Source organism: Cucurbita maxima, unplaced genomic scaffold (assembly GCF_002738345.1).
Source record: "Cucurbita maxima cultivar Rimu unplaced genomic scaffold, Cmax_1.0 Cma_Scf00028, whole genome shotgun sequence".
NCBI lineage: Eukaryota > Viridiplantae > Streptophyta > Magnoliopsida > Cucurbitales > Cucurbitaceae > Cucurbita > Cucurbita maxima.
The window spans coordinates 948,384-1,009,331 of record NW_019272044.1 but is presented as its reverse complement, the minus strand read 5'-3'; the positions used below and the strand labels follow the sequence as shown (position 1 = coordinate 1,009,331).

Sequence of the window (60,948 nt, the reverse complement as noted above, 5' to 3'; positions counted from 1 at the left end):
AAGGTATTTGCTAGAATTGCGAGAAGAAGGGTCACATGTCCAGGAATTGTTGGTCCAAGACAAAGTCTGCCGAAAACAATGTGGCAACCTCCAAAAAGAAGATGGAGAATGAATGGGATGCATAGACAATATGTGTCATAGAGAAGACTAGCTAGCGCTTATGGCTCTGATGAAAGAACATATTGATTACGATGATGACTGGATCATTGATTCAGGATGCTCAAACTGCATGACTGACGATCAAAGTGGTGTAATGGAAGCGAGTTGGCTCTCAAAGAAGGAAGTATTATTAGGCTTGGACAACATTGAAAAAACCCTTTCACATAAGATGAGGGAGCAACTTGTAAACATTTGCTTAAATGCTGATGTACTTGAAGATCCAAGTGACGCTGATGATGTTGGTGAGCAAGAAGTGTCTCAATGATACGAATCTAATCAAAAAATGAAATGACACCTCATCAACTCACACTATTTTTATCTTTGCTAAATTTATTGGTTTATAGGCCTTACAACTAATTAATTTAACAAGGATAAAAATAGCAAACTCCAAAAATAAAAATTAACAACCCACTCAATTATTTAGTGGTCTTAACATAGCAAAGAAATGGTCTAAGCTAACCATTTTAACACTACATAAATTGTCTAATATGACCATTTTTTAACACCTGTTCTACGACTTCTACCGAAAACAACTTGAAATTACAATTATATTGTGATTCGGACTAGGGTGGTAATCGGACTACCAGATAATCTATTTCTGGGTTTTGCATCTTCTTGAAAAATTAAGTGAGGTCTAAAAAGAAAACCAATTTATTTTTCACTCATATTTTAACTTTCACATTCATAAATAATGTTTTAAAGTAAGGAGATATGAAGTATACGACCTATTTATAACTTATTCAATTGTTATATATAATAAAACTATATATGTAAAATATATAATAAACGACTGCTTACAATAAAAAAGTTGGTAGAAAAATATATGGTAGATATTTATATATAGTAGGAGTTATATGTGGTAAAACTATATATAGTAAACTGAAACCATATATATACCCCTCGCTTTGAAGATGTACTTTTTATCTTCTATGTATTCTCTTTTGTTGTGCATACTGAAGTCATCAATATAAACATTTAGCCAATATTTCTCCTTGCATTTTCTCTCTTATTCTTTATGTTCATCAAGATCGAGTGTGTGCGGTGTTGTGCAATCCTAACAACTGGTATCAAAACTAGGAAAAATTCACCACGCCTAACAACTGGTATCAAAACTAGGCGAAATTCACCACGATCTGTGAAGATGGAAAGTTCAAAGATTGCAATTGAGAAGTTCAATGGATTCGATTTCGATTTCTGGAAGATGTAGATTGAAGATTATCTGTACCAGAAAGATTTTCACCAACCTTTGTTGGGGTGAAGCTGGATATCATGACCACGGAGCAGTGGAAGCTTAAGGATCGATAAGCCTTAGAGTTGATCCGGTTGACGCTATCTAGAAACGTGGTGTTCAAAATCATCAAGGAGAAGACAATGTCAAATCTATTGAAGGTGTAGTCAAATATTTACGAAATTTTTTTAACTATGAACAAGGTGTATTTGATGTGGAGATTGTTCAATCTACAAATGTCTGAAGGTGGATCTATTGCTGATCGTATAAATGAATTCAATAAGATTGTAAGTCAACTGAGTTCGCACAAATTAATTTCGAAGATGAAATTAAAGCATTGTTTTTTATGTCATCTTTACCCGAGTCGTGGGATACTATTGTTGCCGCGTTTAGCAGTTTCTAAGAATCTAAGAAACTAAAGTTCAATGAAATTCGGGATGTAGTTCTCAGCGAAAGTATTGCAAACGAGAAATTGGAGATTCATCTGGTGGTGTTCTCAGTGTTGCCCAAAGGGGAAGAAGTAAATCGAAGAGTCCAAACAAGGGTTGATCAAAATCAAAGAATAGTGAAAAATTTTCATACAGACCAAACGTAACGTGTTGGGGTTGGGGAGAAAATGGTCACTTTCAGGCAGATTGTATAAGACCAAAGAGGAATAAAATTCAAAAATTAGAGAATGACGATGATTTTATAAATTCAGCAAAATCCATTGGGATGCTCTAATCCTCACCATGGACAGTTTGATTGAATCCTAGATTTTGTATTTAGGTGCATCTATTCATTCGTCTCCAAATAAAGAGTTGTTTTAGAATCTCAAGTCTGGAAGGTGTATCTTGCTGACAAAGATTTGGAGATTGATGGAAAAGAGAGTGTCTGCATAAAAATTCGATAGGAAATCAGTGGGCATTAAAGTATGTCAGATATATTTCTGGTCTCAAGAACATGATCTTTATTGGTCAGTTGGACAGCACAGATTGTGCAACAGAGTTTGGAAAGAGTTTGTGGAAGGTTATAAAGGGTGATATGGTGGTAGCACATAGCACAAAATCTGGAACCTTATACACCATTGCAGGGTGTATGAACATGGTTATTGTTTCTGAGAGAGTTTCAAATTCAAGTCAATGACACAATAGACTTGAACATATGAGCACCAAAGGAATGAAGATGTTATCTGCGAAAGGAGTTTTGGAAAACCTGAATTCTGTTGATATAAGTCCTTGTGAGAGTTGCGTTATGAGTAAACATAAACAAGTCAGTTTCACAATGGCTACTGAAGAACTGAAGAAAATGCTTTGAAAATGGTCCATACAGACGTTTGAAGACCATCTTCAGTTCCATCACTTAGAGGATCAAAGTTCTACGTCACCTTAATCGATGATTTCAGTAGGAAGATAAGGATTTATTTCCTGAAACACAAGTTAAATGTGTTTGCCACCTTCAAGAAGTGGAAAGCTGAAGTTGAAAATTAGACCAGCTTAAAGATCAAATGCATTTGGTCTGACAATGGAGGACGGTACGAAAAATCAGAATTTAAAACATTTAGTGCAGACGAGGGAATTAGATTAATGAGGATAGTTTATAGTAAGGCAAGACAAAATGAAGTTAAAGAAAGGATAAACAGAACATTGAATGAGCGAGCAAGAAGCATGAGGATTTATTATGGACTACCAAAGACCTTTTAAGGTGATGCTGCGAACACAGTAGCCTATTTGATCAATAGAGGGTCATCAGTACCTTTGAAGTTCAAATTGCCGGAAGAAGTATGGATATGAAAAGAACTCAAGTACTCTCACTTGAGAACTTTTAGCTGTACTGAGTATGTTCGTGTTGATCTAGAGAAGAGTGACAAGCTTGATGTTAAGCTTGTGAAGTGCTACCTCATAGGCTATGGTTCTGATGTGTTCGAGGATAAGTGTTGGGATGACAAGAACCGAAAAGTTCTGGGACACTATAGCATGACTTTTGATGAAATGTCTTGTACAAGGACAAAGAGAAGAATGGTTTCGGGACAACGAAGCAGGTGGAAGTTGAGGTTGTTGCAGAACAATTCACTAAGTGATGTTGTAGCAGATACTCAAAAAACTTCTGAGACTGTTACTCATGAACCAGAGGTGGAGCAAGTGACACCTGAGCAGGTGTTGAAAAGATCATCCAGAGCTACCAGAGTACCAGATAGGTATGTACCTTCATTACAATATATGTTGTTGACTGATGAAGGGGAACCAAAGCCCTTTGATGATGCCCTACAGCTGGAGGATACAACCACAGGAAACAAGGCATGGATGATGAGATGAGTTGGATGTCTGGACTTCAGAATTGTATTTCTCCTTCAACTATTGAGGTTGAGTACATGGCAATAGCTAAAGCTGGAAAGGAGATGATATAGATGATAGACTATCAAGAAAAATTGGGCAAGAAGCAGCACGAGAAGATTCTTTATACAGATAACCAGAATGTCATATAATTGGTAAGGAACCTAGTCTATCATTCAAAGACAAAACACTAAAAGACGATACAATTTCACTTGCAAGTTAGTAGAAGATGGAGATGTGTTTAGAGAAAATAGAGGGCGCAAAGAATCCAACAAACATGTTACAAAATGTGTTGATGTTGGAATATTGGTATGGTGCAGTGAAGATTCTGATAATCGTTTGGGAAAGAAATTATCGGTTGACTAGATCTACCATATATATATATATATATATAATAGATAGTTATATTTGGTAAAACTATATATATAACCCACAGTGCTTCAGCTTTAGTTGGGTTGAATTTTTTGAAAATTTAAAATTTGGGATTCACTGGTTTACACTTTTTTTATTGGGTCAACCCAACCAACCTGGGGATATAACTTTATCAATATTTGATATTTGAGTTTTAGGAGGATTTAGTTATTAATGTAACTTTTGCCGGTAAGAATATGGTATCTCTCTATAAAATTGTATTGAGTATTACAAGAAAGATATTTGCATGACTCTTGGTTGATTGATTTGAGAACAAAGATGAATCTACCATCAAACTAACCCAAAAAAAACTTCAAAAACTTGTAGAACTCAAGCTAGCTCAAGTCATTCATTCAATCTCTACACAGCAACATCAGAACTTTGTACATCCAACTTTGCAGCATCTTCTACAACGCTGCTGTTTTCGGGCATCGGCATTGGCATCGGCAAGTTATGCTTCGGAAGTTGCTTGTTGTCGTGTTGTTGCTGCAGATTAAGGGATGTGTAAGCAGACATTCCACCGAGAGCTGTGATCGCCCCACAAATGCTCACGAACCCGGGATCCGACCTGAAAACAAAATAACTTCCCAGCAGAAGCACACAAGTCTTGAACTGTCCCAGAACAACATGAGATGTTGCAGAGGTTGCACTGCACAAATTTGAACAACACTGCTATTGAAGTAAGAAGAGGCGTATCGAAACTCAAAAGATTAACACAAACCCAATGTAACAGCTCAAGCTCACTGCTAGCATATATTGTCCTGACTTTCCCTTCCGGGCTTCCTCTCAAAGTTTTGTCTACTTTGAGTTTTCCCTTTTGAGCTTCCTCTCAAAATTTTAAAATACGTCTACTAGGGAGAGGTTTTCACACCCTTAAGGAATGTTTCGTTTCCCTCTCCAACCAATATAGGATCTCACACTCAACTACATTCCTTGTGATTAAAGACTGATCCATGCTCTTCTAGTTGATGTGACATCCCACCAGAATCAACATGTTTTTCAACTTTTACGAGTTTAAGAGCTAGACAGACATAACGATTTAGTTCAAGCACTCTAGGAAGAGGTTTCTACATCTTTATAAAGAATGCTTCGTTTCCCTTTCCAACTGATGTGAGATCTCACAGTCAACCACATTCCTTGTGATTAAAGACTAATCCATGCTCTTCTAGTTGATGTGACATCCCACCAAAATCAACATGTTTTTCAACTTTTACGAGTTTAAGAGCTAAACAGATGTAACGATCGAGTTCAAGTGCTCTACGGAGAAGTTTCCACACCCTTATAAGGAATGCTTCATTCTCCTCTCCAACTGATGTAGGATCTCACACTCAGACTGATATGATGCCCTTCTAGCTAGTTGATGTGACATCCCACCAAAATCACAGGTTTTTCAACTTTTACGAATTTAAGAGCTAAACAAACGTAACGATCGAGTTCAAGCACTCTAGAGAGAGGTTTCCACATCCTAATAAGTAATGTTTCGTTCCCCTATCCAACTGACGTGGGATCTCACACTCAGACTGATCTGATGCCCTTCTAGCTAGTTGATGTGACTTCCCACCATAATCAACAGGTTTTTCAACTTTTACGAGTTCAAGAGCTAAACAAACACAACGATCGAGTTCAAGCACTACGAAAAGAAGAACACGAAAAAAGACCAGGGAAAAAGTAATGTTATGAGGGGTTTAGTCTCACCCTAGTGCCAAAGCTCCAGACCATTGCAAGAGAAAACCAAGCAGAGCTGATATCAAAATAGCAGTTGAACTACTGAGATCCCATCTAAAAGACAGAACTCCTGGTGGATCCAGCCAAGGCATGAGAGCAAGTAAGAAAAATATTGTAATTGGAGTAGTTTTCCACATCAACCTAACACACCACAAGTTTACTGCATTGGTTCCTCAATGGTTGAATCAAATTCATTGCAAAGTAACAAGAGCTTACGCTAACGCCGTCCAACTCGCTTGCTGCTGCAGATTCGACCACAAAATCTTGTTTATAGCACTTGGGATTATCCAAGAAATCGCAACCAAAGCGCCGAACAGGTTGAACTCTAAATCCGTTACCGTCGCGATTGCCACGCCAACAGAGACAACAGACAAAGCCAAAACCTACACAAAACATGTCTGTGTCTGAAAACACATTATCATAACTAACAACAAAGGAAGTAGAAGTGTCATTGTTCTGGAACCTTTTTAAATGAAATGGTCTTCTTGAAAAGTATGAACTCTGAGAAAACAATGGTGGGAGTTACTGCAATCTTAGCCATCTGATAGAATCCAACACTGCACATAGAATTCAATGTAAGATATCAAGATAACACCCTCGTCCCCATCCCCGTCCCCTGCCTGACCGACGTGTCGTAAAGGAAAAGAAAAGGGAAACCGAGCGGGAAACCTGTTGTGCTTGAGACTAGTATTGGCAAGACCTGAAGCAAAAGCCATGACAACACCTAAGGAGAAAATGGAAGAGAAGGGAGTGGTTTTGCTAGGAGGAGAAACAGGAAGCAAAGAAAGTGCCTTGAAAATTGCTAGTAGAAACCAGGCAACGGTATAATGGATTAATGTAAGGAATATTGGGAAGTTAAATCCAACTCTTCCCATAACCTACAAAACAGCAAAACACAGCTGAAAATAATAAGCATAAAGAACATATGAACACTTTCAGCTCATCAAATGTAACATTTCTTACTAATTTGTTTGCCATAATGATTCCAACAGCAACCATGAAATTGAATGTCATCGCCACGACCGGACCGCAGTATCGTTGCTGTTGGCGTTTCGCTCCGTCTGAAGTTCGTAGTTCGTTATAGAGCGAACCTCTAATTTCTTCGAGCGCTCGGCCTGCGGATTTATAGAATATGAGAGGTTCTGTACATAAAACATGGATAACAAGACCAATGATCAATAGGAAACAGGCAACAATCTCATATTTTTACTACATTCAATATAAGAATCTGCAGACCTTAGAACAATTCAACAGATCAACAATAAGAAGCAAAACAAAATCAATAAGAATCATGAATTCCCCGTATCCAAACCGATGAATGTAAAAACTAGCGAATATTGTCTTCTTTGGACTTTCCTTTTCGGGTTTTCCCTCAGGGTTTTTAAAACGCGTCTGCTAGGGTGTGAAAAGAATGTTTCGTCCTCCCGAATCAATGTGGGATCTCACAATCCACTCCCCTTCAGCGCCTAGCATCCTAGCTGGCACTCGTTCCCTTCTCCCATCGACGTCGGACCCCCCAAATCCACCCCTTTGGGGCCAGTGTCCTTGCTGGCACACTGCCTCATGTTCACCCCCCTTCGGGGTTCAGCCTCCTTGCTAGCACATCGCTCGGTGTCTAGCTCTGATACCATTTGTAATAGCCAAAGCACAGCGCTAGAAGATATTGTCCTCTTTGGGCTTTCACTTTCGGGCTTCTCACGCTAGGGAGAGGTTTCCACACTCTATTAAAGAATGTTGCATCCTCTCCAACCGATGTGGGATCTCACAATCCACCCCCCTTAAGCACCCAGCGTCCTCGCTGGCACTCGTTCCCTTTTCTCATCGATGCGGGACCCCCATCCCCCCTTTGGGCCCAGCGTCTTTGTTGGCACACCGCCTCGTGTTCACCCCCCTTTGGGGCTCAGCCTCCTCGCTAGCACATCGCCCCGTGTGTGGCTCTAATACCATTTGTAACGGCTCAAGCCCACCACCAGCAAATATTGTTCTCTTTGGACTTTTTCTTTCCGGTTTTCCCTCAAAGTTTTTAAAATGCAGTCTACTGAAGAGAGGTTTCCACACCCTTATAAACAATGTTTCGTCCTCCCCCAACCAATGCAGGTTATCACACTCTACCTATCATTTGGGTTTATATACATCTTCAAATTGTATCTGGGATCCAAAATTTAACGATTGATCAAGAGCAGGAAAAAAAAACACAACCCCAGACGCCAGAAATCACAAAAATAAGCAGAGAATCAAACGAATCCTTTGAATGGAAAAGAAAATGAACCAAAAAGGATTGAAAAAATCTACCAGCTTCTCCTGCATCGCTGTCTTTTCGTTTGATAAACTTTCTTGAATCTCTATCCAACAAGGAATCAAGAAGCCCCATTTCTCTCCAAATAGAAATCTATATTGAAATCACAAAGGGAAGGAAGAAATGGAGCAGCAACAATGGCTATGATAATCTATGGAAATGGAAGATGGGGATAAATGTTGAGAGAAAATCATTGGGGAAGAAAGAGAGTCTGTTTAAAGATGATTGGGGAAATTTACCCAACAATCAAAACAAACAAGAAAGGAATGCATTGATTTGGTTGTGTGTTTTTAAAGATGATTTTGATTTATGTGGATTTATGGTGGTGGGGTCCTATGGTAGATGCCACTTGGCAGGTTTTGAGACGTACACGTGTGCGTATAAAATCTGAAACCGACACTGGCTGTTTACGGAGAAATTAAGGTTTCATGATTCTATGTAAGGTAGAAAAGGTCAATGTCCTAAACACACTAACCACTTGCTTCTCATTAATGTCTAAAACTATTGTTATTATGGCAACCCATTGCCTAATATCTGCATTTTTTTTATTACAAGAGATTTAAGATTTGAGAATCTATTCTTTAAAAAAAAAAAAAAAAAAATCTGGGAGATTGGGTAATACTTATTCTAAAACTATTTGTTTATACTGTAATAATATTCTTTGTTTTTCTTTTCATTTTCGGATTTCTATCTAAATGACCCGGGACGTAATCCAGGACGTGAAGAATAAAACAAATGATTTTTTTTTTCCTTGCTTGATTTTGGAATGTTCTAAAAATTTTATCTATTCCAGGTAAAAAATAACAAGTCATTGACAGAAACGGAAAGAGAGGGATTCAAACCCTCGATACAAAAAACTCGTACAACGGATTAGCAATCGGACACTTTAGTACACTTAGCCATTAATTACTATGATACATAGTATAAAAAATAGAAAATGAAGGCTTGAAAAGAGCCCTTCTATCTCTCTTTATTCTTTATCTCTTTTTATTATCTTTATCTACCCTTTAATTATATGAATATATAATTATATCGATATATATAATTGACCTAGTCAGTAACTAGTAGAGCTTTTTTTGTTACAATGAATCGTAGATAAAATTATTGATTTTATTCGAAAACATAAAATAAAATGAACGGTCAATGTTCAAATCTTCGTACTTCATATTTATTAGATTAAAATAATGATGATGCAATATATTTATTACATATATTAACAAATGCTTTCAAAATGAGTGCTAAGCTTTGAAAACTGTTTTTAAATTTTTTTTTTTTTTTTTTTTTTTGTAAAAGAGAACCAAGCCAAAAATCAAAATGAAATAGTTAGAACAAAATAGAAGGGGTAACCGTTCAAGCTCATTGTTAGTAGATATTGTTCACTGGGCGTTCCCTTTTGGGCTTCCTCTCATGCCTCTTATAAGGTTTCACATCTTTATAAAAAAATGTTTCATTCTCCTAATCGATGTGAGATCTCACAATCCTCCCTAACATCCTTGCTAACACTTGTTCCCTTTTCCAATTAATGTGAGAACCCCCAATCCACCCACTTTTGGGACCTAGCGTTCCTGAGAAGTCTGAAAAGAAAAACTTAAAAAGACACTTGAACTGTTACATATGTATGTTTGTTTTTTTTACTTTCTAATAACGGATTCCTTGATCATTATGGAAATTGAAGAATTCTTTCTGGTGGAAGAGATGTATGAAAATGTTAAGGGATGAGACATAGGACTGCTTAACCACCAATTGGGTAAGTAACTTGAAAAGCAACGAACACCAACCTCAAGAATGATGATGAATCTTCTATTTCAATACACAACTGAATCCTAGCCAGAAGCTTGTTGCATAAGGCAATCACAATCCAACTAATTAATGAAAAAAACCCATTTAAGTAAATAGCAGATGATGTCATTTGAACTGAATTGTTTCTCCTTTGCACTAGAATGTAATTGTTGCAATAAGCATGATTGATTTACAACTAAACAAAAGAAATCCAGAAAACATTCTACATTTGGTCAATGGGTTTTTTATGGCAGAGATTTTGCTCTAGGCAACTATTTTCCTTCCTGATAGCATCCAGATCAGCTTGTAGTTTGTTAAAATCTAAACTTCGGGATGCTGAGGCCGCTATCTTCTTCTCGTATTCTGCAGTTTCTCTTCTTAATCTATCCGTAGACAGGATTTTGTTCGAGATCTCTCCGAAATTCTCATGGATACTAGTCAGGAGTTTGTGTGCTTTCTTGCCTATGCCTTCTTTTTTTGCTTCCCTACACAGGATATGAATCTGTTCAGCTAGTTTTCTAAGCAAGATAAAAGGTCAATTTTTTTCGGTCGAGTATGAAACATAAATGAGGGGCAAGATATGGGACGCTATTACTACATCATTGTCAACCAACTGATTAATACCACTTAAAGCAATGATGTAATAGTTCTGTTTCAGTTCTCACTAGTTCTATGGTGCATACCTGAGAACTAGCTCATCCACAATTGCGTAGGTTCTATGGAGGCGTTCTTGAATATTGTTACTTTCTAGCTGAAGCTCTCTAGTTTCTTTAAGGATTCGGTCAATGTCAGCATCTTGTTTCCGACTATTTTTTGTGATCTCCTTCACCCTATCGATGTAGGATCGTCTCGATGCCTGTTTTGGCTGCTTCTTAAGCTCTGTTGAGAGATTATAATTTCCTTCCTCCCTGAAGGATGTGTGACAATATTTGAGGAAAAATCAATATCGTTAGACATAAGCAAGAGATAATAACAAGCCAACAGGACGCCCCACTGCTTATAAATTTTTGCGTTGCATATCATGTTTAGGAAGTTTTCTTCGAGTTGCCCCACCCACCCAAAAAGTAAAAATGATGAAAGGTGTCAAGATTACAAGAGAAACAGGGTAGTGACTTTTGAATATAAATGCTAACATAACACGCAATAGATCCCCATAAACTCTCCACAAAGGTACAGATTACTCTTTGATACAGTAACATCAAATTTAATATGACAAACCCACCCACCCCAAAAGGAAAAGACCTAATTATGATATCACTTTATATAAAGACAGGTTGATAATGATTTTCAAAACCTAGCTTTCTCAAGAAACCACAAATGATTAAGAAGTAATTAAGGTATTGATAATTGATAGTAAGTTCCGGATGATTTTTATTAAAAAAGTTTAATTGGAGAACTTCTTCCGTATGCAGTTTTGGAACAGAAACCAATTAAGTACTTCCTCTTGAGATACTAAGTGCTTTCAAGGACTATTACAATTTTTAAGAGCACTTATATTTGTGTAACAAAATAGTGGGCAACACTTGTTTACAAAAGGGCCGAATCCTGGCATATATGAGAGCTTTAGCTGTCAACTCAACATGGTGCAGCGAATGAGGACTAGTGCTACGGGGGAGTGTTAAAATATATCACTAGCCCAATAGGGTTAAGCCCAATAGTTGTATGAGCCCATTGTCTATGTATTTTAGAAAAATGGTTTAGGTATTTTAGGAATAAATTGTTAGATATTTTAGGAATAAATTGTCTACCCTCTGCTAAATACTCCTCCACCCTACCAACGTCTTCATCAAAAGAAATTCAAAGCACAGAGTGCAAGTAGTTTCTATAGAGTGTCATCTAATCTCTTCTCAATTGGTGTTAATAAAGAGTTCAAGTGAACTCGCCCAACTCTATTCAACAAAATTTTGGAAAGTGATTTTGATCAGCTGAAAGCACTTTTCACCCTACAAAAGTAATCCAAAATTCATTCTAAACCTAAGACTAAGGAGGGTATCTCCAAATTACTTCGCATCTAAAACATCAGTTTCCTGTGACAATAGTTTCATTTTGAAAAATATAACTAGATATACTGAGAATATTTCATAGATTTCAGTAAGGATTCATATTCACTTCCTATTTAATATTCAAAGAAGTAGCATACCGCCTCCTGATTTCCGACTCGATGAGCTGCTTTTCCAATTCAAACTCTCTCAATTTTTGCAGCTTTTCTGGAGCCTTCGGATTACTTGCACATAGTGATTCTTGAAGATTTCGCCTTTTATTTTCCAAAAGCTCCTTCTCTGCATCCCTGTAGAGTTCAATGATAAAGAAAAAGTAAATGAAATCTATATATTTGTATTAGGACTCAACTTCTCTTTGAAATTGGGTTTTTAAATTAAAAATGCAGAAGCAGTATAAAAATTAATCCAGATATCAAACTAAAACGATGACCCACCACCCCGACTTCGCTGCAAGAAGATTCAGCTTTCTAGAACTGATTTGCTCCTCCAGTTCCTGAAGATGGACTTCAATCGAGCGATTATCATCAAATACAATTCCAGTCGCTGCCTTCAACCTTTCTAACTCGACAAGAAGATGCTCTAATTCAGAAGCCTTTGTACTGACCTCTTCCAATGGTCTGATCTCTTGATCCTGAAATTTCTCAGCCTCAATTCTCATTTAAAACAAGAATAGAAGATATACAATATTCTTTATATCATCTGATCAAATAACCTTTTCCCAAGGGGCTGACCATTTCATTCTTTTCTCTTATACACAACAGATTTTAATAATTGTTTGAAGTTAGGAGCCATAAGAAGAACTTACTTCATCATTCTTTTGAATGTAAGAACTAACTTCATGTCTGGAAATTGATACTTGTCCATTATTCCCTTGCACTGCAACTGATTCATTTCCTGAAACCTCAGACTGATATTTGGGAGCATTAACAAGGTTATCAACCATAGCTGTTTCACCGGAATCAGATAATCGACCGACAATGGAATCTGAAGATTTTGTCTCTTCAGCAATAATATTAAGATCGGAAAGTTTGTTCTCAACCTTCTGATGGGTAAAAACGGAATCAGCAGTGTCGATAGCGTCTGATTGGCCCGACACATAGTGGCATTTGAGAGTGTCAGCTTTCGTTTCTTTTCTACCATCACCATCTTCCAAAACCTTGGATTTTCCATCAGAAACTTCAGGAAGTCTCTCCACCAAGAATCTTATCAACTTATACAAGTCCTCTTCAGATGGATACAAGAACTGTTGTAAGCAACACATGTAGTCTGTTTCTAAGTACAACAGCAAATGGATATCCGAAACAAATGCCTTAGCTTTTGCTAATGTCCAAAAAGTTATGTGGTCAAAAGAAATACAGACGTCAGCTATAAATTTGTGACTCTCCTTTTAAACACATCCTATTTAGTTCCTAGACACTGAAAAGTTTCCAGTACTCATAAACTTTAGGGTATACTTTGATCACCATTAATAGAAACAGAACGCTCACAATGCATGTCTACAAAAATCGAGTAAATTCATAAATGAACCAAATATAAACAACAACAGAATCAGTATGTTCGTACTTGCAAACAGATTTCTCGCAATCGCCCAAAATTTTCCGAAATTCAAGCAGACAGAAAAGGGGACATACCTTGTGGAAGCTCATATCTCCTATGTAACCCAGATCCTTAATAGCGGAAGCGATTTCAGTACATATCTTGAACTGATCAGCGACGGAGTCCGGCAGAGAAGTGGCGTAGGGGATTTGAGTTTGGCCATGTATTCGATTCAAGACTTGAGCACAGATCGAGAACAAAAGCGGAGGAGTTAATTTCCGAATCGAGGAAACATCTGGAGGGACTGAAACACCAGATTTTTGGAGGGAATTCAGTAGGATTTCCTGAGATTCCTCCATTGCCGCTGTTCGTATTTTTACAGTTTCCCTTGTCGCTTCAGACTTCTGACGGGGAAAATGGATTCGTTACACAAGAACGAAATAATTTTGGAGGCTAAATTAATAATAATAAAAAAAAAAATCTAAACAAATACCCAATAGGTTAAATTAATTAAAACAAACACTTAAAAACTTTTAAAAAATTTAAAAATATATCCGTTCTATTAATACCATCCAATTTTTTAAAAATGTTCATAAATACATTTATCATGAGTACGTAGAATAGATGATATTAGTAAGATACTTTAATGATTTACTTGTTCATTACCTTGAATCAGGTCGAATCTATGATATTTTGGTTTGTTATCAAATCTATGATTTCATGGTTTATTACAATGTAATCTTCATTATACACTTCTCATGTTGACCCATATATCAATTTTTTTAAAAATGGAGTAAAAAGAGTTGAATTCATAATATAGATTTTTTTTTCTCTGAATGAATATTGAGAATTAAGATTTAAAATAGAGAGTTTAGAGATTTTAATATATACAGTGTGATAAATAATTTGAAAAGAAATAAGAAATGGTTAGACCATTAATAAGTGAGCCTAACGAGTAATCAATCGATCCATGTATGTCATAAACCAAAACGAAGTTCATCAATTATATTCATCTAGATCGAACATTTTCGTATTTAAGGTGAAACACTCTTTTTTATGTCTCCCGTTGTCAACTTCATATATGAAATGTTCGCCTTAGTCGTTCTCTATAAACTATTTTCAGAATACTTTTTTTAATTTTCGTAACGAGGGTCGAAAGTTCATAGGGTTGGCATGGAGAGTTAGAAAAATCCGGAATATGATGGCACTTTATGTGTGTAAAATGGAAGCAAAACAGTAATAAAAATGAAGCATGGGAAGGCTGTGGGTCACCAAGCAGCATCCTGCCATTGATGTGTAGGCAAGTTTTGGGTCTGATACAGTTGAAAAACCTCTCCCATTAATTCCATACTTATTTCACATTCCAAAACACTTCTCTTCTTAATCTTCTCCCTCTCTTTCTCTCTCTAAACAACATGGAAATTAGGAGAGAGGATGAAATTCAAGACATTCCCTCACCCATGCAAATTACAACCAAAAACATCCCCTCTGAGGTTAACATTCAAATTGAGACTTGTGATGCCAATCGGACTTCCCCGCTTCCGATTTTTCTCAAGGTAAAGATTTCGTCTACACGGGTTTCTCATAAATAATGTCGTTCTTTGTTTTAGGATCTCGTGACGATAACCTTAAACTCTCGTACTACTTTTTTCAGTTTGAAGATGTGGAATACAAAGTGAAGAACAAGCAAGGCTCCACCAAGAATAATCCATTGAAGGCAGTGATATCAAGGGTTGGCTCACAAGGTAGGATGGAGCAAGACAGCTACAAGAAGATTCTAAAGGGAATAACAGGAAGGGTTGGGCCAGGGGAAATACTTGCTTTGATGGGCGCTTCAGGCAGTGGAAAAACAACGCTATTGAAAGTGATTGGAGGAAGATTACTTGAAAATGTCAAAGGAAATATTACATATAATGACATTTCATACACTACTGCCCTTAAAAGAAGGTCACTTTCTCTGTTTATAAAGCAAACAAGTGCCTAATGTTGTTCTAAGTCCTAACCTCTTAGCCACTCTTTGGTAACAGGATTGGCTTTGTGACTCAAGACGACGTGTTGTTCCCACAATTGACAGTCGAAGAAACCTTACTCGTCTCTGCGTTTCTTCGTCTACCAAACAGTATGAACCGACAGCAAAAGTACGAGAGAGTCAACATGATAGTGAAGGAGCTAGGACTTGAAAGGTGTGTGTGTGTGTGTGTGTTATGGTAGCTAGTGAGGTTCCATTCTTCAATTTTGACTCTTAAATGATGGTTTTCTTGTAGATGTCGCAACACAAAGATTGGTGGTAATTTTGGTAAAGGAATATCAGGAGGAGAAAGAAAGAGAACAAGCATAGGCTATGAAGTTCTTATCGATCCTTCACTTTTATTACTCGACGAACCGACTTCTGGCCTTGACTCGAACTCCGCAAATAAGCTTCTTCTTGTTCTCAAAGGACTTGCCAAGGTACCATTAGGAAATTTTGAAGTACAAATATGGTTATATCTTGAGATTAAACATGATACTCCACAGGCCGGACGGACAATAATCACTACCATACACCAGCCATCAAGCAGAATGTTTCACATGTTTGACAAACTCTTGCTGATATCAGAAGGATATCCTGTATACTATGGGAAAGCTAAAGAATCAATGGAATACTTCTCATCTTTGAGATTTACACCACAAATTTCCATGAACCCTGCAGAGTTCTTGCTTGATCTAGCAACGGGACAAGTCGGCGACATAAGTCTTCCCGACGATCTATCGGCATCTCGAGGCTCGCTCGACACAGGCAAATCAATTATCAAGGTGGGTATCTCTTTAGATATTGTCATATTACTTTCAGAGGATTTGTTTTTTCATCCATTTGTCTTTATATGTGTGAATAGTATCTGCAAGTCAAGTACAAAACTCAGTTGGAGGTTCAAGAAAGAACAAAGAATGAAGCTGCAACGGCACCAGAACATCTACAACAAGCTGTACAAGTTGGGAAGGATTGGACAATAAGCTGGTGGGAGCAATTTAGGATTGTTGCAAAAAGAACATTCAAAGAAAGGAGCAAGGATTACTTTGATAAGCTAAGGCTACTTCAAGCTGTTGGAGTTGCACTGTTGTTAGGACTTCTTTGGTGGAAATCCAAGATCGACACTGAACCTCAGTTGCGAGATCAGGTCGTTGTTTCGGTTTTTTACATCATTCAACACAATATCAGTAAACTACCACTAAATCCAAAAGCTTAATCGTGCAACTTTTAACTTGTTTTCAGATTGGCTTATTGTTCTACATTTGCATATTTTGGACATCTTCATCAATCTTTGGAGCAGTGTATGTGTTCCCATTTGAGAAGCTCTATCTAGTGAAAGAACAGAAAGCAGATATGTATCGACTAAGCGTGTACTACGTGAGCAGCACGCTCTGTGACATGATTGCACATGTGCTCTATCCAACACTGTTCATGCTCATTCTATACTTCATGGTTGATTTCAAGAGAACAGTTTCATGTTTCTTGCTAACATTGTTTGCAATACTATTGGTAGCTGTGACAAGCCAGGTGATTGAACTATTACAACATTGTCTTGTTTCATGAATGATTTGTGAACAGGGGAGATTAGATAGACTTAACATCTTCCTTCTATGTGATCAGGGGGCAGGAGAACTGTTTGGAGCTGCAGTTTTGAGTATCAGAAGGGCTGGGATGGTTGCCTCCTTGATACTCATGTTATTTCTTTTAACAGGAGGCTACTATGTACAGGTATCTAATCCCTTCTTTTCTATGTCAAGCATGAAAAATAATAAAACTTAACCAATCAATCTAGATTGTAAATGAACTTCTTAAACAAGTTGTTCCTCTAAACACAACTTTGTTCTCTCGAGAACGATAATATCGATGAAAATATCAGTAAAATGTTGATGTGGATTCATGCGAGAACGGAAGTTGAAAACCCTATTAAGAACCCAGAAAAAAGCTCACAGATTATGTAAACTTTTATACTTTATGGCTGGGTTTGTTGCAGCATATACCAAAGTTCATGCGGTGGATGAAATACCTATCATTCATGTATTATGGGTTCAGACTACTTCTAAAAGTGCAATACTCAGGGGACCAGTCATATGAGTGTCAAAGCACACAAGGCTGCAAGACTTTGCAGTCTTCTGCGTCCTTCGACACGGTCAGCCTCAACAGTGGCTTACAAGAAGTTTGGATTCTACTAGTAATGATCCTCGCCTACAGATTATGTGCCTACTTCTGCTTATATAAAAGAATCAGCCAATCTAATATTTGAACAAAAACATCATTTCCATGTAAAATACGAGGTAAGACGGGTTCTTATGAAACCATTTTAATACTCATTCGTCGTCCAATTGAGAACACAGACTAGAACATTCGAGGCATGTTTAAGTCGCTATGATACGCGGATAAAACAAATGTCCAGTATTTTCGACGTGTTATGATACATACACAGTTGTAGGGTTCACCTCACTCTAGATTTACCTGGTCTTAGATTTTGATAACCATGTTACTTCATGTACTTCTGCAAGAATTTTCGGTGGAAGTCATTCCTAATGGTGTCGTTTATAAAGCGCTTAGGAGTCTTTGTTTCACCACGGGCCTGATTCTTGAACACAACATCATCATCCCATCTGTCTCAAAAGTTACAAGGAAGTTCAATCATCAGAGTGGAATTTCACGTTAGAAGCACCAAATAAACTAGTAATGAAAAATGGCTCAATCAGGCCAACTAACCTTCTTTTGACACTAAAAGAGGCGGGCTGCTCATTAAGCAGAGGATTTCCTCGGAGTAACTCTGCTTCTTTGACTTTAAGCTCTTCCTCCCGCTCTTGTCTTTCCTATACATCATAATGCAGATTAAAGTCACTGAGGAAGCAAAATTCAAACTTGGTTCATTTACTTTTTTAAAGATTTGACCGACACCATTCGAATGATCCCAGTTAGTAATCACTCAACCCGTGGTGCATTCTTCTAAAATCTTAGAGAAAAATAAAGGTCCTGCAAAAGCAGAACTTCACATCATGAAGCTATATGGATGGACAAAAGGCTCACCTTTCGAAGCTTTTCCTCTGCTCTTTCCTTCTTTATTTGTTCCAGCTCAGCCAAAAGCGCTTCAGTATCATCCTCATCATCATCTTCGTCGTCATCATCACTACCATAAAAACAGATATTTCAATACTGAACCCCAAAACAAACTAGATTACCAGGTCTTGGACCAAGGTTCAATCATGAGTAATTGACAAGTGCGAAGAGAAAAGGCTAGGCAACTAATACGTTTAACGGAAAGCCAACTAACATACCTCTCACTGTCACTTTTGATATCCACATCAGAATCGTCAGCATCTAAACTTCGAGGAATAATCCGATCTTCAATATCTCTCTTTCCACCTAATAATCATAAATAAAAAGTGGTGAAGCAAACAATTACTGGATGTGTTATTAAATGAAAGCATACAGGAGCTGATGAATTCACCTTCTAACAGAAGTTGGCTTCCTTTTCTATGTTCTCTATCATCTGCAAATTAAATAAGGGAAACATGACAGACTCATTGCAAACCCATCAGACAACAAAACCGAGAAAAGGATGTTCGACTGATGAAAGGAAAAAACAAAACGAAAAAACTCATTAAACATTTTTCTAAAGAATGGATGTCTTTACCATATGACTTATTCTTTGATGAAAAATGCCTCCTTTCACGATCTTCCAACTCGTCCCTGAGATTCCTCCTTTGCAATTCATCATGGGTATCTTGACCTTCCTTTCTACAAGCATCATTAATGACAAGTAATTACAGACTTAAAAATCTTGGAAGAAAAGGAACAGTGATGTATCCGAGGAAACATAAAACAAAGCAAAATGGGTGCCAATAACAAATATATAATGGAAGCTCAGAAGAACAGGGCTGATATGGCTAATTTGTAATACTAGGTTAAAGCGCCGATTGGGAACTTGTTGATGGCACTCTCTTCTCCTATACGTAGACTTAAAACCCGTTCATAATGTTTGTGGAGGGTGGTTCATTGAATTTTTAAATAGGCCCCTCATGATAAATGTATATAGCAGAAAGAGAGTAAAACTCCCAAGCTGAAGAATATCAAGTAAATTGGGTTGTTGAATACTTCAGAGGAGAGTAAAACTCTCGCCTTATCAAAATTTGCCAATAGAAAGTCAGTAAAAACTAGCCTTCACGATCTGACTCTTCAAGAAGACATACTGTCGAATCAAAAAAAAAAACATATGGAAGAACTTGTGGCTTTTTTATGAGATAAAATATTCCTCGTACTTCCACATGGCCTGCTCTCATATAAGTTCAGAACTTACTAGATGAGATGGCAAGAATCTTATATTTAACTCGCTACTAGAAAAGGAAGGTCGGCTTTCCTTTCTCAATGTTTATCCAAAGGAAAAACTCCCAAATAGATTCTCCAGAACCTTAATTGCTTCATGCTCCTCAAGAACCATTGACGTGGAGAAAATCAGAGGCACGAAACTTTTTGTGCAACAATTAAAGCCTTAGGTAGGTGGTTTACAAAGGAATCCTTTTGAAAGAGTTGGAACATCTTCAAATCTGATTTCTTCTGTTTTTCAATGAACTCAGAAAGAGTGTGAATATCCTTAAACCTGATTTTTTTTATAGTTGCTCCTGAGACTTATATTCAAAATGGATTCATTACAGTTTTCAAAACTCTGAGACTTATCTTCCAAGTGAAAGCCTCAAGCAAGTGCTACCTAAAACCATATCCTCTAATCACTTTGTCTTTATAACAGGCATGCAAATCACAGGTTCTATCTTTATTGCCAATGCAATTGTAAAATATCTACTATCTTCAAAACTAAACTTTTTTTATAACAAGAAACAACTTCTTATTCATAAATGAAAAGAAACAAAAAGTTAAAGGAAACAGGGGAAGAAGGAAAAAAAACAACCAACCAACCAAAACAACCAACCAAGAAAAAAGGCCAAAACAGCAACCGCCAAGAAAGAATTACAAATTAGCTTCCACAAACAATAAGACTGACCAAAAATCACTTTGTACCAAAATCAAAACTATCCCATGATAAAGATCCCAAAAAACCAAAGAAGATGTTCAACTAGAGAAACCAGACAAAAATGACCACCCAGCTGCTCCTAATGCCTTCTGCAGACCAAACAAGAAGGAAGCTGCCACAAATTTAAAAACACTTTGTACCAAAAATCGCCAGGCAGGTATAAACAACCCAAAGAACTTCATCCAGTATACCGAAAATAAGATTTATATGGAAATAAACTCAATCCATCGAATCAAAAACTAAAGAAAAAAACCAACAAAAATTAATAAGGCACTAGAAAAACCACACAGCAGATTAGCCAAGTACTTCAAGAATACATAATCTAAAAAAAAAAAACAAACAAACAAGCTTCAGATAAGGATTCTAGGTTTTTTTCTTTTTCTTTTTCCCCTCCTTTTGAGTACCATGCGTGAGTTCATGGAGATTTGAACCTCCGACCATGAGGGAAGGAGTACATATCAATTACTATTAAGTTATGTCCATTTTGACATTGAGATCCAATGCTTCAATCTCATAAATCTCAAGGTCACAATCCTTTATGAAGGAAGAAAAATAACTTTTATCATTAAACGAACTCTTTGGAGGAGAGTTTGATTCTTTTTTGACATACTTTGGAACTTATCATCTTGACGGAGAAGAAAATAGACACTCACTAGAGAGAGAAAGATTCAACAAACAACAAAAGAATGAAAGAATGAGCTATAAGAGAAGCTCCCAAAGCGGTTGGAGTGCGGTTGGGACTCCAAACACAATTGTCCCTCCTCCCGAACCTAAACTCAACCCCCTCGATCAAAGACAAAAGGATCAGGACATCTTTCCTGTGAGCTATGATATATTTGCTTGGAACGCAAAAGAAAAACCTAACTTTGGAAAGATAACCATTATTCAAACCTATGATTCTATTGGCCTTTCAAACATCACTTGGTGTATCAAGTCAAATATTTTTTTTAACTCTTCTTTAACTTCCATATACACAAATGGAAGAGGTTCTTGTAACTCCTTTAGAACCCCTTCAGTAATTTCTTTCATATCAATAAAAATTTATCTAAAAGGTTAGAAGATAATTACCAGCATGAAGTCATTATCCCTAAAATCAGTTCAAACAATTCATAGGACAAGTGCCCATTGCCCACAATTGTTTGTGGCTAAGCATAAAATGGTCTATAAAAACTAAACCCCTACTTTGTTTCCTTTGGTTTCATTGTTTTTCCTTCTTTTTTTTCCCTTGCGCAGAAAAAGGTAGATAAAACTATTTGAAAATGACAAAACAATTGCTTATAGGTCTCAAAGTGGGTTGACATTTAACCCCTTGATTTTTTATATTTCCATTTTGGAATTATCCCTCCATTTTGTAACGAGTAGAAAAAGAGATTGCCAGTGTAAGGAATTGTTGTGAAGTCCATTGTAGGAACAGTTAGATTCTTTTAGGACAGGATCAATACAGAAAGAAAGCCCAGCCCATGAACTTTCATGACTTAAATTCGCCAGCCTCCACCTCAATGTGTGTGACTGGGAAAATTAATTAGGTATTAAATTGATCATTATCCTTGTGAATAAAAAATAAACGAGGATGAACTGCAGCAGAAGCCCAATTGATTAAAATCGTTCTACGTTTCACATTGGCTGAACACCCAGAGAGATCATAGACAAGGACTCTTTCCCAAAGTTTTGAGTTCAAGCATCAAGTGGAAAGTTTAATATACTAAAAAATTTGTTGTCTCCAGGAGTTCTTGGAATGGACAAAGTTTCTTGAGAATTAGTGGATATGGACTATTAACCAAGTCCACCTCGGCTAAGATCAAGGTAAACTGAATGAAAATTCTGTTCAACAGACCGCATCCACACTAAAACCAACTACAAAAAGATGTAATCATCACCTGAAAAGGTCTACCAGTAAACCAATTCAGTTCTTAGTAATCCAGCTAAAAACTCTACAATCACTAGAAAACTCAACGCATGTCGCAAACAAAACCCTAATGAATTCCTGTATGGATGTGCGAAAATTATCCCTCAGAAGTCACAAGGCACAGACGATTTTAATCAAGCAAGAAAGAGAGACTTGGTACAAAGAACTCCACCAAAGGAAAAGTAAAAGCGCTCTCTGCCCCATCTTCCCAGCACAAGAAACAGCTACATCTCTTAAATACACGCACCTGGGTTTCAAGGTCGTATGAGAAGCAATATCTCTGGATGAATATTTCTGGGATGGGCCGAAAATTCGAGTGCCACCTTGTTCATTTCCACCTTTAGCGGGTGCCCATGTTGGTCGAGCTGCAGTAGTCATCTCTAGATTTTTTCCTCGTCGCCTTGGGCCTTCAAATGCAAAGAAAATTGAAGAAGTTACACTTCAGATTCAGCATATAAAAACGAAACATTTCTATAACGTGAAAAGGGTACCCCACACAAACCAGAGAAAACCCTAGCTCTATAAACTTGATTGGAATCGAATTCAAAGAACAAAAAAGGAAACTTGATGCGCTTGAACACATAAATAAATGAAGGAACATTACAAGATATACCTCAGAAGTCCCCCTTCCAATTGATTGATGATCGGTCTGCGAATTTGTAAGTCAGAACGAAGAAAAATCGTCGTGGGTGAGGGTGAGGTTACGAATCGGGTCCAACGCTCCTAATCCAAATGCCCAATGTCGGTTCCACGGCCGGTAAACCAAATATGAATGCCAACATATATATTAAAAAAAAAAAATCACTAAAAAAGTATTTTATTTAATATTTAATATAAATATCTAAATGTTAAACACCATAATCCAATTATGTAATTAATATCTTTATCTAATTAACTAAGTAACAAGACGAAATAATAACATTTAAATAATTATAATTATATTTTAAGATCCTTTAATTTTTCGATAAATTTGTCTCTAAAATTCTATAACTTAATTTTAAATAGGATTAGTGTAAATAAATTGTATCTCTAATTATTTATTTAAGAAAATATTTTTATGGTTTATAGATTACAAAATATTTTTATGTTTACGAATATAGTCGAGTTACGAAATAGACTAAATTAATAAAAATATTAGTGAACTTTACCCTTTGTCTCAAAACTATCTCTAAAGTTTTAATAATACTTTTAAATTCAACGTTCTAATAGATTTTTACTTTTAGATTTACTTTTGAAACATTTATGAGGAGTCAAATGGTTGATAATTGTCCTAAATCTTTTGGATTCCTAAATACTTTTAAGTAAATTCTCTCAAATTTATTGGATTCATCTGATTTATCTCCTATATTGGTACATGAATCAGATTAGATAACCCCATATTAAATTAATGTTGTTAGGTCTATATAAAGATTTGTCTAATGTTCTCTTGTGTTTAGCCGAAGACAATTGGAGTAATTTTGTAAGTGCAACTTTATAGTGTGAGATACTTATAAACACTTTACTAAACTACGTAAATCCGTGCATCTGTCCACAAACATAATATTTGCAATTATATATATAATCTAGATGTATTATCATTTAAAATTCTATCAATTTTATGTTTTATAATTCAATAAACGTATCCAAACATCATTTTTTTTAATCAAAAGTTTATCAAATGCTAAACTCAAATTAAAAGGGCTCGTTTTCGCTAATCGCAAGCTTCATGAACCAAAAACTGAATTGAATCAAAAACCTCGAAGAAATGAACTTCATCGTACCAATAAATTAGTAAACGAAACATTTGGTAAATATTTTATAAAAAAAAATGCAATATATGAACAAAAATAGTCTGTCGGGAAGCTATAGAAAGAGCGCAACATTTGGAAGTCTGATGTTTGTAATAACATAAATTTGTGAAGAGTGATATGCAAAAAGGTGACAGACACCCAGGCCATCTATTAATTTACCATGCCATCCCCCACAAGCCTTTCTTTACTTGCACTCCCCCTTCTGCATACACTCAAATTGTCCCTTCCAAACCAAGGTGTCATCAAATCATCATCGTCATAATACATATAACCCTATTGTTTCACACCACACTAAATATACACTTAACAAATTACAACAAATTTACTACATCTTACTATGTTAATTAAACAATTTTCACTTTCACCCCACCCCTTCTTATTATTATTCCCCCGAGTTTCTTTCCTTTTCTTTTACTCTTTCAATCTCAGTACAACGAATCTAGGTAACTGTAATTTCTTCGTCTATGGTACTCGAGTAGGCTCCCGTATGTTCGATCCCATACTCCAATGAAAAGTGACTCTGTGTCTGGACTAAACGACACACCTGAGATCTCTCCAAAGAAGTCTATTTCTTGCTCTTTCTCGTACCCGCTTTTCACGTCGAACACGTGCACGAAGTCTGCTGGTTCTGCCATTGCCATGTACTGACCATCCAAGGAATAGCGGATGGATCGAATGGCTCCCAGGTTGCCTTTCAGAGCAGCTACTGACTTTGATAAGTTTCTTACATCCCAAATTCTGCAAGTTTTGTCCTGGTTTCCAGTGGCAAAGGTAACGCCATCTGAATGCCATGCCGATGCAAATGAAAAATCCAAGTGTCCACATAGAGGTGCAACGGTCTACAAAAATAATGTACTTTATTAAGTCAGCAGACGATTTACCAAAACGACGATCCTGCTGACGCTATTACGAGTACCTTTCCAGTTTGTGAGTCCACCAATAAACCTTCAGGATTGTCACCAACAATCACAAGAAGTTTACCATCTGGGTTCAAGGCAGCATGCTGAAATATTGATACAACACAATAATAAATGACCCATTAGATATGAATATAAGACACAAGTATAAGATTAAGTTACAAATATTTGGAAACCCATGTACTTAGCAGCAGGCACACGCCTTAACCACTCGGCCAAAGCGACACATTATGTTACAAATATTTGCACACATACAAACAAGTTAAAATGAACATTTCAACAACACCAAGGTCAACCATGTATCCTACGTATAATCTGAGTATGGGCGCACACTTGATGGTACCAAAAACGTAACTGGTGACCAAGACGGGCCATGCAGGCAACCAAAATTGCAACACATTATCTTTCTACTCACTAAACTTATCGTTACTTTCAGTACCACCGAAAAATGAACGTGATTCTACCGCATTGCCATTAGTTCTTTAAGTAATTGGGAACAAAATATCATATACACATGAGAAACTTAAGATAAGTATTACTCAACCGATTGAAAACGGGAAAACACGAGAAGTAGAATTCAGAGGACTTACATTAACTGGCCAAGGAAAACAGAAGTGCTTGGAAAGCTGAAATTTCTCCATATCAAAATCTCTGACTCCAGAATCATTATTAGACGCAGTGAAATGAACTGCACCACTGAAAATTTTGGAATACGTTCAAATAATGTTCATAGAAGGAAAGCTGTACAAATACCTGCTTAACCAAGGGAGCATGGATATATACCTAGCGCTGCTATATATCTCAACAGCATTAGTTATAGCATTATCATCGTAAGTTGTTCTGGAACAAAAACTAACACCTGGGCGGTCAAGATTCTGCAATAAAGCAAGGTAAAAACAAACATTAGCCATAATTATAATTATAATCACATAACTCGATGAAAAACCATCTTTATTTCTTTCTTTTTTGGATTAAAAGCCAACTTTTATTGGGAATATGAGTACAAGGACAACTAGAAAATTTACGCCTAAAAGGGAGCATCCGTATAGGGACTTGAATCAAGAAAAATAAGACCTAACAAACAATTACAAAAAGAATTTGTCACGGATGCCGAGAGAAAAACATAGAACCTAACGAGAGACCAAACAATATAGTATCATTTCCACTCCTCTGAATATCCTATTGTTCCTCTCCTCCAAGAGTCCCACAACAAAGCACAATCCCGGGTTTGCCATACATACCTCCTTTTCCTAAAGCAACAGATGGAGAATGAACTCATTCATTTCACTAAAGACATTGTGACGATCTAGTTGAAGACCAAAACCCTAAAGAAAAGTAACACCATACAATAGCACACAGTTGCAGTTCCAAAGTAAATGATTCAAGTCTTCCTCTGCCCACCAAAATAAAATGTAACAAAATAGGCCAACCAACGAAGGCATCTTTCTTAAAAGTCTATCAAGAGTATTAGCTCAATTTTTTGGTATATTACGTAATACGAAATACGTGTTATTCCCTTTATACATTCCATACATAACTCAATCATGCTACGTGTATGCTTAACAACGTTAAACACATTCATAGCATGTAATAATATCATAACATCCATAGCATTTCATAACAATGCCAGAAAAACACAATCAAGGCATAACTTGGTCATATCACATAAAATATGGTGCATGCAAAAGCCACAGGACACGCACCAACATACAACATAAAATAGGCTAACTCCAACAATAAAGTCACTTACCTCGATGGCCTTGGCCGAAGTTACTCACAGTAAACTAACTATTTCCTATAAGAACCACATAATATACTTAGAAACTTTTCATACCGTAACCAAACTAACCCTTATGTTAATTATCAAGGTAAACCCCTAACATAATCTGTTTTTGACTATTAAGAGTCATATTGACCTCAGAAGGCAGAAACAAGGGCAGAAACGGCTTTGTAAGGGCCAAAAACCTAAAAATCGATATATTATGAGTATACCGAGCCGCCACCAAGCCGAGGAATCCGATGAAATCGAGCCGACCATTTGTACACGTGCGAGTCGAGCCGCAACTGTGCACTCATGCGAAGCCGAATCCAGAGCCGCGATGTTGGGCCGAACGTGCATGCGGCCCGCGTTCTTGCCTGGGATGTGGCCTGGAGTGAGGATTAACAACAGGCTGTCGGGTCGCGAGTATACGAGGAGATTCGACCCGAATCCAACAACTTGTCTTCCTTACCCGAAAAACAACGAAACCCTAATGCCTTTCCGCCTAGCCAATTTTGACGATGCGCCATAGCCTTCTCCGCTTCCAATTATCACACAACGTCCTCGACGCCGATTTTCGACGAGCACACACTGATCCCAACATCGACAACCTTACTTCCACTCGGTTCTTCCTCTGGAAACTTGTGCGACGACTCCATCCAACTAACGATCCGAAACGCCGAATACCCAAGTTGGTCCACAGCTCTTCACTAAAACAACCATTTGACTTCCCTTCTCAAAAACTCTCAATTTTCTATTCTCTCAAACACACTCCGCAAGTTTGGGAGAAAATCGTTTCAAGGGATGCTGAGAGGTTGTGCATAGAGATATAAAAAGTTTAAGAGCGTTTCCCATTAAGGAAATAATTGTCTCGCCAGAAATCATGCATACTTTCCGGAAAAGATAAATGTTACAATATATTATCATGTCATATTTGGAAATAAAAATATGGATCATTACATCTAGCTTTCAAATCCAATGACCTTTGTTAAGTGTCAATTAATCAATATTTAAATGATGCATGAGTGGAATCCACCCTTCAATCTCATCATCAGTGAGGTTTCTTCTCAAGTTAAGATTTCAGCCACAACGATATTCATTCCATAAGCCCTGGATAGATTTGTCTTTGTTTAAGGACAGAGAGTATATGTGAGGGTAATGTTCAGCTAGCGTTTCCTCTCACAGATGATGGTCATGCCAAAATGATGTACTAGCCCCACTCCCCAATTTTTTTGTAATTCTTATGAACGAGGTTCAAATCCAACAAAATAAATCTCCAAGGCCCTTTAATATATAATCTGGAAAACGGTTATCAAGGAATATTTGGATACAGTTTTTACTTAACCCCATCACCAAGAGATCTTTAATTCTCCATGATCTGTAGAACAGGAAAAGCTTTTTCTCCAACAGTTCGGTCGGTTGATCAGTCAGGAGGGGAGAGGGGAGAGTTGGGGGGTGGGGGGCGGGGGGCGGGGGGGGATGTTGAGAGTCTGTATTGAGACCCTTTGGGCTAAATGGTTATGGCCTTTTCTTTAGTCAAGGGATGGATTGTTAGTCAAGGGAGTCCCTCCTCTATCTACTCTTCCTTCGCCTTTATTTCCAATCTTTATTGATACTTTCTCTACAATCTTTGTCCTCCGCCTTCCAAGGATTTTGTTTCTCACTATTTTGGTTTGGCCACTTCCTTTCAATAGGGAAGTCTCTGAGGTCTCTTCTTCAAACTCTTTATTATTGGCGCTTTTTTTTTCACCTTGGATCAAAGATAACCATCAGAAGAAGAAGAGGAGGACTAACTTACATAAAATCAAGACCAGTCAATCGGAGGCAAGTTTCTAATGTCTCAAGACTTCATCCTTTTCAGCAAGCAAGAAGGATAAAATGCAATTTTCTTTCAATTTCCTTTTTCTTTTGCGGTTCTCCCCCTCCAAACCCTTCTTTGCTCTCTTCATTGTGGAGAATTAGAGTTCCAAAGAACATTAGCATCCGTCTAACAAAATTCCAACAAACATGAGCTTCTCTCTAACAATTGGAGAACTAACACTATTGATTTCATCCAGAGGACTCCCATTTCCTCCTACATGCTAATAGGCCCGCAATAATGTGCTTTGTGTAAATGTGCTTTACAGAATTTGGACCACGTGCTCTAGAGGGGGGACACTTTTAGAGACTTCCAGTGTTCTCTTGGTACATAATAGTTCTGGTCGCACAGAAGTAGAGGAAGTACTGTTTCATCTCCAATTCAAAGACAAGGGCTGAACCTTGCAGAGGGCAACCTTTCTAGCTAATTAGTGGAACATCTGACTCGAGAAAGATGAGGATTGTAAGGTGATGTTTTGAGAGGAGATTCGGAATACAGTTAGGTTCAAGTTCTATGCCTCTCTCAATATGTCCGTGACCAAAGACTTAAATACTTCAACTTTTATTCATCATCCTTAACATCTAGAACCCCTTTACTCGAAGCTTCTTTTTTTTTTTTTTTTTTTTTTTTTTTTTTTTTTTTTTTTTTTTTTTTTTTTTTTTTTTAGCTTTAGCTTTTGCTTGTTTCAGCTCCCTGTTTCTTTGGTTGCTTGCTTTGATAAATGAAAATGTTGCCTCTCAGTAAGCGGAACAGAACATTCAATATAAAATCCGAAAAAGAAAATTAGATATCTATATCAAGCCCCAATCACTTGTCCAAAAACATTAAAAACATGAAAAGCTGTTCATGGAACCCCTTATTTTCAAATTCCTGTTTTCAAATCACTAGCCAATGCACTGTAAACCACCCCTTCATTCTTTTTAATACACGAGGTGCTAAAACTTCTTGTGTAAGCTTTGGGATGACTTAGCTACAATCCAATGGACATTTCTTCTAAAATCATTCTCTGGTTTATTTGGATATAGAGGAACAACAAGATTCTTCAGGATGGGCATCAAGTTTTTTGGCAACATTTTTTTAACAACGCTCATTAACAGCCTCGAGTTAAAATGCTTTACTTGGGCTTTGTATACCCAATTTTTCTCATCAACGTAGCTTGGGGATGTTACTCATCAACCCCCCTTCACGAGGCTAGGAAGATGCCTTACGTCCCGCCCCTTTTTTTGTATCTTCTGATATTGATAGCAATGAAATATGCTTTTCTTGTCAAGAATAAAAGAAGATGAATAACTTACCTTGCAAATAAGCTCTCCCTGAAATCCCCCAGCAACAAGTAGATTATCTTTCACTGCAAGTGTACTGACTTGTGTCTGTGTAAATCCCTCTAATAAGCTCCCAGGGTGCTTCTGTATTACATTAGACTCAAAAGGTTTAAACTTTAAAGCAACACAAGTGAGTATTAATAATATGGAAAGCTAATCATGCAGTCAATACACTAACCTCCGTAGGTGCCACATGGCCCGAAACATTGAGTACTTCAGACTTGGTGCACGATAATGATGACCAATGAATTACAGAAAAATGTGATAGAAGGTATGCATCATGCTTTGATGTTGCCCATACTAAGTTCCTCAACTATTATCCAACAACAAAAAGTTTGATTCAGCCACATGCATCAAATTCAAATAAACATTACAACATATGGCATACAACTGAAGGATATTAAGCCATGGCATGCACCAAGAATTATTCCATTTAAAATGATTTATGCAATTGTGATCAATTCTCCTTTTCGGGACAAAGGGAGAGTTTGTGGCATGCTTGTTTTGTTATAATGTGGGAGTGTGATTCAGAGAGAAATAGTAGAACTTTTAGAGGGGTGGCGCGATCACAGGAGAGGTGTGGGAGGTAGTGAGATTTAACACATTTTTATGGTCCGTTAATCGGATTTTTTTAATTATTAACTTGGTTGTATTCTTTTGAATTGGAGTCATTTCCTCTAGTTCAGGATTCCTTTTGTATGCTTTTTTTTTCGGATATATATATATATATATCATGCTATGACATCCAAGTAAACACTGCAATCATAAATGTCATACATAAATCTTGGTGACAATGGATACTATACAAACAAAAGGGAAGTGAAAACCACTTCTACAGGAGGCTATAAATTAGTCACAATAAGAACACTAAAGAATAATAATAAAAAAAACATATATGTTCCCAAGCAAAACAGAAGAAAACTCCCAACCTAAACAAGTTATGAAAAGGTCTTCCAATTGGCACAAAGAAAGGATAAGTTTAAAATATTGAAAGGTGCACAAAATTTACACCAACAGAGACTAATAAGAATAAAGTAGATTTCAAAGAAAACTCGATTAAGTATACCTGAAAATGAAGAATGGTCGATTTCACAGATCTTGAATTTCGATAAAAGTCATAGTATGAATGTGCTTTCCCCGTAACCTTGCAATCCTATTCACATCATATCGTAGAAGTCACAAATAAGATATTGGAATTACAAGTGTAAAATATAGCTCACAACTTGGGGGGAGGAGGGCATAGATTGCAGAGATCGTTTACCTTCTCTGACCCTTCTCCTGAATTTGGGATATTTTCATAGTTCTTGTACTGTTCAAGCCTAGTTTTCCTGTACTTCTCTCTAGTAATGCTAAGCCTCTCCCAAGGAATCCCTTGAATGTCTATTCCTCTTCTCGCTTGAGCTGCAGTGGTATCAACTATTCTACTACTCTGTATATAATGTCATTCAGAATTCAAATATTCAATAAGGCCAACATTAAGAATTGGTACAGACTAGACAACCAGAGTAACTTTGACATTTAATGGATGAATGCAAAAATTTGAAGATCACTTAGAGATCACGATGAGTAAATCTAAATCCAATAATTTATCAATGTATCACAAACCGAGTGGAATTCATCAGCATCAGAATCTGAGCCTTCCACTTCTCTATCATGATACTCATCATCCATATCATCATCAATGTCTTCCATTTCGTACTCATCGGCCATGTAATCAGTATCATCCCCATGATAACTGGACATATTGGGTACAAAAGTTTACACCCGCACCTACAAAAGTTCAAGTAATTACTTCAATATCAACTAAAAAGGAGAAGGGTGGGGGTCTTCTGAACTCCACATACAACACAAAGCATCCAGAACATTAAGTTCAATCATCTTCACTTATAACAATCAAAGATCTCTAAAACTGTCCCTAAAAAGAAAAGGCAATCACTATGCATAAAGGTGTCATTCAATTTGGCCCCTCCAAATGTAAGTTTACATTAAATGTACAATGAGATCATCCAACATGTAACTGCCTCCAAGTTCCATTATAGAAATTACTCAATTCTCGTGCAGCAGAATGGAATAGTTCAAGACATCAAATCTGTATCAAAAAGGTCAAGATTTATTAGTTGAAAGCCAAATGCTTGAATACTCCCCACATTCAAGATGACAGAGTGTTTATATCTGTAAACTTTTTGTCAATTTCCAACTCCTTCCTCAGTACCAACAATTACAGGGGTTGAAAGGCATGTGGGTGAGTGTTTAAATTTATCCTTCAACCCCATCTATTACATTTCATTTCTTACTTCTGAACCCAATTCGATGAACTTAACTTTCTCTACTAATTTAATAGGAAAAATGAAAACTCTCTTTGAAATCTCCAAAAAGGAGGAATTTTTATTATATATTGTCTTTGGTTTTAAAACTATTGCAAATATACTTTCAATTTTCGTTTTTTTTTTTTAATGCCCAATTAGAAGTAATGAATATGTACATCAACTTATCACAACTCAACTAGTTAAGGTTGATCCTCAATTAAAAAGTCAAAAGTTTGAATTTTCACCAAAGTTTTAAAATGTTAAAAGAACCATGAAGTTTTTCCTCTTGAAGAAGCGAGGCATAAGCCTAACTAACAACATTTGACAAATCATAAATTGGTATGACCAAGTATTACTAAACATAATAGTCATATAAAAGAATAAAAAAAGCCCACTCCATTTAGTTATCACTTAAACAAAATATTCTAAGTGGATATCACTAACCTCACTACTATTATCATTTTATAGGATTGACTTGTACTATTAAAGTTTTGTTTTCAATACCTTTAAAAAGTCACAACAGAGAAAGTAGTAATAATTCAAGTTTTGAAGAATGATGCAAAATAATAATATTCTTCTAATCATTACAAAGGCATAAGCCTCTTCTATGAGAGGTGTAACTCTCAAAGCTAAAAGTTAGAGTCTTTCCTCAAAGGCGAGCCTCAAATCATGAACCTCAATGGCCTAAAACATCTTCACCCCATGTAGTTGAACTCAAAGGGGGGGGTGAAGTAATGAGTGTACATAGTAAACTTGGCACAACATGAAACAAGTAAAATAATTCTTTTTTGTTCCAAAAACTATCCTGTCAAATGTGTGCTTAACATCAAATTCTATTTTTGTCTTGTAAAAAGGTTTCTAAACATGAATTCAAGACAAAAATATATATATATACTATCAAGAACTGCCTAAAGGGACTCAAATAAAAAAAGATGATGGAGTTAGTTGACCACTTACGTGTGTTGGCCTAACACATATTAATTGACAAGTTAGAATACAAGGGCATACAAAAAAAGAACCCACAAAAGGGAGAAACCCTACCGAAAGGGACTCCAATCAAGCAAAATAAGACCTAACAAATTATTACAAAAGAAATAAGACATCGACGCTTAGAAAGAAACATTAAATCTCACAAGGAACCATACATCAAAAGCATCCCTCTAAACCCCCTAAAGATTCTACTATTTTTCTCCCTCCAAACACTCCCACAATAAAGCTCACACTCCGGTTTGCCATAAAAAATTATCCTTCCCCCAAAACGACCGACGGATGAAAAGCTCCTGAATCATATCTAAAAGCTGTCTCAAGTAAGTTGAAGGTTAAACACCCCAAAGAAGTAATTCCAAACCAACTGAGCATAATCACAACTCCAGAATAAATGATTTAGATCTCCCTCCACTCTCTGACAAAGGATACAACAAAAAAGGCCCGAGGCTTAGAGGGCCAATGAAAGCCAAAAAAAAACTGAATAGTAGAGTAGAGAACATTCAACATAGGTTGGAATGAGTTCCTTGTTAGAGGATGCCACCCCTTAATATAGAGCTTTTAGTTGAAAGTCTTGTCACACATGTTGTATGTCTATCCCAAGTTCAAAATACTGGCAGTGATGCAAGGTACCAAAACGTAATCCGCATTAGTGGATGGGGAAAACAAGATCAACATCGAGTGATAATCCCTACAATGATGAGCCATACTTTCTAATGAGGGTGTATTCAATATATGGTTAAGGTGGAAGCTTGTCCGGGAGTTGGCTAAGTAAATTCTACGCCAAGCTGATAAATACAATTTTCCCTCCAAAAATTGAGAATTTAAGACCGAATTAGGCGAATTTCCTTTATTGAGCATTGCAGGTTAGATTGGCCATGCCTACCCCAAACTAGGAAATTCATTTACAAAGTCAAAATTCAGCCTGTCCATATGCAATTAAGCGAGTTTTAACGGAGGTTTGGGGACTAGGGTGCGGATTGGCTACATTCACGAGGCATCATCGAGTTTTTTACCTTCAAATTGAGAAAACGTATGGAACCTAAAGCAAGATAGCAATACATGCAATCTTTGTCCTTCAACCATTGTGGAGAAATGGAAGAAGGTGCTTCAGATTCAGCATATAAGAATGAAGTATTCCTAAAAATGTGAAAAAGGGCACCCACAAACACCGGAGAAAACCCTAGCTCGACAAACTTGATTAGAACCGAATTCAATGAAGAGACAGAGAAGCTTGATGTGCTTGAATGCAGAAAATGGAAGAAGGAATAGTAAGAGATTTACCTCAGAAGTCCCGGTTCTAATTGATTGACGATCTGTCTGCGAAATTGGGAGTCAGAAGGATGGAAAAAACGTCGTGGGTGAGATTGTTTGTTCTTAGACTATCTTACGAATCGGGTCCCACACTCTAAATCCAAATGCCCAATGTCGGCTCGGGCGGTGAACCGGCGGTCAATATTACGACAACTTTGAATAGTAATTTTTTTTTTTTTTCTTTTTTCCTTTTTCTCCAAGTGAAAATAAAAAAATTGGTTATAGTTAAAAGTAATCCAACGCTCGAATATTTTAAGAAATATTATTGGGATTCAAGAAATGCAAACAAATGCAACATAGTGATAAATATCATTTAAAAACAACACGACATCCTCTTAGGCAAGGTTGGATGGGTAGTACTTCTCTACATGTAGTCCACTCGTGCAAGCAATGGGCTCGCAATGGGCTCGCACACCCCCTAGGCCTAGCTTATTGGGTAGGACTCGCTAACGGTTGAGCTAGACACCATGGAGAGATAAGGGCTCACATAACATCATGGCAAACATGAATGTCATAAATTGTAAGTCGTAAGGTACGCATTCGTACTCATCATAACAGGGAAATATCTCGATGGATATAACACACAAAAATGCATGAGATTCACATCGCTTAAAATCATGACATAAACTAATTATGCAAGTCAAATCTTCATTCATCTATAACATAGTTTAATGAGTGTGAATTATGTATACATTTTTCATGTCAAGTCTTTCATACATAGCCTATCTTGCATGGCATGGTCTATAAAAGCTTACGCAACATAGGTATCATCATCATAATATATTGCAACAACATGACATGTTTATGCATCATAAATTAGCAATATCATAACACATTGTCACACTATGACATAGGTTTATAATCATAGATTATCATCATCATGTCTCGTTGCAACAACATAGCTTAACACAACATGACGTGACGTGGCATAACATAGTACAACATAGTACAACATAGCATGGCATGACATAACATAGTACAATTTAGCCGAACATAGCATAATATAACTTAGTATAGTATGACATAACAATCATAGTTATGACACGTGCAAGGGTCACCAGACAAGCGTCATCATACATAATATAATTCATCCAACCAAACCAACAATAGGGTCACTTACACATTTACGGATCAATGCACAACTCCAAAAATGTCTAGCTCTTCGACACACTCTTCCATGTGTAGCTCTCTCTTTTAGAGAGTCAACCTTATATCAAGCTTTTAATTGGCAACTCATCCCGTTGGACACTCATGGCGTTAGTTCCACCGACTTTCCCATCCAATTTAACTAGTTAGTTTTCTAAGTAACAAGTAATATCAAGAATTTCCTTCAAGAATATCATATCTTCTTCCATCTCAGTAGTTGGTCGACTTATGACTTGACCATCTATTTATTGTTGACATTGTTTCAGTCTTAAAGAGCAAGAAGCTAACTTAGTTTTGATACCACTTGTTACAATTGTACTTTTTTGATAACAGGACAACGATTGTGTGATACTTTATTCTAACTCAATGAACTAGTCACTCATGTAAAAATCGAACTTAGCAGACAATTTTGACGTATGGTTGAGTCTCGTTACACGTTTCGAAATAAAATGTTGTTATAAGCAAGGAAATGAGTTGAAAATAGTTTGAAAGAAATCATTGTAGATGTCAATTGCAATGAAAACATGTGAGCAAGAGAGATTATAACACTTTTTCGGTGGGAGGTTTAATGACTACCTGGTCCCCACTATAGTATATTTTTAGGCATTTCATGTCAGACAGGAGTAAACACGATTTTGTCGAAATGTCATACACAAAAAAATAATAGAACATGAAAACAAGATAAAAGATATTTGACAAAGCATGGGCCTATGGCTATAACTTTGAACAAGCATGGGCCTGTGGCTATAACTTTGAACAAGCATGATCATGGTGCAACATACCCCAAATAGACATACTAAAAGGGTACTCAACACGTGATCATGAGACTCATCCATGTTGTTACAAAAACCTACTAAAGGGGTACTCATGGGAGTCAGAGGCTCAGGTGTCACCATTCACTCGGCTACTAAGCTTGTTAAGCTTTCTTAGTTCTCCTTGTAGAGGTTTACTAGGTTATTAAGACATTTAGGAAGTTTGAATTTCATCTTGTATTTTCAAGACGATCGAGACTAACTCATTAGGCTAATCCAATTTTTAGGAGCACTAAGGTTTAGGCCTTTGATTATTGCTCCCGGTCCTATGGTACTCGGTCTATTAAAAATGTACTAATCTTAGTCAATGTGAACGAAACGACTCTAGCTCTAGCTCCCTAATCTTAATTTGGTTCACTCACGCATAATTTGTTAGAGAGATAATCCTACCGATCACCTAAAATACAGAAATCATATATATACGAGGGTCATGCATAATGATCGCTCTCATAATCATTTTGTAATTTCCATTAACAAAGAATAATTATTTCTAATCTTTCAATTACCTTCAAGAATAGAACTAAAGTATTAAAGAGGATTATCTTGCTATGTTTCTTTCGAATAAGAGAAACAACTATGTATGTAAAATGACCAACTAAAAAACACATGTAGATTACTAATAACAACTCTTATGCTTTTAGCTACATAAAAATCTCCTGCCTCGTCTCCTATGAGACTAGATATTGCATTCGTGGTGACAGAAATCTCGCACGGACCACCACGCTCGTGTGTCCCCAGGTTTTTTTCTTTCGCAACTTCTCAAAAGATCAAGGGAGAGATTGCATCGGTTTATCTCTCCATACACACTGATTTTCACAGAGAAATCAACATCTTAGTCATACAAAATCAATAGAATAAGAAAAGAAAGTAAGGGACTAGAGAGTTATCAAGTTTTCTGTTCCGTTCAATGGAAGTTTCTCTTCCTTGAGCTCTCTCATCCAAACCACTAATAGTCATTGAGGAGTGATTGTTAAAAATGGTTTTTGTGGGTAGATTACACGCTGTGTTTTGGGTAATCAACCACTAGGATCCTTCGATTATGATCGATGAACTATATGATGGTTTGCATATATGACCCCAATAGAAGAGTGCTTTGTTGAGTTTTATTAATACTCGCCCAATTTACATGAGTATCAGAATTCATGATGGGATTGTGCCTAGAAAAGACACCGAGGACCATAACTACTTGTGAATGTGACAATCATACTATGAAGAGAGTAGATTGTGACTCTCATGTGCAGATAAGACAAGGTGGTGACATGGTAGTGACACCCAATCGGCCACACGAGGGTCGAGACAAAGCAAGTGTCATGATGCGATCGAGGAGGATGGTGCAATATCTAACACTCCATTGAGATGTGCATGAAAGTTAAGTCGAGACATAGGAAAGATAGAGGCAACATGTCGACATGAGTGTTAGAGATAGGCTTGTTGAAGGGTCTGGTAGGACCCCGAGCCTTAATCTCGAAAGCCAAGGTTCTAAAGAGAATTTGGGCATGCAACTATAGAGTCATGTCCATCCATATGAAATATAAAGCCCTCAAATTTAGTGTCAACCGGACACTAGATGGACTCTTTACGACAGTGTATGATTGTTCGCCAAAATCATGTCTACACTTGTCTAATTAGAAATGCCTCAAAATGTACATTGGAAGAGGCATGATGTCAACTCTCTACCACCCTTGGGCCCTGTGGCTTAAGCGAGCAACCTAGTGGCACATGTGTGTATCATAGTGAGCGCAAGCACTGCGAGACGAGTGTCTCAAGCAACTTTCTTTGAAAATGGTCTTTCAAGGACAATGTTGATGGCACAGTGTGCCGATATTGCGCCCCGCCCATGTGTTGGAGGTTTGATTATACACTTATAAATGAACTAGCATGGACACGAGAGGGTCCAATGTTTTGATATAACCTGAATGGATGGATGTTCGGGATATCTCAATGTTATTGACGACTCATGAACCCATTCTCGATGAGCATGACCAAGTGAGCTAAGTTGGTCAATGACATCTCGAGACTTGGGATGACATCAAGACATAATGGTCATATCAATTAGGAATCGAGATGATTTTGAGATGCAACGTTGCACATGAGAGACCTTGATCCCGAGTAGAAACAAGGTTGAGCCGAATGACTTGGTCTAGAGTAGAAGCAAGTCGGTTGGGTCGCAAAAGATTAAACATGTGCGTGTAGGCAGCGTGTGTGGCTAAACAAGCTTGAATTTTGTATAAGTTATGTTCGGTTGGCGAAGAACCATAATGATATGGAAAATCAACCCAAGGGAAAGTATGAAACTGATTATCTTGATAATCAAGATCAAGAGTAAAGAAAACTCGTTTTTAAACTCGTGATTCGAATCACTCCACAAGAAGTTTGATCAATACCACTTGAATAACTCTACATCTAAGTTCTAAACACAAGAATTTGCAAAGAAAGTTTAACTCTCAACCAAGCTAAAATAGAAATTTTAAATCTTAATTCCAAAATCTGATGTCTAATCAAAGAAAAGAAGGGTTTATATAGCCCTTACAACCTTAACCTATATAATATATAACTCCCAAATTAAATGGGCTAGTAAATGAAAAATACTCATAACCTGCATATTAAAACGGTTAGTTAATGGTGGAATATAGTAACCTAGATGGGTTACAATATAACTTTAACTCTTATATTTAAAACTAGCTTAAATATAACCAACAAATAGTTAAACTATAATTAAATAATGCAATTAATAAAATGTGCTTATTGACTCAAGTTTTCGACTAGTTTCGTAAATTCAGCGGAGTTCATTAAATGCAACTTAAAGCGCATTTAATTCATCTCTTTCTTGAAGCTCAACTTTGCTCAACATATAAGGGAGGTTTTCAACGTCTTCTAGAATTTTCTTTGATGAGCTCACCATAGCTTGAATATAACTGTATAAGGTTTGTTGTAGCTTCTTAGCTCTCGTCCTTGTAATTGGACCTTGAGGTATGAAAATTCCTTGGTCGTAGTTCATATCACATAAGGACAAACGAAAAATGAATATGAGGTTTGGATTCTCCTCAAGGCTTGTCGTGAGCGTATCAAGATCACAATGCCGCACGATTGAAAATGACAACGAGTAGGGGGAGAAGTGGGTCGTGGAGCAACATAGAGTTTTTATGTTTTTTCTTGATATTTAAGATGCTTCTCCAATGAGTTAATTTTAGTTATTCGAATTTTGTTAAACACTCTTAGTTTATGGGAACTAGAAATTTTTTTATTGATGTCATTTTCATTTTAAATCGTTAGTCATCGAACATTAGAATCCTTATTTCAAGCTATATGTTAGGCACATTTCTAAATAATATCTTATCATAAAATATTATTTAATTAACTAATTTTAGATTAAGAGCAAAAAAAGAAAAAAAAAAAAAAAACAACAACATCAACTACTCTTGCCAAGAGGGTGTGTTTTTTTTTTAATAAAGTACACAACCTTAACGAATTGATGTCTTTCCTTAAAAGACACAAAACTCAATTCTAGCTTCTTTTTTCTTTCCGTACGATAGCATTTTTTGTGTGTAATAACCTTAGCCCACCGTTAATAAAAATTGTCTGCTTTGGTTCGTTACATTTGTTGTCAGGTTCACGATTTTAAAACGCGTCTACTAGGGAGAAGTTTTCACACCCTTATCAGGAATGTTTAGTTCCCATTTCCAGCCATGGTGGGATCTCACAATCCACCTCCTTGTGAGCCTAACGTCCTCGTTGACACACCACCCAGTGTCTGGCTCTGATACAATTTGTAACAGCCTAAGCCCACCGCTAACATATATTGTCCTCTCCAATTTGGTCTGTTACATATTGTTATTAGCATCACGATTTTAAAACGCTTATACAAAGAATCAATTTCCACACTCGTATAAAAAAATGCGTCATTCTTCTCTCCAACGCATGTAGGATATAGTAATCTACCCTCTTTAGAACCCTAACATCCTCGTTGACACACCATCCGGTGTCCAGCTCTTATTCTATTTGTAACAGCACAAGCTCACCCCTAACAAATATTGTCTATTTTGGCCCATTACGTATCTTCATTAGTCTCACAATTCTAAAACTCGACTACTAGATCTGCACCTTTATAAAGAATCTTTCATTCCACTTACAACCGACATGAGATCTAACGGTTTGATTCTTGTGATTAAAATATTACATTCATACGTTAACAATATGTTCTATTTTGGAAGGCATTAGTTCACAAAACCAGCACTATATAAAACATTAAATTGCCCCAAGAAAAACACATCGACTTTTGGGTAAACAAATCACGTAATTATATCGTGAGTTCAACAACGAAAACGAGAAGTAATTGTGAAAAAGAACAATTGCAATAACAATAATACACAACAACTCACAAAACCCATCTCCCTTCTTCCCAATAATCCCACAAAAACCCCATTAGAAATGCAAAGTTTGCTATACAAACCACAATAATCCATGATGAACAAGAATATCACTAGAAGAACTTGGGATCATAGCCATTGCTAGAGGTAGCCAAGATATAATAAGCAACAATATGGCCAATAGAGCCCCAAGCAAGAACATCAACAATATTAAACCCAACAGGATCATTAGATTTCAAGAGGCTAACATATTCCTTAGCCCTCACATCGCCGGCCTCAAAATGGGTCACCCCATTCTGCTCCGGCACTTGCTTGCTCACATTCTCCCTCTGAAAATTGAAGAACACGAACCTCCCCAAGAACAGGGACAGCCCTGTGCTTAGGCTTATCACAACAGATGGCTCCAGTGCTGCCTTCACCACCGTGGATCTCCGCGTGGCAGAGCTGGTGAGCTTGCGGCTAGATTTGATGGTTGGGAGCAGGCGGAGGCCTTGCAATGATAGGGAGGAGGGGCTTCGCTGCTGCCTTCTGGCAGCAGCGGAGAAGGTTGGGGCGGTGACGACAGCAGAGGAGGAGGCGGCGGCGGCGGCCATGGGTGATGGTGGTTGAGAGAATTAGAGTGGATAATTGAAAGAGGATGAGATTGAGGATCATATAATTTGGATGGGAAGAGGGATATAGATTGTGAGGATGAGATGGAGGGAAGGGTGGATTTTGGGAGGTGACGTGGATGAATTTGATTGGCTAGTTCTAGATTACAGATTCTTGGATCCAAATTCTTTTTACCATTTTTTTTTGAATTAGTAATAATTTGACTATGGAATTGGAATATATATAATATCTATTTGATTAATTAATTATTCATCCACTCTTTCATTTCTATTTTTTTTTTTTTTTTTTGTGAAAATTAGATTCGATTCTTACGAATTGATTAATTATTGTTCTCAAATATGTTTGTTTCTTACAAAGAAAAAATAAAAAATGAAAAACGTCAACGTTTGGAGAGGAGAACAAAACATTTTTTATTAATATGTGAAAATTTCTCCCTAATAGACTCGTTTTAAAATTGTGAGAGTAATGGTATAATCATTCATTCAGAATGAACAATATTTATTAGCAGTGGACTTGAGTTGTTACAAATTGTATTAGAGCTAAAATATATCATATCTCTTTTAGATCTATTTGAGTAAAAATAATAACCGAGAAAGAAGTAAAAAAAAAAAAAAAACTTTTTTTAATATTTATTTTAGGTAAAAAAAAATCTGATTTTTATAAATATAAATAAAGGAAATTGTTTAAAAAATCATAATTTTGGTAGGAAGTATACACAAACCCGAAGAAAAATGGAGCTTGCTTGGAAGACATGAAATCTTACGGTTGCTATGAACTAAGATGAACCGAAAATGAATGATTATTATAACTGGAAATAAGATTTGAAATCTAGTTTTATCTAAATAAAAATTAAATTAAATTAGGATGAACTTACGAAGAATTTAAAATAAAAATTAATCTCGATCCAAATGAAAAGAAAAAAAAAAATTGATCTCATTACAGATGTTTGCTTTGTAGGCTGTCTCATGGTTGGGGATTTTATCGCCTTAGTAAGCTAATTCATGTTAAGATTAATTTTATCGAACGTGTATGATTCTAATAGTTTTAGTTTGTTAACCAATGTTATAATAACATGACTCTTTGGCCCTTAATCTCACTTTAATTAATTTCAATTAATTAATTTACTGATGTTTTGATGATAACAAATTACTCTTAATTATTAACTAAAGGTCGGGAATAACGATTTTAACCACTTTTCAATTATTCAAATCAGAGAGAAAACGAAGAAATTACAGTCGAGATAACATACCCAGCATGATGTGATGGACAAATCAAAATATATCAGACATTTATAATTTTGGAACAGTATGGTAGAACTTTTCTTATTATTATATTTCCAAATAAAATTATTTTTACAAAATATAAATTTGAATATAACCATTACTCAAGTTGATTTTTATTATTACTATATTATATTATTATATTTTAAAATTTTGTGAGTAACTCACTTAGTTTTTATTATTATTATATTTTTATATTTATAATAAATTTTGAATTTTTATTTGAAAAAATTTAAATAAATGAATTTAGAAAATTTTCTTATTTATTTACTTTTAATCTCCACCTTCCATTATTCCTAACATAATCCAATGATCAATATTAATTCTTAAACTCATCTTCCCCACATTTTATACACACAGCTTCCATAAATTCTCCAATCCTCATTTGTTCAAAATCTCCATTGTTTGTTACTCTCTGCAAGCTTAAAAGTTTATTTTTCTTCATCTTATTTTGAGAGGGATTATTATTGTATTGTGAGGAAATAGTTGTGAGTGTTCCAAATTGTAAATCTACTCTTTGAGAGAGTTGTGGTGTATTACTATCAAACTCAAATACTTGTATCGGTTTGATCCTGCGCCGTGGAAAATATTGAGTTTGCTCTTGAACTCGTAAAAAGAGCGGTGTAGCAGTTTGCTCTAACCCGTGGAAAGAGTCAAGAAAATTCTTTATTCAAATTCCCAAGAGGCGCTTGGGAAGTGGAATAGGTCGAGTTTGACCGAACTACTATAAAACTACGGTGTCGTTTTCTCTAAATCTTTCCTATTTAATTTCAAAATTATTATTGTGATTTATTGCATGTACTACTCGATTATTGTTTTGACTTGAATTATTTTGTTCTAGTAATTATCATTTTCTACTTATTCGTAAAAAAAAGTTTCATCATTAGAAAAATTAATCACGTTTAAACATTGTTAAAACCCTATTCACCCGTCTAGAGTTGCCAATCCAACAAGACTAATATTAAGGAAATTAAAAAACACTAATATATTGCGAATCATATCAAAAAATAAAAGCGTCGTGATAGTGATCAATGTGATTGTTAATGATAATTTTGATCTATATGAAAATATTATTAAGCTAAAGTATTGGAAGGTTGCCCAAAATATCTCGGGATAGTGTCTCATCTTCTCTAAGGCAAGTGAGAGAATATGTGTCCCATACATGGATTTATATGTTAAAGTTTGATAATTAATAATTAATAATAAATTTGATTATTTGGTGATTATTGATAATTATTTTTGTGTTAAGGAAATGAAAAGTTTATAACACAAAATTAAAAGTTTAAATACATAAAAAGAAATTATGAATTGAGTTGTTTCGTGTTGTCTTAAATCTAGATTAAGTGGAACCGAATTATAAATTTACAATTTTAGTTATATATATATAATTTTATTTAATTTCATAATTATTTTTTTTCTTAAGTCTTAAGGTTGTTGATTCGATATTATATCTTAATATTTTTTATTTATGATATGATTTATAATATATTTTATTTTATTTTCAATATTAAATTAATTTATAGGTATTAATAGGTAGATTGTATTCTATTTAAAGCTCATCAATATCAAAGAAAATACTGAGCCATGCCCTAAATTTAGCCGTGCCAATAAATTGACAAATCCTTGAATGTCTAATAAAAGACTTCAAAAAGGAAAAAGGAGTCAAGCCAGATAGTAAAAAATGACTAAGACTTCAAAGGAGACGAGTCTCGATTAAGGGGAGGCGTACTTTGTTCGAGGGGAGGTGTTGGATGAAAGTGTCCCACATTGGTTAATTTAGGGAATAGTCATGGATTTATAATCTAAGAATACACTCTCCATTGATGTGAGGTCATTGATGTGAGGTCTTTGGGAAAGTCGAGTTGTATTTTAAATATTTTATAAGGATACTCTAATTTGGTGGATTCACTGGTTTACACGTGTCAGATGACTCATCCATCCACGTCAGTCATCCACACCTCGACTCTCCACAAGTCGTCTATGGCCAAATTCAGTATCCAATCCCTCCTCCAGATACCCCAAATCCCCTTTTTCACCTTTCTCTGTTTTCGTTGGGTGATCTCTTTGGAATTCAAAATTATGGTTTCGTTTCACTAATTTGCCTCTACCATACAATACTCTAAACTTGTTCTTCCTTCTTCTCAATTTCCCAATGGCTACGCTGCTGAGAAAAGTTTGGGGATCCGTGTCCACTCGCTCGGGATTGCACTCGGAAACGTCGTCTACCGATCGCCCTGGGTTTGAAGAGCCGCCGTCGTTGGGTGAATTCGATCGGATTCCGATGGATATACTGATGCAAGTACTCAAATTAGCTGGCCCTAAGACCTCAGCTAAAATGGGTATGCTCTGTAAGTCTTGGAGATCTCTTGTTTCTGACAATACTCTTTGGATTTTCTTCCTTCATAACCAATTGGAGCCTTGGGATTCTGTTTTGTTTGGAGAAACTAAGTTGGCTTCCGGATACCCTATTGAGTAAGTTTGGGAATTGTTTATTTCGTCATGAAATTGGGAAATGAATATAATGTTGCGTTGTTGTGAAGTTATTTGAAGGTGTCACTATGAATTTTTGGTTACAGAACATTTTCGAGTCAGATGATGCCATTGTCGTTCATGAAAGTGTATAGCAAACGGGCAGAAGTTCCGGGCTCTGTTATCATTGATGGTGAGTTTGTGTAACCTATTTTAAATTTATCATTATATGATGTTATTCACTGAACATACGGCCATTTATTTCCATTTTTGTTTCGTCATTGAAATCCGTTCATTTTCTTGGTAGAGTTATATCCAATGAGTTGAATGCATATATGATTCCCACGATACAAACTTGATAACTAAAGCCCTCATCATTCTCAAACTCAAAGCATTTGGAAAGTTTTCTATTCTTTAGTTTTTTTTCTCAAAAGTTACTTCGAATGGTTCATGGGTTTTTGAAGATATTAGGTACTCATTCGAATGATGCATGTCTAGTATGGTTATCAACAAAAGACAACTATGAAGCTCCAGTAATATTCTGAACTCTGACCCAGATGTTGCTATGAGTAGAGTACTTGTTTAATGAGCTTTACCTTTGTGAGATCCCACATCGGTTGGAGAGAAGAACGAAGCATTCTTTATAAACGTGTGGAAACCTTTCCCTAGCAAATGCATTTTAAAAACTAAAAACCTTGAGGGAAAGCCCGAAAGGAGACAATATTTGCTAGCGGTAGGCTTGGGCCGTTACAACCTATCAGTTGTCCTTGATTAATTAGCCCTCATTTTTATTATGAGGCTTTCCAGCATGTGGCCTTAATGTGACTTATCTTTCTACTGTGTTTGCACTGGTTTTTATTGTTGCGGGTTCAATTCTCATTACCCAATTGGAGTACTTCTCTTTGTATGAATTTTGGCAAACATTTCCAGGATTAAGAAGATATTGAGTTATTAGAGTCGATCCTTCTAGTCAATAGAAAGTGATTAACTCAAGTATCAGCTTTTTTTTGGCTTTCAAGGGAAAGAATTTGATTTCTTTGGGTTTGTAACGACCCAAGCCCACTGCTAGCATATATTGTCTTATTTGAACTTTCTTTTTCAGGCTTTTCCTCAAGGTTTTTAAAACACGTCTACTAGGGAGAGGTTTCCACACCTTTATAAAGAGTGTTTCGTTCTCCTCCCCAACCGATGTGGGGTCTCACAATCCACCCCCTTGGGGGCCCAGCGTCCTCGCTAGCACTTGTTCCCTTCTCCAATTGATGTGGGACCCCCCAATCCACCCCTTTTGAGTCCAATGTCCTTGCTGACCACCTCAGTCCACCCCCCTTCAGGGCTCAACCTCCTCGCTGGCTCATCGCTCTATGTTTGGCTCTGATACCATTTGTAATAGCCCAAGCCCACCACTAGCAGATACTGTCCTCTTTGAGCTTTACCTTTCAGGCTTCCCCTCAAGGTTTTTAAAACGAGTTTGCTAGGGAGAGATTTTCACACCCTTATAAACAATGTTCCGTTCTTCTCCCCTACCGATGTGGGATCTCACATTGCTCGTGTTGGATGAGCATCCAAACATAGAATAGCACGTGCAATTACCAGTACCTTATAGTTTCTGGAAATTTGTATCAGTGTGAAGGCACTCTCACTATCTCTTGTTTGTTATTGAGAAGGTGGTTCTGGTTATTGCAAATTTGGTTGGAGCAAATACACTTGTCCATCTGGGCGTTCTCCAACATTTTTGGTGAGTGCTTTCTGTCAACTTCCTGTCCCTGTTTATGTCAAAATATTTCCATTTGGAATATTGCATACAGCTGCTAGATAGCCTTGATTTAGGGGCTCTTATTAAGTCCAGTAATTGAATTTTTTCGTTTTATCTACAGGAATTTGGGAACATCGAATCTCCTATGTATTCTAGACTACGCCACTTTTTTGCTACTATTTATAGCAGGCCTGTTCTTTTCTTTTTCTTTTTTTATATCTGATATTTGAACTCCCCTCTCTATAACGACGAATCACTAGTCTTCTTATCAGTTGTGTCTTCTTATCAGTTGCAGTTTGTATTGACAAGTCCACTGCACCTAATTTCAGGATGCGGGTTAAACCATCGTTCCATCCAGTGGTAGTGTCATTACCAATCTGCCATTATGATGGTCAGTTTCTTATTCTAACTTTGTTAGTGTTATGATGCTTTTTAACATATTATCCATGTTTTTCCTTTTTGACATAATAATGCCTCCATACTTTTTTTTTTCTCGTAACGGGGAGTCGGAGCTTTGCTCTCCTACACCCAGGGGCACCCACGCCCGCCCAAGGAGCTTAGGCTTGGGAGATATCAAAGGCTTTTAGTATTAAGTTCCACTCAAAGTTCGAACTTGGGACTTCTAAGCCAATATGACTAAGAGACCCCAAGCCCTTGCCAATGAGGTTGCCCCCTTAGGGGAAATTTTAGATAATACTTTTCAGAATAGCTAATGAAATATCATCAATATTATATTATAAATGTTTTCTTACCAAACGAAAAAAATATCATAAATGTTCCTCACAATATGTTATAATTACGAATGAAATGATACAACGATAATGTAATTTATGCTACATAAAAATGAACAATAACATAGTGCTGATACTATTATTAACTTAAAGCTTTAAACTCTTTCAAAATTTCACTTATTAGAAAAATAAATAAATTGATAAATACATCACTCATGGTTCAGGTTTAAATTTCTATATACCTGACTATATTGTCATCAATCTTTTTGAACTTCAAAATAGATTTTAATTTTTTTATATTAATTATGAATTATTGTTAACTTATGATGATTTTGTACCTTCAATATGTAGGTAATTATGTGTATTATGAGTAAATATGTTTGCATTACTTTTCTTCTTCAGATACCGAGTCAGCCAAAGCATCGAGACAGCAACTCAAAGAAGCCATCCATTCAGTGTTATTTGACATGAATGTTCCGTCTGTTTGTGCCGTTAATCAGGTTTTATGCTTGAGAAATATCCTTTTCTTTTTTCCCTCTCCTCCTCCTCTATTTCTCTCTTAATGACTGTTATGATTACAAGTCCATACATAAAAGACCTCGATACCTATTTGTAGGAGGTTTTATCTGTTCCTTTTCCCACTCCATTCCCTAGTGGGTTGCTTAAGTTTGAAGGAAGAAAGGAAATTGGTCCGGTTGAGGGTTTGGAGCTTTTAAAGAAAAGAAGGGTTCTGTTGGTTTGATAGTGATAAGAAGAATTATATTACGGGTTTGTTATCACGAGAGGCCGATGAAGATATAGAATCGGAAAGAGATTTGGTGGAGAAACCACTCTTGTCAAGGTTCCATAACCAAAGTCTTCCTATCTGTGATATCAACAGAATAAAGGGCAGTGGATAAGCTATCCCGTTCATCAATTTCCCTCTCTGTAAGATGTCTTTTAGCCTTAGGTTCCAAGAGTTAGAATCAATGGATCAAAAATCAGCAATGGCAGAGTCCTTATTGAGAGATACAGCAAATAAGTGTGGGTAAACTTTGAAGGGATTAATTCCCAGCCAAAGATCTTTCCAGAAGCCGGTCGTTTTCCATTCCCCACGTTATACATGATGTTATTGTAGATTAACCCCTTGTTTTATCGATATTTCTCCAAGGACCCTTTGATAATGAAATCATAATGTAATGGCCCAAGTCCACCGCTAGCAGATATTATCCGCTTTGGCCCATTACGTATTGCCGTCAGTCTCACGGTTTTTAAAACGCGTTTGTTAGGGAGAGGTTTCCACACCCTTATAAGGAATGCTTCGTTCCCCTCTCTAACCGATGTGGGATCTCACAATTCACCCCTCTTGGGGGCCCACCGTCCTCACTGGCACACCTACGGTGTCTGGCTCTGATACCATTTATAACTACCTAAGCCCACCGCTAGTAGATATTGTTTTCTTTGGCTCGTTACGTATCGCCGTCAGCCTCATGGTTTTAATCGCGTCTGTTGGGGAGAGGTTTTCACGTCCTTTATGAGGAATGCTTTGTTCCCCTCACTAACCGATGTGAGATCTCATAGATAATCTGACCTGGTTTTAGATCAAAGTCTGTGGAGCTGCATTTAGATGCAATCAATCTTCTCCATAAAGCTGTCTTTTCCTCATGAAATCTCCAAATCCATTTAGCCATTTTTTTTTTTTGATAAGTGACAATTTCATTGATGTTTGAAACTTAATAAATTGATGTGTTATCCATAATGAGAGATGTATGACTATAGCACCAAGAAATGACATGGTAAACAATATTATCGAAGAGCCCAGTATAAGTACGTGTCTTTGCCATGAATACTATTTGATTTTTTCCTTTCCATAGATTCCAAAAGAAAGCCATAATGAGAATTGTCATAGTAGAACCTTTTCATTTTTGAAGGGGTGGTACACTAAGACCATGTCCAGTAACTCCTTTACCTCCCTAGGAAAAGTGAACATGTCGTTTTGTGACTTGTTCTCTTGAATGAATTGGGAACTTTCATAATTGTCGTCTTAAATAATTGCATGTACCATCTGTTTTTTCTTGTGCAGGCAACACTGGCCCTGTATGCTGCAAGAAGAACTTCGGGAATCGTTGTCAATGTTGGTTTCCAAGTGACTTCAATCGTCCCAAGTAAGCTTAACTTAACTTTATATGATCTCTATTTCAACTTTTATCTAATGTGTATAAATCAAGTGTTCTGAAGAAACGCACCTTAATGACTCATTATGCATCTTATATTTCTATTTTTAATACCATATGACGTCCCCTAATTAATTAAAAAACTAAAAACATTTTTGTACCATATGACGTCCCCTAAACCCTAAAAACATTATGTATCTTTCTGTTGACTGGTTAATGCCCATCAAATTGTCACATTTTTCATTATTTTTGTACCATTTTTATAGTTTTAAATGGCGAAGTAATGCGGAAAGTGGGGGTTGAAGTTGTGGGGCTGGGAGCTTTAAAGCTTACAGGGTATCTCCGAGAGCTGATGCAACAGAATAATATACATTTTGAATCGATGTACACTGTTCGAACATTGAAAGAGGTACCATTAAAGCTTTCATTGTTTAAGATTTATGTCATAAGCAAGTTTGTCTGGTGTATAATCAAGTTGTTTCCTAGGAGCTGAAATATAATAAATTATTGTTCGTTTTACTTGTTTGGATTTCTAATTAACTCAATACTTCGTGTCCATATTGATGCGAGCAATATAATATTTTTCCTTCTAGCTTTAGCATTTTTGTTGTTCATAGTGATATCCCACATCGATTGGAGAGAGGAATGAGTTCTAGCAAGGATGCTGGGCCTCGAAGGGGTGGATTGTGAGATCCCACATCGGTTGGGGAGGAGAACGAAACATTCTTTATATGGGTGTGGAAACCTCTCCCTATCAGACGCTTTTAAAAACTTTGAGGGGAAAGCTCAAAAGGGAAAGCTCAAAGAGAACAATATCTGCTAGCGGTGAGCTTAGGCCATTACAAATGGTATTAGAGCCAAACACCGGGCGATGTGCTAGCGAGGAGGCTGAGTCCCGAAGGGGGGTGAACACGAGGAGGTGTGCCAACAAGGACGCTGGCCTCAAAGGGGTTGATTGGGGGTCCACGACAATGCTGGGCGCTGAAGGGGGGTAGATTGTGAGATCTCACATCGATTGGGGAGGACGAAACATTCTTTATAAGGGTGTGGAAACCTCTCCCTAGCAGATGCATTTTAAAAACTTTGAGAGAAATCCCGAAAGGGAAAGTCCAAAGAGGACAATATCTGCTAGCGGTGGATTGTTACACATGTGTAGTTCATTTTAGTTCCAAACTTTCATGCCTATTTGTCTTGCTGTCTAAACTTTCAAGTAGTTTATGTTAGTCTCAAGTTTCAATTGTTTTAGTTCCGTTTAACCTGATATATTGCCTAATATCTGTAAATTTTTAACCTCAGAATCTATGTTTCGTCGCCGAAGACTACGAAGCCGAGTTGTGTAAAGATACTCAAGCATCCTATCAAGCTGCTGGGGAAGGTTGGTTTACTCTTTCGAAAGAGCGATTTCAAACAGGAGAGGTCTTATTCCAACCACGTATGGGAGGAGTGTAAGTCTGACCCATCATAGTGTATCAATTTCAGCTTCTCTTAGTAGCAAAAGATATAATTTGAAGCAACTGATATGATATGGTGTTCACATTTGTGGCAGACGAACAATGGGTCTGCACGAGGCTGTGGCACTTTGCATGGATCATTGCCATGCTGCGGAACTAACATGTGATGATTCTTGGTTCAAGACTGTGGTTTTGTCTGGTGGCAGTGCTTGTCTTCCAGGACTTGCAGGTTTTCTTCTTCAATTTTCCTTTTCTTTACATCTTTGATATTTTTCTTTTTTCTATTTTTTGCTTTCAAAGTTTTAATAATACCTTTTTAACTTTAAAAAATGGTTAAAAAATGCTCTTGCCATTCATAATACCCTCTCCAATTGATAGGTCCGTTGATGGTTTCATTATTCTTTTTTTTTTTCTTGCTATAGCAGGTATACCTTGGGTAGTTGTAGTTAAAAGAGATTGAGGAAGGAAAGAATGAGAGTAAGAGGAGAGGTAAAAAAGAGAAAAGAGAAGTGATAGGTGATAGATTGAAGCATAGGAGATAAAAGGACAATGGAAGAGGGAGGTGATGAGGGGTAGATAAATGGTCTCCAATCATATACTAACGACAAGGTCAGGAGTGCAGAAATCCTTCTGAAAGATTTACTAAAGTGGTGCCATGGACATAAACATCCATAAAAATTCATTTAAACCAATAATGATGTCAACGCCTTGATCTAACCTAATGTAAATGTGACTACATTGACTTCGCTTCCATGACCTCCACAGTGACGTCGTCATTCGTGCATGAGTGTCGTACATTTACCTAAAACGAATAGAACATGACTTGAGTATTTAAAAAATACTCGGTAAGTAGCCCTACTTTTGGAGTCAGAAAATGCAATCATGGTGGGACATCTTTTCATAAAATAATTTAGCCCTGGCTACTTTCTTGTCCAGTCAGGGTTGAATGTGTAGTACTTCTCTATACACAGCCCACGCACTCGAACATGGAACCATCAGGTGGGCTCGTATATGTACCCTTTGGACTTGACTACGGGTTAGTGCATGCTCTCGTTGTTTATAGCTACCAAGGGAAAGGAGTGCATATAATATCATGGTGTACGCATCTATACTAATCATAACGGGGAAGTATCCCGATGCTCATGGTTTACAAAATGCATGAGGTCCCATAGTTTCAATCGTGGTGCATACTTATGATGCAAGTCATACTTCTCTTTCTTTTCATGAGACAACGTTCCTATGAGACATGGATACATATATTGGATATACCTTCTATGGTTAACATACATGACATCAATGTCACATAGGCATAGTATGAAGCAACATAATATACGTGACATAAGATATGGAAGTTCATGTATCATATAACTTTTATATCATAGCATAGTATAACTTGTATCATAGCATAATCCGTCACATAACATATCACGCATCATAGACCATAACACCACAGAATATGACACGTAAATAGGTCATAAGGTACGTGTCATTCATACAACATACTTGACTAAGCCTGTGGGCGTTCATTAGTAGAATCACTTACTTGGTTGACCTAAGTTGAAGTCACTATGCTCCCCTGATGCTAGCTTAAAACTACTTTTTGAAATCTAATTTCACGTTCTATAGTCAAAATTTAGGATTTCATTATGGAAATTGGCTATCTAATTGCATAAGATAATCCAAACTTGGCTTCAAATAATTTAAATCAACTAAACAGTAGCTATACTAACCTCAGTTCTTTGGAAGTATCAAAAAATGGCTTTAGAAGGGTTGAAAATGGTTGACAGTGGTCCGAAAATGTTAAACCTGAGTCAAAATGAGCCAAGAAGCCAACCTAGAGACGCTAGAGCATAGATTCTCCAATTAGTTCCGGATCCCCAAAGTAGGATAAAAATAGAGTAGCTGTTGTGACTCAGTAAACTGAAGAACCGCTCTTTTATATTAGCGCCCTAACTCCTACTTTTTCAATCTAATCGATGTGGGACAGTTTATTTATTAAATTTTTTTTGTTGTTACGTCATGCACATCTAAAAGAAATTTTCATCCCGAAAGTACCTTAAGCTTGGAACAATTTAGGGTACTTCTACTTCATCTCATCCTCCCATTCTCACGTGCTTTTTTACGCTTGGTAGTTTTGTCATAGTTCCTTGACAAAGATTATTTTGCTCCTTCCATAAACATGACCCTTTCGATGAGATCAGTAGCCACTCTTTAACTAATTTAAATTATTTGGAGACAAGTTTGGATTATCTTATGCAATAGAATTCTAAATTTTGATTGTGGAACTTCTTAGGTGGAATTAGATTTTATAGATCGGTTTTAAGGTAGCATCAAGGGAGTATAATGACTTTAGCTTAGGCGAACCAAGTAAGTGGTTCTACTGTTAGACGCCCATGACTTGGTTAGATGACTTGTATGTTGTATGAATGACATGTACCACATGACCTTTGTTCATGTAATATTTTGAGATGCTATGGTGTATGATGTACGATATGTCATGTGATGATCTAAGCTATGATAGGAATCATAATATGATAGGAACTATGTTATGCTATGAATGTTATATGATACAAGAACCTTCATATGTTATATCGCATATATTATGTTGCATGTTCACACTATGAAACATTGATCTGCCATGTATGTTAACAATGGAAGATATGTCAAGTATATTTATGCATGTCTCATTGGAACATTATGTCGTGAAAAGAAATGGAGGTATGACTTGCATCATAAGTATGTACCATGATTTGATACTATGAGATTTCATACATTTTGTATGTCACGTGCATCGAGATGCTTCTCCACACTATGATAGAATATGGGTTTCTTCTCTTTCGTGGCTTCTGGTAGCGTGAGCGTACGCTAGCTCGTAGTCAGGCCTAGGAGTACTATACGAGCCCGCCTGATGAGTCCATGTGCGCATGCGTGGGTTTTGTGTAGAGAATACTACACATCCAACACTATTCGGATTGAAAAGTGGAGACTAAGACCAAGTTATTTTATGAAAAGATAGGTCTCATCATGATTGCATTTTTCAACCCCAACAGTAGGACTACTTACTGAGTATTCAGCCACAAGCTATTTTTTTTAGGTAAAAATAAGACACTAATGCATGAATAAGAGTGTTGTGGAGGCCATGAAAGCGAAGGTAGGGTAGTCACATTTGCATTTGATATACTAGCCCATAGATTAGATCAGAGCATTGCATTATTTTAAATTCTTGTTATTTCGATTTCGTAGTTTGTTGACATCATTGTTGGTTTAAATAATTTTTTATTAATCGTTAAGTCAATGACAACATTTTAGTAAATTGTTTTAAAGGGTTTCTGCGGTTAGTAACCATGACATACAAACTTAAACGTCTAATTTGAAAATGTTATGATATTGATAACGATAATTATATGCTTGAACTAACTCTAGTACATGTGGTACAACTGTTCTGGTTCAGTAAGGTTGCAGAAGGAACTTTATGGACTTCTTCCTTCACCAATGTCCGATGGAATCAGAGTCATTCCTCCACCATATGGTACAGACACAGCTTGGTTCGGGGCAAGGCTTATTAGCAATGTAAGTTCACTGCTAATTATCTCATTTCTTTCCTTTCCAACGAACCTTTTGGGCTGTTTCTTAGGTTAACTGTGTTAGATGAACACGACTCCTCTACAATGGTATGATATTGTCCACTTTGAGCATAAGCTCTTATGGCTTTGCTTCGGACTTCCCCAAAAGACCTCATACCAATCGAGATAGTATTCTTTGAGTATAAACCCATGATCATTTCCTAAATTAGCCGATGTGGGACTTTTATCCAACAACTCCCCTTGAACAAAGTAAGCCTCCCCTTAATCGAGGTTCGACTCCTTTTGAAGTCTTCAAACAAAGTACACCCTTTGTTTGATATTTTAGTCACTTTTTGACAATGCCTCGAGGCTCACAATACTTTGTTCGACATTTGAGAATTCTCTTGACATGACTAAATTTAGGGCTTGACTCTGATATCATGTTAGATGAACCGACTCTCCACAAGGTTTGATATTATCCACTTTGAGAATAAGCTCTCATGGCTTTGCTTTGGGCTTCCCAAAAGGCCTCATACCAATAGAGATAGTATCCCTTACTTATAAACCCATGATTATTCCCTAAATTAGCCGATGTGGTACTTTCATCCAATAAACTGGAGAAAATATCCTCTAAAACAACACTTTCCTCTCTAACTTTAACCCACAGCTAACGTTTTAGGGAGGAAAAATCAATTCATACCTCTAAACTTTAGGTAAGGCTAAAAATTAATAACAATACTCTTAAAGTTTGTGCTTTATCTAAAAAATACTCTTCAGAAGTTTTAGTATTGCCCTTAAACTTAATCTAAAAATTACCTTTACCGTTAGTTTTGGTTAGAGACTTTTAGTATTTTGTTTCAAAAATATCTTTAACTTTTAATAGTGTTTCAAAAGCACCGTTAAATTTTAAAAAGTTTTATTAATACCCTTCTACTTTTTAAAAAGTTCAAAATTTTTAAAAATAGTATTAACACCTTTTACCTTTATAAAAAAAAGTTTAAAAAAGTTATCACATTCGATATATAGATGAAAATATCTATCGATACCTTATAGATTATCTCGAAACTTTTAAATGTTACTTTTGAAAGTTAAGTATTTTTGAAACGGGATACTACTGGTAAATGTATTTTTGAATTTTTAAAAAATGTTTAAAGTGTTTTTGCATTTTTTAAAAAAGTTTAAGGTATTAATAAAACTTTTGAAAACTTATTTTTGAAACAAAATATTCACGGTTTTCATCTGAAACTTCTGAAACTAATGGTAATGGTATTTTTGAACTCTTTTGAAAGTTCAAAGATATTTTTGAGTTTTTTTTGGAAGTTAAAGGATATTTTTGAGACTTTGAAAGTGGAAGAGAAAAGTATTTTTTTTAGACCAAGCGCAAAGTAACTAAACTTTGAAAGTTGTAATCCTAAATCTTTTATTTTATTTTATTATGATTTTAGGAGAACAATAAATTTATATTAAATGTTTAAAGTTGATATGAACTCCCAAAAATCTAAATTGATGATTTGTATAATTTGACTAAGTCACGATTTTTATATGTTACAAAGACATAGGACTAATATTTTTTTTATATGGTTTTGAATGATTTATGTTGGTACATAGCTAAGTACCTTCCCTAGTCATTGGTGTATTACGAAGAAGCAATTCCGACGAAAGTCCAAACTCAACCTCCTTTGGTGAGCACTGTTCGTGTCAAGTTGTTTATTCGGTACCGAAAGTCCGTTGATAGAGCTCAAGGTATCGATGAAGTAAAAATGTAGAGTGTATATACTTCTCCTTGTAGTAATACAAGTGACTTTGGTTGATGATAATAAATGAAATATGTAGGAGTGTAATAAGATATCTGTTTTGTTTGTGTTAGGGGTTACTTTATTATCAATTTATCAAAGAACAAATCAAATGATATATCATTTGTCAATTAACTTGTAATTCATATCCTTTCTCATGTATTGTATACAACCTTTAGTGGGTTTGATGTTTATGGTGATATATAAGGATCTCTTGTAAATGCATTTTTTTTTGCAGGCATCCTTGAATTTGCATCTCGTACTAGTTATATCGTATCTTTTCGATTATATTTAGATGATTAGAGATGTCTATAGGGTTGAGTGGGACAAAGTTTTTGGAAAAAAAAAAAAAAGAGAAACAAGGAATAATAACAGTTACCAAATGGCAACGCTATCGCTATGAACTCAAGTTTGAGATCCAAAATGATATGGCTAACAATGAGTACTTGTTTTGTTATGTGGATTAAACGTTCCCACACGTGTGTAGCAGCCAACGACTAGTCCATACGCTTATGGGACTAAGTTGAGATGGATACTTGCACTAGCGCTCTATTAATTACATTGGAATGAGTAGAAAAAGTGTCATGTTTGTTTTTGTCATAATCTATGATGCTTAGAGTATTTGACTTTATTGAATTTGGGATTTTTTGAATTTTTTAAATTCATCGATGTCTAGTTCTTCGGCTTTAGCTAGAGAGTAGTATTAGTAGTTGAAAATTTACATTCCAATGAGTACATATAACATCTTAAAAGTCTATACAATCAAAAGGATTTTAGTTGGGTTTAAAGGATTTCGAGACAAATATTCTCTTATCATAGGACGATAGTTTGCGGTGGGCAATGCAATGATTTAATTGAGTAGTTGAAATTTCCCCAATTTCTAACAATTTATGTATGAATTGAATCGGGTTGTTCACCATTTAGATCAATGCTTTGAACATTTTTCGTCACCATTCAAGTCGATGCTTTGAATGCTCTAAACGACTTGAATCGGGTCGTTCACCAAATTGGAAAGATATAGAAAAGATTAACATGATTCCTATGCAAGGATGACTCAGATTGTTGTATGAACAACACGTGCCTTGTGACTTTACACGTGTCGTATTTTATGATTGGATGACGTGTACTCTCTTGCGTTTATGCTATATTTATGCTATGTTATTTTATACTATGTTACGCTATGCTATGATGTTTTATAAAAGACGATGTAGCTAAAATGATACCTCTCCTAGTAAGATGTGGTTCGAGGATAACTCAAGGTAGAAGCTAGTAGACATAGTAGACATGTGACACTCAAGTAAAGGAGGGATACATGAATGAACCGAGATCAAATCCAAATGAGAGTAATCTTGAGGAAAGAATGGCTAAGAAAGATTTAAAAAAATTGAAAGTCACTACTTATACTAACAAGGTACACCTTGTTTTCCAATGATTAAATCATAGAACCTCCATAGTTAAGCGTGCTTTGCTCGACTCAAATCTATATTGGGTGACCTTTTGGATAAAACATACTAGAATGACTCGTATTAGTTTGTGAGAATAGTTTTTACTCTTAGCAGTGAGGAGTAAGTAACGTGGTCATAGGAAAATGTCGAGACCATCCGGTGCAGAATTTAGATTCGAAGATAGGTATCCAAAGCATGGGCACAAACCCTAAAAATATGTTACAATGACAATTAATTATTCCCCACACAAAAATGGGTCTTCGCATGGAACCAAAATCCGTCTGGATCGCAGGATTTGAAATCATTCCATTCCAGGAGGACATGGAGGAATCAGGGCCAGCTTTCAAGAATCTTCGCAGCAGAGAGTATGAAGGTCACAAGAAGGTCTTTATCTTATCCCTTGATTAGATACTTTCTATGGCGATTTCATTCTACGTTTCAATATTAAATTAATCTTTTCTTGTAACGATGAAAGGTATGTTGACTATGGAAATTTGGAGGAAAATGTCAACGAAAAAACTGGTGGAAGGTTTCTTTGAAAGAAAAAATAGTAGAAGTAAAAGGAGAGAGGGAGAGAGATTTGCTGAAGACTAGATGTTTTATTTCTCTTCAGTTGAATTCTTTAAATAACAAATCTAATTACAAAAATAGAAAAAACTAATTACAAAAAATAGAAAAGTGGGAGAAGACTTCGCCCAAGTTCGGCAGCTAGAATTATGCTCTTCCATTGACATGAATTCAGAAGTTTTAAGACGTCAAAACAACCTAACTGAATAAGGAACATAACTTTTATTTAACAATCTCCTCCTAAAAGTTGTGCTATATCTACCTTATTATTTGAACTCCGATCTTTGAGCGTAGTTCTTCAAATTTTACCCGCGTTAGGGACTTGGTGAAAATGTCTCCAAGTTGTTTCTCTGTTCGGATGAAATCAATCTTGATGAGCCCTCGATCTGCACATTCTCGAATGTAGTGGAATCTGATTTCAATGTGCTTGCTCCGGTCGTGCAAAACTGGATTTTTGATCAGGGAGATCGTAGCTTTGTTGTCTACGTATAGCATTGGTGGATCGCTTTCTCTCCCGATGAGTTCTTCCATTAGTCGCGCAAGCCAGACCCCTTGTGTTGCTGCCATCGAAGCGGCGATGTATTCTGCTTCGCAGGAAGACAAAGCAACTACCTTCTGTTTTGTTGATTGCCAGCAGATCGCGCCGCCTGAGAGGAAGTAGATCATTCCGCTGGTGCTCTTACGATCATCAATGTCACCGGCCATGTCACTATCACTGTAGCCGACCAGCTTGAGTTTCTCCTTTCCTCTCCCTGCGCAGTATCTTACACCTCAGCCTCTGGTTCTGGCTACATAGCGCAGGATGCGCTTGACAGCCACTGGATGCTTCTCCCTAGGTGCTTCCATAAACCTTCTCACATATCCAATAGAATAAGCGAGATCAGAACGATAGTTTACCAAATAGCGCAGACTCACGACAATGTTGCGGTAATTGGTGGAGTCGACTGCCGTCGTAGTGCCGGCCTTCCTTAGTTGGAGCCGGGCCTCCATTGGCATTCTTGTAGAATTACTGTCCACAAGCCCAGTTGTGTCCAGCAGCTTCTTCGCGTATGCACTTTGGCAGATGGAGATGCCGGTAGAGTTCTGTTGTACTTCGATGCCGAGGTAGTAGCTGAGCACGCCGAGATCGCTCATCTCGAAGTTCTTTGACATCTCCTTCTTGAACTTTCCGAGGACTTCCACGTCGCCTCCAGTAATTATAAGGTCGTCGACGTACACTCCCACGATCAGTCGCTGCTTGCCATGGCCATGCATGTACATGCCATGCTCAGTGGCACATCGCTTGAATTTTAGTGACAGTAGGGTACTGTCGAGCTTCGCGTTCCAGGCTCGTGGGGCTTGTCGAAGCCCGTAGAGTGCTTTGTGCAAACGCAGTACCTTATCGAGGTTGTCGTTGTCCAGGAAGCCAGGTGGTTGTTGGACATAGACGGTCTCCTTCAGCTCTCCGTTAAGGAAAGCAGACTTCACGACCATATGGTGAACCTCCCAAGAGTAATGTGCCGCAATTGCCAGCAAGAGACGGATGAATTCTAACCTTTCCACTGGTGCAAATATCTCTTCGAAGTCACTCCTTGCTTCTGGACGTAGCCCTTCGCCACCAGACGGGCCTTGTGGTTCTTCACAACTTCTCCTTTTTCGTTGCGCTTCAGTTTGGTGACCCATTTGAGCCCTATGGCTCGGTTTCCCGACGACATATCCTCCAGACTCCACGTCTGGTTCTCGGTGATGGATGTCATCTTCTCTTGCATTGCCTTCACCCAGCATGGGTTCTTTTCTACTTCGCCGAAGGTGTTCGGTTCATCTGCACTAATGGCATGCAGTTCAGCCACTTCTTCGAGCTTGCGCGCTGCCAGTCCAGATGGTTCCCCTCCTCCCACTAGGTCGTCCATCCTCCGGTACCTGGCCTCCAGATCAGCATCGTGATCGGCATCCAACGTCGAATCTGCAGTCCGTGGTGTTACGAATTCCACTGGTTCAGGGGTTGGACCTGCTGGTGGCAGTGACGGCTCCTGATGCTGGGCTCCTCATTCTTCCGGCTTGGTGACGTGGTACTCCACCGTGAATTGATTTGGATTATGGTCTACCTCGATCACGTCATTCCACTGCCAGAAGGTGCTTTCGTCGAAGACAACGTTGCGAGACACGTGAGCTCGCTCCC

General features: G+C 36.8%; 8 protein-coding genes and 1 non-coding gene across 18 annotated transcripts in view; 4 read left to right on the top strand and 5 right to left on the bottom strand.

Moving 5' to 3' along the window:
- Nucleotides 1-4,315: 4,315 nt before the first annotated feature.
- LOC111465043 (nucleotide-sugar uncharacterized transporter 2) lies at nt 4,316-8,389 on the bottom strand. 3 transcript variants are annotated; one of them, XM_023109302.1, is made up of 7 exons: nt 8,128-8,389; nt 6,799-6,977; nt 6,505-6,713; nt 6,299-6,392; nt 6,052-6,218; nt 5,806-5,976; nt 4,316-4,782 (listed from the first exon to the last, which is right to left on the bottom strand). In XM_023109302.1, exons 1-7 carry the CDS (start codon nt 8,204-8,206, stop codon nt 4,659-4,661), a joined length of 1,023 nt encoding a protein of 340 aa, XP_022965070.1. In that variant the 5' UTR covers nt 8,207-8,389; the 3' UTR covers nt 4,316-4,658. The 3 variants fall into 3 exon arrangements, with proteins under 3 accessions (XP_022965070.1, XP_022965068.1, XP_022965069.1); XM_023109300.1 differs by having other exon boundaries at nt 4,316-4,759; nt 8,128-8,386; XM_023109301.1 differs by having other exon boundaries at nt 4,316-4,759; nt 6,799-6,950; nt 8,128-8,385.
- Nucleotides 8,390-9,966: 1,577 nt separating this feature from the next.
- Nucleotides 9,967-13,886, bottom strand: LOC111500292 (coiled-coil domain-containing protein 22). 4 transcript variants are annotated; one of them, XM_023152016.1, is made up of 6 exons: nt 13,542-13,886; nt 12,716-13,153; nt 12,345-12,541; nt 12,051-12,197; nt 10,594-10,818; nt 9,967-10,395 (listed from the first exon to the last, which is right to left on the bottom strand). In XM_023152016.1, the coding sequence occupies exons 1-6, from the start codon at nt 13,803-13,805 to the stop codon at nt 10,134-10,136; spliced, it is 1,533 nt and encodes a 510-aa protein (XP_023007784.1). In that variant the 5' UTR covers nt 13,806-13,886; the 3' UTR covers nt 9,967-10,133. The 4 variants fall into 4 exon arrangements, with proteins under 4 accessions (XP_023007784.1, XP_023007785.1, XP_023007786.1 ...); XM_023152017.1 differs by having other exon boundaries at nt 12,716-13,267; nt 13,302-13,633; XM_023152018.1 differs by having other exon boundaries at nt 12,716-13,182; nt 13,542-13,629.
- Nucleotides 13,887-14,861: 975 nt separating this feature from the next.
- LOC111500262 (ABC transporter G family member 26) lies at nt 14,862-17,864 on the top strand. Its single transcript, XM_023151972.1, has 9 exons — nt 14,862-15,002; nt 15,101-15,393; nt 15,474-15,629; nt 15,711-15,894; nt 15,961-16,239; nt 16,320-16,601; nt 16,697-16,981; nt 17,075-17,182; nt 17,445-17,864. Exons 1-9 carry the CDS (start codon nt 14,862-14,864, stop codon nt 17,712-17,714), a joined length of 1,998 nt encoding a protein of 665 aa, XP_023007740.1. The 3' UTR covers nt 17,715-17,864.
- On the bottom strand, nt 17,747-23,164 carry LOC111465105 (protein CWC15 homolog). 3 transcript variants are annotated; one of them, XM_023109402.1, is made up of 8 exons: nt 23,003-23,164; nt 22,646-22,805; nt 19,101-19,204; nt 18,915-18,956; nt 18,742-18,829; nt 18,494-18,593; nt 18,176-18,279; nt 17,747-18,072 (listed from the first exon to the last, which is right to left on the bottom strand). In XM_023109402.1, exons 2-8 carry the CDS (start codon nt 22,774-22,776, stop codon nt 17,949-17,951), a joined length of 693 nt encoding a protein of 230 aa, XP_022965170.1. In that variant the 5' UTR covers nt 22,777-22,805; nt 23,003-23,164; the 3' UTR covers nt 17,747-17,948. The 3 variants fall into 3 exon arrangements, with proteins under 3 accessions (XP_022965170.1, XP_022965169.1, XP_022965171.1); XM_023109401.1 differs by having other exon boundaries at nt 23,012-23,164; XM_023109403.1 differs by lacking the exon at nt 23,003-23,164 and adding an exon at nt 22,901-22,919.
- Nucleotides 23,165-24,304: 1,140 nt separating this feature from the next.
- On the bottom strand, nt 24,305-34,748 carry LOC111465030 (uncharacterized WD repeat-containing protein C2A9.03-like). Its single transcript, XM_023109284.1, has 10 exons — nt 34,619-34,748; nt 31,650-31,814; nt 31,306-31,473; nt 31,111-31,197; nt 30,223-30,357; nt 30,018-30,128; nt 25,889-25,980; nt 25,696-25,801; nt 25,105-25,191; nt 24,305-25,027 (listed from the first exon to the last, which is right to left on the bottom strand). The coding sequence occupies exons 2-10, from the start codon at nt 31,785-31,787 to the stop codon at nt 24,614-24,616; spliced, it is 1,338 nt and encodes a 445-aa protein (XP_022965052.1). The 5' UTR covers nt 31,788-31,814; nt 34,619-34,748; the 3' UTR covers nt 24,305-24,613.
- Nucleotides 34,749-40,856: 6,108 nt separating this feature from the next.
- Nucleotides 40,857-41,615, bottom strand: LOC111465131 (photosystem I reaction center subunit V, chloroplastic-like). Its single transcript, XM_023109437.1, has one exon. The coding sequence runs from the start codon at nt 41,564-41,566 to the stop codon at nt 41,087-41,089; it is 480 nt and encodes a 159-aa protein (XP_022965205.1). The 5' UTR covers nt 41,567-41,615; the 3' UTR covers nt 40,857-41,086.
- Nucleotides 41,616-44,870: 3,255 nt separating this feature from the next.
- Nucleotides 44,871-57,019, top strand: LOC111500307 (actin-related protein 8). The gene is made up of 12 exons (XM_023152043.1): nt 44,871-45,337; nt 45,442-45,527; nt 46,999-47,069; nt 47,209-47,276; nt 47,417-47,478; nt 48,221-48,318; nt 49,881-49,962; nt 50,238-50,380; nt 51,268-51,416; nt 51,518-51,651; nt 54,874-54,992; nt 56,594-57,019. The coding sequence occupies exons 1-12, from the start codon at nt 45,018-45,020 to the stop codon at nt 56,669-56,671; spliced, it is 1,410 nt and encodes a 469-aa protein (XP_023007811.1). The 5' UTR covers nt 44,871-45,017; the 3' UTR covers nt 56,672-57,019.
- A 739-nt stretch (nt 57,020-57,758) lies between these two features.
- Nucleotides 57,759-57,864, top strand: LOC111465263. Its single transcript, XR_002714181.1, has one exon. It is a non-coding gene; the product is annotated as a U6 spliceosomal RNA (small nuclear RNA).
- A 589-nt stretch (nt 57,865-58,453) lies between these two features.
- Nucleotides 58,454-60,948, top strand: part of LOC111465125 (THO complex subunit 3-like) — a 7,109-nt gene continuing 4,614 nt past the window's right edge. For all 3 annotated transcript variants that reach the window (XM_023109429.1, XM_023109428.1, XM_023109427.1), the window contains exon 1: nt 58,454-58,607. The gene's annotated coding sequence lies outside the window, so the exon portion shown is untranslated. The remainder of the gene's footprint in view (nt 58,608-60,948) is intronic.

Bases quoted from the DNA above. Each gene is read 5' to 3' on its own strand.
- LOC111465043 (XM_023109300.1), bottom strand. From the start codon at position 8,206: ATGGGGCTTCTTGATTCCTTGTTGGATAGAGATTCAAGAAAGTTTATC. The intron at 6,219-6,298 runs GTTCCAGAACAA...TGTTTTGTGTAG, and splicing joins AGACCATTTCATTTAAAAAG to GTTTTGGCTTTGTCTGTTGT. The intron at 4,760-5,805 runs GTGAGACTAAAC...AAATTTGTGCAG, and splicing joins TCTGGAGCTTTGGCACTAGG to TGCAACCTCTGCAACATCTC.
- LOC111500292 (XM_023152016.1), bottom strand. From the start codon at position 13,805: ATGGAGGAATCTCAGGAAATCCTACTGAATTCCCTCCAAAAATCTGGT. The intron at 13,154-13,541 runs GTATGTCCCCTT...TGCTTACAACAG, and splicing joins GAGATATGAGCTTCCACAAG to TTCTTGTATCCATCTGAAGA. The intron at 12,542-12,715 runs GTAAGTTCTTCT...GAGAAATTTCAG, and splicing joins ACATTCAAAAGAATGATGAA to GATCAAGAGATCAGACCATT.
- LOC111500262 (XM_023151972.1), top strand. From the start codon at position 14,862: ATGGAAATTAGGAGAGAGGATGAAATTCAAGACATTCCCTCACCCATG. The intron at 16,240-16,319 runs GTGGGTATCTCT...ATGTGTGAATAG, and splicing joins CAGGCAAATCAATTATCAAG to TATCTGCAAGTCAAGTACAA. The intron at 17,183-17,444 runs GTATCTAATCCC...GGTTTGTTGCAG, and splicing joins CAGGAGGCTACTATGTACAG to CATATACCAAAGTTCATGCG.
- LOC111465105 (XM_023109402.1), bottom strand. From the start codon at position 22,776: ATGACTACTGCAGCTCGACCAACATGGGCACCCGCTAAAGGTGGAAAT. The intron at 18,957-19,100 runs GTAAAGACATCC...TTTAATTTGCAG, and splicing joins ATCAAAGAATAAGTCATATG to ATGATAGAGAACATAGAAAA. The intron at 18,073-18,175 runs GTTAGTTGGCCT...CTTTTGAGACAG, and splicing joins TCTTTTAGTGTCAAAAGAAG to ATGGGATGATGATGTTGTGT.
- LOC111465030 (XM_023109284.1), bottom strand. From the start codon at position 31,787: ATGTCCAGTTATCATGGGGATGATACTGATTACATGGCCGATGAGTAC. The intron at 31,474-31,649 runs GTTTGTGATACA...CATTATATACAG, and splicing joins ATGCTGATGAATTCCACTCG to AGTAGTAGAATAGTTGATAC. The intron at 30,358-31,110 runs GTATACTTAATC...GTTGGATAATAG, and splicing joins CGACCATTCTTCATTTTCAG to TTGAGGAACTTAGTATGGGC.
- LOC111465131 (XM_023109437.1), bottom strand. From the start codon at position 41,566: ATGGCCGCCGCCGCCGCCTCCTCCTCTGCTGTCGTCACCGCCCCAACC.
- LOC111500307 (XM_023152043.1), top strand. From the start codon at position 45,018: ATGGCTACGCTGCTGAGAAAAGTTTGGGGATCCGTGTCCACTCGCTCG. The intron at 45,338-45,441 runs GTAAGTTTGGGA...TTTTGGTTACAG, and splicing joins GCTTCCGGATACCCTATTGA to AACATTTTCGAGTCAGATGA. The intron at 48,319-49,880 runs GTTTTATGCTTG...TTTCTTGTGCAG, and splicing joins CTGTTTGTGCCGTTAATCAG to GCAACACTGGCCCTGTATGC.